At 36.7% G+C, this 72,089-nt stretch overlaps 1 protein-coding gene, 1 long non-coding RNA gene and 3 other non-coding genes across 6 annotated transcripts; 2 read left to right on the forward strand and 3 right to left on the reverse strand.

The window, feature by feature from the left end:
* Nucleotides 1-5,141: 5,141 nt before the first annotated feature.
* Nucleotides 5,142-5,248, forward strand: LOC133031633 (small nucleolar RNA R71). Its single transcript, XR_009684734.1, has one exon. It is a non-coding gene; the product is annotated as a small nucleolar RNA R71 (small nucleolar RNA).
* Nucleotides 5,249-9,546: 4,298 nt separating this feature from the next.
* On the reverse strand, nucleotides 9,547-9,653 carry LOC133031620 (small nucleolar RNA R71). The gene has a single exon (XR_009684723.1). It is a non-coding gene; the product is annotated as a small nucleolar RNA R71 (small nucleolar RNA).
* A 27,536-nt stretch (nucleotides 9,654-37,189) lies between these two features.
* LOC133031580 (small nucleolar RNA R71) lies at nucleotides 37,190-37,296 on the reverse strand. The gene has a single exon (XR_009684684.1). It is a non-coding gene; the product is annotated as a small nucleolar RNA R71 (small nucleolar RNA).
* A 6,124-nt stretch (nucleotides 37,297-43,420) lies between these two features.
* LOC133030774 (uncharacterized) lies at nucleotides 43,421-45,627 on the reverse strand. 2 transcript variants are annotated; one of them, XR_009684326.1, is made up of 4 exons: nucleotides 45,301-45,627; nucleotides 45,072-45,203; nucleotides 44,596-44,689; nucleotides 43,421-43,760 (listed from the first exon to the last, which is right to left on the reverse strand). It is a non-coding gene; the product is annotated as an uncharacterized LOC133030774 (long non-coding RNA). The 2 variants fall into 2 exon arrangements; XR_009684325.1 differs by having other exon boundaries at nucleotides 45,072-45,154; nucleotides 45,301-45,605.
* Nucleotides 45,628-57,010: 11,383 nt separating this feature from the next.
* Nucleotides 57,011-58,886, forward strand: LOC115722895 (probable aspartic proteinase GIP2). Its single transcript, XM_030652254.2, has one exon. It carries the CDS (start codon nucleotides 57,199-57,201, stop codon nucleotides 58,447-58,449), a length of 1,251 nt encoding a protein of 416 aa, XP_030508114.2. The 5' UTR covers nucleotides 57,011-57,198; the 3' UTR covers nucleotides 58,450-58,886.
* Nucleotides 58,887-72,089: the final 13,203 nt, after the last annotated feature.

Consider the following 72,089-nt stretch of genomic DNA (forward strand, 5'->3'; position numbering starts at 1 on the left):
CATCGAGCAGAACACTAGGCCACCGAAAAACCGAAAAAACTCTCAATGCCAAATAAACAAACGCATAAACAACATAGAATAGAAGTTCCAAACACAAAAGACAACATACAACGAGCACAATACAATCTAAACACAAACAACACAAAACAGAAAAATATAAAATAGCTTAGGTATGAGAAAAACTCCCTCTACTCGGAGTCCTCGTGGGGCTCCTCGGTGTTCGAAGCTGATGGACCTCCCCACGGGTCTAGAACATGCTGAGGGAAGTCCGGGAACTTGGGATCAAAACGGGGCGTAGTCCTCTTGAATGCACGCTCCATGACGACGTCACGCTTCTGCTCATAATCCCACATCGCGTGCAATCGATCACACATTTGTTGTTGCACTTGCTCAAAGCGATCAAAGCGATCGACGGGAGGCTCCGTGGTTGAAGACGCCGCTGGGGTAGGCGTTGTTTTCGGGGCTCGAGGTGGACCAAAATTTATAGGCCCCCGAGGATTCAGAGCGCCTTCTTCCTTCCACATGGGTACACCCGCCTTGCGGCAAAGAGCAGTGATGGTAGCAGGGAGAAATAACTTCCCCTTCCCCCTGTGTGCACAATCAGCAATCTCTTGGGCAAGGACAGCCCCGACGTCAACATCCCAGCCCATTCTAATGCAATAGAGCATCCAAGCGCGGTCTCTGCTGACGGTCGAATCATGTGAAGTAGGGCAGAGAGCAGTTTGCACGAATGTATACCAACATTTCAACTCGTGCTCCAAATCAGTGCGCCGAAATCGAAGATTGCCATAACTATCCAAACTCCATTCAGATCCTGGCTTAGCGAGCGTCGGCATCATGTCACCCACAGTTTCGTCGCTCACCTGCCCTTTTTGCGCAGAGTATTGGCACTCGACAGAGCTTAACCCAAACAGGTCATTGATTGCTGCAGCTGAAAATGAGACTGGGACTTCACGCACCACCACAACAGTGGGCCATTCTTGGGATAGGAAGTTAGCATAAAATTCCTTGACAACTTCCATGACCGCTTGCTCTCTTTGTTGGACAAAAAGTCCCCAATCTCGCTGATGAATCGTTGCACTGACCCATTCGGGCAACTCATCAATGTCCTCAATATCGGCTACTAATCCACGCTCCATATAAAATTCCCGATTGTCCACCTTCTCATGATACTTTGTCTCAGCTGCCGGGCAATGAAACTTAGGAATTTCATGCAGTGACTTCTTTTTATTCTTGTTGGCGGTCTTCTTAACCTTGGGCATTTTCTTTTCTTTGCACTTGCACACTACCCCAACACAATGACTTTCTTCTTTGTTGCCTTACTCACTGCTGCCCTTTTTTTAGCCAACACCACTACGCTGTTCAATTTGCAATATTTCCAACAATCAAACCTTAGCACCCAATCTGTCCAACACTACAACAAAGTTCACACTTGCACTATGTCTAACACGGTAGGGAACAGTAACGAATTTAAAACCACACTGAAAAACAACAATTCCAAATGACAACCCCAAGTTCACAATCAATATTGTTCTCAGATTTACCAATCTTTCTCAGCCCAATGTGCAAAAATCCCACCAAATTCCAATTCAAATCGTCCAAACCAACATTATCACACTACTGCTACCACATTTAAATCATAGTGACAAACTCAAACACCATTGACTATAACACTAGCAGTTCAACCACAGCCACTAATTAAGCACTTTAATCCAAAATAAATTTCAATTGAAATCACCAAATCAGAACTTAGCTTGGATTGGCTGAAAAATTTGGCTTGACAGAGTTGAGTCTGCTGGGTTGTTGCACTTGGTGGTTCTGATATGAGGTGACTGCGCCTGGTTGTGAGTGGTGTGGTTCGAAGGTTGGTTCACGGTGAAGTAGCTGAAGGGACGGCTGGGTCGTGGTTCTGAGAGGAGTGAATGGAGGCGGAGTCGCAGTTTCTGGGTGCTTTGACTTCAGGTGGATCCGTTGAGTGCTTGAACAAAGATGAACTTGAAAGTAGCAGTTGGAGCTGGTTCGTGCAAGTTGCTGAATCCGTGGATGTGTAGGGACCGTGATGCTCGGAGGTGTGTTCTGGTGAAGTCGTGGGTGGCTACTGGGTGATTATCGATGATGGTGCTGGTTCAGGTGGTCACGGTGAAGGTTACGGGCTTGGAGCTGGGATGCGATTTGGTGGTGTGATGGTGTGGTTCGAAGGAGATGGCGTGGTTGGTGATTTGGTGGATGGTGCTGGTTCAGGTGGTTCGAAGGTGATGGTGTGGAAACTCAGGTTCAATGGAGCGGGTTGAGTGGCTGCGTGGTTCGAAGGTGGAGTGAAGTGTGAAGTTTTGTCGAGCTGCTGGTCAAATGGAGGAAACGGCTGAGTTGAATTGGAAATGAAATTGATGATGATGAAGAGTGTGGTAGGGCTAGGAAAGTATTGGGCTGGTCAAACGAGCTGGGGCCCAGTTGACCAAGGAAATAGGCCCAAACTGAGTTAAATAAGGTGAAATGGGGTCCTTGAATCAACTAAAAATGACTTGGGCTCACTCAATTCAACACTAAAGTACAATTCCAAATAATTGGTCTAAACAAAAATAGACCTATCCAATGATTGAATCATGAACAACAAGACAATCCTATGTTTTTTTTTTCTGACAGCCCATTCACTTTATTTTTGCAAACCCCAGTTCTTTTGATCTGCCTAAAACCCAAAACACTTCTTGCTAAGCTGTTGCTATAGCAACCGAGCAGCCACCTGCCACCCCAAACTTAGTGCTTTTGCCCAAATCAAAATTTCTTCACTTCCACAACCTTTTTCACTTGATTCTCTGCACAACGAAAAGAACACAATCTCAATTTCACCATGACATTTATTTAAACTAATTATAATATATCTATATATCTATATATATTTTTTTTTTATCTTTTTTTTTTCTTTTGCTTTTTTTTTTTCTTTCTTGGGGTGCCTTTATTGAATTTTTTTCTTCTCTTTTTTTTTTAATTCTTTTTTTTTTTTTCAATTCAATCTCTTTTTTTTTTTTCTTTTGGCACCCCCAAACTACAAACATCAAGCATCCTTCAAGGTAATAGAGGCCTTTTCTCGGTTGACCTCTCCACTCCCAAACTTCACTCCTTGGCCTTTCACTAAGAATTTTCTTCTTGAAAGTGCTTCACGAAGTTCCACCACCCCATCGGGGTATACTCTCACCACCAAGAAAGATCCATCACACCTTGAATCTAGTCGTCCATGAGTAGCCTTCGTTAAAGAGTTGGAAAAAATTACTTGTTGCCCAACTTCAAACATTTGAGACCGAAATTTTCTACTAAGCTTCTTTTTCTTTCTCTTCTTTTTGGGTGGTTTTTTAGAGTCAAATGATGCTTTGTCTTTGCTTTCTTGTGCCTCGTGATCCTTAGCAATTTCTTTAAGGAGAATCTTCTTTCTCACCTTCTTACTAACTTTGAATTTGGACTCCTCAACCATGTTAGGATCCATATCTCCAATTGCTAAGCATTCTCCTATTGCATCCGGGGCACGTATGGGATGGAAAACCTTGAATGTGGCTTGCTCATCTTGAGCTCTCATGGTGAGCTCTCCTTTTTCAACATCTATCAAAGTCCTTCCCGTGGCAAGAAATGGCCTCCCTAAAATGATTGGAACTTCCCTATCTTCCTCATAGTCAAGAATAATGAAGTCCGCCGGAAAGATGAACTTATCTACTTGTACCAAAACATCTTCAATTTTTCCATCCGGATGAGTCATGGAACGATCCGCTAGTTGCAAAGTGACGGTGGTTGGCCTTGCTTCTCCAATTCCCAACTTCTTGAAAATAGACATGGGCATGAGATTAATACTAGCTCCCAAATCACAAAGAGCTCTTCCAACATCCCGTCCCCCAATAGAAATTGGAATTGTAAAGCTGCCCGGATCTTTCAATTTAGGTGGAATTTTATTCTTCAACATAGCGCTACAGCCCTCAGTCAAAGCGACCGTTTCAAACTCGCCAAGCCTCCTTTTCTTTGTCAAAATATCTTTTAAGAACTTGACATAATTTGGCATTTGCTCTAGTGCTTCTACCAAGGGAATATTGATATGGAGCTGTTTCAACACATCCAAAAACTTCCTGAATTGCCCATCTTGCTGCTGTTTCCGAAATCTTTGAGGAAATGGAAGGGGTGGTTTAGGACTAGAACATACTGGTGCGGATTGCTGACTGTCAGGTTGCTGACCCGATGCTGTATCAACTGGTCTGGTATCAGCAATTTCCTGGGCAGTTTTTTTACTCAATTTTTCATCGATTTGGATTGAAGTGGGCTCCCCACTACCCTTTATTTCCTCCTCGGAATTTTTCAGATGCTTGCCACTCCTTAGCTGAATGGCGTTGCATTGTTCCTTCCCATCCCTCCTTGGATTTTCCGTGTCGCTAGGCAAAGAACCTTGCGGCCTAGCTTTTAATTCATTGGCCAAATGTCCAAGTTGCAACTCTAAGTTTCGAAGAGAGGCAGCTTGACTTTGTATCACCGCATCATTTTTGGCCATATAATCCCGCATTAGACTCTCCAAAGAGCTTGGTTGGGCATTTTGAGCATGTTGTGAATGTCGGGGTTGTTGTGAAAAACCCGGTGGATATGCTTGTCTTCCTTGGGCTGGTGCGGTACTTGAGCTTGCTCCTTGACCCCCCCAAGAAAAATTAGGATGATTCTTCCAAGATTGATTGTAAGAGTTTGAGAATGCCCCATTGTTTCTGTTAAAATTCTGATTTCCCATGTAACAAACGGACTCCGGATTAGATGGACACTTCTCAAACACATGCCCTTCTCCACAAAACACACATGAGACATCATCACTTTGAATGGCAGCAGCTGGTTGAATATTTTTAGCGTTCCCAATACTCAAATTCTTCAAAACATTCGTCATGGAAGCCATTTGAGCTGTCAAAGCTGTTATTGCATCTACCTCAAGGACCCCCGCCACTTTTCTACTTGTTGGAGCTCTAATGTTGGACCATTGGTAGTTGTTACTTGCAATGGTCTCCAAAATCTCAAATGCTTCATTGTAAGACTTCGACAAAATAGCACCATTGGCCGATGCATCTAACACCATTCGAGAAGCTGCATTCAACCCATTATAAAAAGTCTCCATCTGAATACAATGTGGAATGCCATGATGTGGACACTTTCTCAAAAGTTCCTTAAACCTCTCCCACGCATCACTTGTGGACTCATCTTCAAGTTGCTGAAAAGACATGATCTCACTTCTGAATTTTGCATTTCTAGTAGGAGGAAAGTATTTCCTCAAAAACTTCTCAGCAAGGTCATTCCAATTGGTCACAGAATCCGGAGGCAAAGTGTTGAGCCATGATCTAGCTCGGTCTCGTAGTGAGAATGGGAATAGCTTCAACCTTAACACCTCTTCACTCACTCCTTGGATCTTGAAAGAATCACTCACCTCCAAGAATGAACGGAGATGGAGGTGAGGATCCTCAGTTGGCATCCCGCTGAATTGCCCCACGGTTTGGAGCATTTGAAACATCACTGGCTTGAGCTCAAAGTGCGGTGCCTGTATTTCAGGCCTCACAATGCCTGGATTGAGCTCATTAAACATGGGGGCTGCATACTCCCTTATAGCCCTTGCTCGATCATCTGCCAATATGATGGGATTAACAACTTGTTGAGCAACCCCATCATCATCAAAATTCTCAGCCATGATGTCTCGGCCCTTAACCTTTTGAACCCTTCTTCTTCTTCGGAATGTACGTTCAATCTCGGGGTCAATAGGAGCAAGTTCAAAGTCCTCTTGTTGGTTCATACACTATAGATACCTGAGATTTCAAAGACAAACCAGCAAGATTAAAAGCACAAAAATTCTTAGAATGTCAATTAGTTGATAAAACAAAATTTAGAACTTAAAGTCCCCGGCAACGGCGCCAAAAACTTGTTGTGAAAATTATATTGCTTTATAATTGCGCAAGTGTACACAATCACAAACAAGTAATACAATGATAAGTAAATCAAAGTTCGTCTCCACAGGGACTTTTTACTAAATAATGCTAAATCAACTAAGAGCAATTCCAAGAATTTCAAAGAAAAATAAAATAAAATCACACATCAATTCACAAGAAAAATTTATAGCCTTGAATCTAAACTTGAGAACTAATTTTTTAAACTAAATAAACTACAAATAAGAAACTAAAAGTGATTAAAGTGGTAGTAATTTCAGAGTTGGAAAATAGACTTGGGTGATTAATTTCCACTTGTATGTCCCAGTTGATACAGCAATGACCCAGCAATGATTCAGCAATCCTGGCAGAGTTAACAAATTTCAACAAAAACCAGCAAGCTTTTTCCAAAACTTGCAACTAACCATTCATAATCTCACAATGCATTCCTACATCAGTTTAGATCACAAATAGCCCAATAAAGCATCAAATCCTTAGTTATACATGGTAGCAAAATATTCCTATTTCACTACTAATTAATACCTAAAAGTAAAGGTAAAAATCATGCATCAATTAGAAGGGTTCAACTAGGTCTTACTTTTCCAAGTAAGATCTAGCTTGCTAAATGTTAAAAATGGCCAAAAATTAACATTCATTCAACTTTTCATCACATCTAATTGAACAAAGACAAGATTACTTCATCATTGCAAAGTCAAAACACTAGTCCATACAAGGGTTTATAACCACCCAAATCTCAAAAAGTTTAGTTCATAACTGAAATTAAAAACTCAAAACCAGAAAATGTATTGTTCATGAAGTTAAAGAGAAGCTTAAGGAGAAGAAAATGATACAAAACGAAGTGGAGAGCAAGAGAGATGAGTATTGAGCTCAAATCCTTCTTTGAATGTTGCCTTCTTCTCCTTCTTCTCAATCTTCTTCTTCTTTGTACTCTTCTTCCTTCTTAGTACTCTGAAACTTTCTTTTCTCTGCTGTATATTTCGTACCCTATTCAAGTGCAGCCACCTTTTTTTAATTCATCCTCTCCTTCTCTTTTTGTTCCCCAATTAGGGTACCAAAGTTTACCCTAATTGGAAATCCCAATCATCACCCACTTGTCCTTCATTTTCCACATGTTTGTTGAGTCACTAGCCAAATTCCGCCACCTCAGCTCGTTTTTCTTTTCATTAAAGCCAGCTGGACATTCTGCCAAAATGAACTTACTGGGCTGACAGATTGCTACGCGATGAATGCTACAGCAATGCCAGTCAGCAATAATCATTTTCCTGCTCCTTTTTCCCCTTGTCCCAAAAATTTTCAAATACCTATTCTTGTATTTTTTTTGCTTAAAACACATAAAAACAATAACATGAGTCTATTTAACACTTACTAACACACACACTTCCATTTATTACAAAGACACAACAAACTAGACACAATTACACAATATAAACATTAATTGATCCACAATTCACATTAAATTCAAGCTTAAAGATATGATAATAACTCTAAATCTTAGAGTTATCAAATTCAGATACATTGAGATTGTTCTTGGGGTATTATTGTATTATCACAAAAGAGTTATATCGATAAAGTACTCAAAAAGTTTGACATGCAAGATTGTAGACTAGGTGATACTGTTAGGTTATATTTAGCCTATGTTTCGGGTCTTTAAAGTTAGCATTTTCTCGTCTATTGGTGCCTTTTGGAGCAGTTTTACGCTTGATTTTCATTGTTTCAGGTTCCCGGGGTGTTAAATTTCAAATTCAGTCAAATGGTGAAAAGATGGGACAAACTGGTAAAAAATTAGAAAATTCGGCTCCAGACGCGTCAGTAGTCGCGACCTCCAGAGAGCTAGGTCGTGACCTTTTTTCCTGGTCGCGACTCTGGTCGCGACCCTTTTTCCTGGTCGCGACTCTAGTCGCAACTTCGAGGATTGGCAGAAACTCGGTTTTTTGAGTTTTGCCTATAGTCGCGACCAACTTAAATGCTAGTCGCGACTAGGTACGGAAATCCCAGATTTGACCTAATTTTGATTTTTTTCTCTAATTGGAGGCACACCTCTCATCCTTATATAAGGAATACGACACTAAAGGTCAACCTAAGCAGAAAAAGACCTAAAAAGTGGATGAAGGTGGAGAGGAAGCTATCCTGAAGACCCGGAGGGATATCACCTTCTAGTTTCTTTCTTTTACCCTTAATTTCTTCTTTTATGTTTAGTTTTGTTTCTGAATTAATCATGGATGTTTTTAAAGTTTTTATGAGCTAAATTTCCCATTAAGGGAGGATGATGAATGTTGTTTAAGTTTATGCCTAGTTAATAAATAATTGTCATTCCTTCATCTTGTATGTGAATACTATCTATATTTGTGTTTAATTCCATGTGCAAGCTTGATCACCTTTTACATGTTTAATGATCTCAATTCGAAATCTGAAAAGTGAGAATTGAGAATGCTAAAATTGGATAGTCTAGGTTTTGATGTGAAACGAAAGTATTTACATAGCCTCAGTGACAAATAGATTATTGCTTAATGCTGATTTTGTGTTGATTTAATTAAGAAGTTAATTAGAGAACATAATATTTACAACCTAAAAGATCTGAAAAGAGTTAGGTTAATTTATAATCTGTCATTCACATTAAGATAAGGATAGCAATTAGGTATTAACATTGGTAACTTATCAACAGGATTCACCTCCCTAATCTCTCATCTTGATTAATCGTCCTTTATTTTCTATTTAATTTTCTGAGTTATTTACTTTTAAATTGCAAAATTATTATTTTACCAAATAGAATCATAAGTATAGTTTAGTAGTACTTAATCCAATTCCCTGTGGTTCGACCTCACTTGCGTGAGATACTATTTGATTGCGTATACTTGCGTAGTAAACATAAAATTCGTAACAAGTTTCTGGCGCCGTTGCCGGGGAATTGTGTAAAGATTAATATTACACAAAATTATACTAACTTCTACTTTGGTATATTTTTCTTGCTGAATTTTCTAACCGTTTTCTTGCAAAACTGTTCTTATTTATTTCAGGTATTTTTAAAGTGCATGCGCCGCCAAGGGCAAGCAGTTGTAGTACCCGTTGACCCTGAAATCGAGAGAACTTGTAGGAGGAACCGAAAGAACAAAAGGCAAGAAAGAGTTTCAGCAACTTCTGAAACATCAGAAATTATGGCTGCCAATGTGAATAATAACGCTGGAAACAATGGAGGTAATAACGGTAATAATGGAGGTGTCGTTGAAGATCAAGCTAATGGCCGTAGCTTGAGAGACTATATCCTCCCTACTCTTACAGGAACTCAGTCATGTATCAGGCCACTGGCAGTGGAGGCTAACAACTTTGAAATCAAGCCTGCCATACTCCAAATGGTTCAGTCGTCAGTGCAGTTTGGTGGACTACCTTCTGAAGACCCCAATCTGCATCTATCAAACTTCATAGAGTTGTGCCAGACTTTCAAAGTAAATGGGGTTAGTGATGACGCCATTCGATTGAGACTGTTTCCTTTCTCACTCAGAGAAAGAGGCAAAAAATGGTTAATTTCCTTGCCACCCAACTCCATTGCCACCTGGAATGACTTGGCTACAAAATTTCTGTCAAGTTCTTTCCACCAGCAAAGTCTGCCAAGCTGCGAGGAGAAATCAACAACTTTTGCCAACAAGATAATGAATCTCTCCATGAGTCTTGGGAGAGGTTTAAAGATCTGATCAGAAAGTGCCCTCACCATGGTATAGAGAAGTGGATGCTGGTTCACAATTTCTACAACGGGTTGGGTGGTAACACTAGAACTCTGATAGATGCAGCAGCTGGTGGAGCTTTTATGAGAAAGAGTGCTAATGAGGCTTACGATCTATTGGAGGAGATGGCTCTAAACAATCAGCAGTGGCCAACTGAAAGGAGTCAAACTAAGAAAGTAGCTGGGGTGTTAGAGGTTGATGCCCTCACAAAGTTGACAGCTCAGGTTGAGGCATTGACAAAGCTAATTGTAGGGCAAGCTAAACAAGCCCAAGTTGTTTGTGAGATATGTGGAGGAAGTCATCACTTTTCAGAGTGTCAAGCAGATGCGGATGATTGGCCAATGGATGAAGCAAAAGCCATTGGAAAATTTTCCCAGAATAACAACAACAATTATAGGTTCAACCAGGGTGGTAACCGAAGAAACAGTGGGTTCTATCAGCAACGAAATCAGAACCAGACACAGAACCAACAGTTTGATCAGCAACAAGCCTCTGGTGGAAATTCTAGTTTGCAAACAGATTTACTGCTACAATTCATGACTGAAACTAGATCTTCAATTAAAGACCTGCAGACTCAGATGAGCCAACTAGCAACTCAGGTAGCAACCCGTCCTCAAGGGAATTTGCCTAGCACAACTGAAGTCAATCCCAAAGAAAACTACAAAGCAATTACCCTGAGAAGCGGTAAGAAATATGATGGTCCTGAATCGTCATAACCAGCTGATGGAGATAAGGAGATTAAAGCTCAACCAATGCCAACCCCAACACCAACAGCAGAGAAGGCTACTGATAGCCCAGCACAACCACAACAGTCTCCTCCAATTAGTATTGATCACCATGTGAAAATACCTTATCCCCAGAGACTCAGAAAGTCAAGCCTAGACAAGCAGTTCACCAAATTCCTAGAGGTTTTCAAAAGACTACACATTAACATTCCCTTTGCTGAAGCTTTAGAGCAGATGCCAAGTTATGTGAAGTTCATGAAGGAGATTCTGTCAAAGAAGAGAAAGATGGAGGATTATGAGACAGTGGCCCTAACTGAAGAGTGCAGCGCCATTCTACAGAAGAAACTCCCTCCCAAACTCAGAGATCCAGGGAGTTTCACTATTCCTTGTACTATTGGGAGAATTGAAGGAATAAATGCACTATGTGACTTGGGAGCCAGCATTAACTTGATGCCTCTGTCAGTGTTTAAAAGATTGCAGTTGGGTGAAGCAAAGCCAACCACAATAACTCTCCAATTGGCGGATCGATCACTAGCTCATCCTAGAGGAGTCATTGAGGATGTGTTAGTTAAAGTTGACAAGTTCATCTTTCCAGCTGACTTCATTGTTCTGGATATGGAAGAAGATAGCAATGTCCCAATCATTCTTGGGAGACCATTCTTGGCAACTGGCCAAGCCTTGATCGATGTTCAGAAGGGTGAATTAAAGCTGAGAGTCCAAGGAGAAGAAGTGGTCTTTAATGTGCTAAAGGCTATGACATACCCAAAGGCAAGTGATAACTGTTTCTTCATTGATTTGATTGATGAAATTGTGAGTGAGAAAAAAGCTGCTAGATGATCCTCTCGAACTGAGTTTAACTGAAGATGAATTGACGGAGCAAGAGGGACACGATGTCATGGGTTATGTGAAGTGGCTTGACTCCTATGGGCCCTTGAACAGAAGGTATTATGAGGAATTGGGAGCAGTATCAAAAGAGCTGATGCCATCTACTGAAAAGCCTCCAGAACTTGAATTGAAGGTGCTTCCTAGTCACTTCAGGTATGAGTTTTTGGGTGAAAATAAAAAGCTGCCAATTATTGTGTCAGCTTCTCTTTCTGATGTGGAAACTGATAGACTACTGAGGGTACTCCGAGCTCACAACAAGGCCATCGCTTGGACACTAGGTGATGTCAAAGGAATCAGTCCATCAACGGTGATGCACCGAATTCTAATGGAAGACAATGCCAAACCGACAATCGACGCTCAACGTAGACTCAATCCTCCCATGAAGGAAGTTGTCAGAAAAGAAGTAGTCAAGTGGTTGGATGCTGGAGTGGCTTATCCCATCTCAGATAGTAAGTGGGTTAGCCCGGTGCAAGTGGTTCCAAAGAAAGGTGGAATGACTGTGATCAAGAATGAAAAGAATGAGTTGATTCCTACGAGAACAGTCACTGGTTGGAGGATTTGCATCGATTATAGGAAACTCAACAAAGCAACACGAAAAGATCACTTTCCTTTGCCCTTCATTGATCAAATGCTAGACAGATTGGCGGGGCAAGAATATTACTGCTTTCTTGATGGCTACTCTGGATACCACCAAATAGCTATAGCACCTAAAGATCAGGAAAAGACTACTTTCACATGTCCCTACGGTACCTTTGCTTTCAGAAGAATGCCATTCGGTTTGTGTAACGCCCCTGCTACTTTTCAAAGGTGTATGATGGCTATCTTTTCAGACTTGATTGAATCTTGTATTGAAATCTTTATGGATGATTTCTCGGTCTTTGGTTCCTCCTTCGATCATTGTTTAGAAAGTTTGGAAAAGGTGCTAACTAGGTGTGAGAAGTCTAACTTGGTGCTAAACTGGGAGAAGTGTCACTTTATGGTAACAGAAGGAATTGTTCTTGGGCACAAAATTTCAAAAGCAGGAATTGAGGTGGATAAGGCTAAAGTTTCAACAATAGAGAATTTGCCACCTCCAGTTTCTGTAAAAGGAGTGAGGAGTTTCCTAGGACATGCTGGCTTCTACCGAAGATTTATCAAGGACTTCTCAAAGATCTCAAAACCTTTGTCTAGTTTACTTGTCAATGGTGTTCCATTTGAATTTGGAGAAGATTGCTTAAAGGCGTTCAAAGTTCTAAAAGAAAAATTGATTTCAGCACCAATAGTCACTTCACCAAATTGGGAGTTGCCTTTTGAGTTAATGTGCGATGCAAGTGATTATGAAATTGGAGCGGTCTTGGGTCAAAGAGTTGACAGGGTGTTTCACACAATCTACTATGCTAGTAGAACCCTGAATGATGCTCAATTAAATTATGCCACTACAGAAAAAGAAATGCTAGCAATTGTGTTTGCTTGTGACAAGTTCCGACCTTACCTGATTGGGAATAAGGTTATTGTCTACACAGATCATTCAGCGATCAAATACCTTATGACCAAGAAGGATGCAAAGCCGAGACTGATTCGGTGGGTACTTCTACTTCAAGAGTTTGACTTAGAGATAAAAGATAAGAAGGGCACTGAAAATCTGGTAGCAGATCACTTGTCAAGACTAGAGCTGGAAGAAAGTCAGAATACGAAAGAGGTACAGATAAATGAGCAATTTCCTGATGAACAACTCTTTAGTGTGAGGGAAAACCTGATGGTACCATGGTATGCTGACTATGTCAATTTCTTGGCTGCAAAAATAACCCCTCCTGAGCTTTCGCGTCAACAATTGAAGAAGTTCTTTTCTGAGGTGAAACATTATTATTGGGAAGAGCCAATCCTCTACAAGCACTGCGCCGATCAGATAATTAGAAGATGTGTGCCTGAAGAGGAGATGTATTCTATCCTAAAACCTGATGGTACCATGGTATGCTGACTATGTCAATTTCTTGGCTGCAAAAATAACCCCTCCTGAGCTTTCGCGTCAACAATTGAAGAAGTTCTTTTCTGAGGTGAAACATTATTATTGGAAAGAGCCAATCCTGTACAAGCACTGCGCTGATCAGATAATTAGAAGATGTATGCCTGAAGAGGAGATGTATTCTATCCTAAATCATTGCCATGCTTTACCATGTGGAGGACATTTCAGTAAGGTGTTGCAAAGTGGATTCTTTTGGCCAACGCTATTCAAGGATGCTACTACCTTTGTGAAGGCATGTGATCGTTGTCAACGGACAGGTAATATCTCAAGAAGAAACGAGATGCCTTTAACAGGGATTTTAGAAGTGGAATTGTTCGATGTGTGGGGGATAGACTTCATGGGTCATTTTCCTTCATCTTTCAGCAATCAATACATTCTATTGGCTGTCGACTATGTGTCTAAATGGGTTGAAGCTGCAGCTACACCACAGAATGATGGTAAGACAGTTCTCCGCTTCTTACAAAAGAACATCTTTACTCGGTTTGGTACTCCTCGAGCAATCGTAAGCGATGAAGGGAGTCACTTCTGCAATAAACAGTTTGAAGCACTCCTTTCGAGATATGGTGTCCGACATCGAATTGCTTTACCATATCATCCCCAAAGTAATGGCCAAGCTGAAATTTCTAATCGGGAGATCAAGATGATTCTAGAGAAAACAGTGCAAAGATCAAGGAAAGATTGGTCAAGAAAATTAGATGATGCATTGTGGGCATACAGAACTACTTTCAAAACACTGATTGACATGTCTCCATATCGGTTGGTGTTTGGAAAGGCTTGTCATCTGCCGATGGAGTTAGAGCATAAAGCTTTCTGGGCCATGAAGACTCTTAACATGGAATTAAAAGCTGCAGGGGAGAAAAGGCTTCTACAGTTGAATGAGCTAGAGGAGTTTTGAAATGAAGCCTATGAGAACGCAAAAATCTACAAGGAGAGAACTAAGAAGTGGCATGACCAAGGTCTAGTAAGGAAGGAGTTTCAACCTGGGCAGCAAGTGTTATTATTCAATTCAAGGTTGAAGCTGTTTCCTGGAAAGTTGAAGTCAAGGTGGTTAGGATCATTCACAGTAGTCAAGGTGTTTCCTTATGGAGCGGTGGAGTTAAAAGGTGAAGGTCCAGCAACTTTCAAAGTTAATGGACAGCGTTTAAAGCTCTACTTGGGAGGTCAATTTGATCAAGCCAAGTCCACCATGATTCTGGCGCCTCTATGAAGAACACAGCTCAGCGTCCGGCTATATGACGATAAAGACAACGCTATTGGGAGGCAACCCAAGTGTTTTCTTTAATTTTTCAGACTTTTTGATTATGTTTTTAGTCTATGCTTTAGTATTTTTAGTATTTTCAATTTTTAGCTTAGTACCAGACATTATTTTTTTTTCAGTTGAATCGTGAAAAACGTGAAAAAAAAGTTTTAGTTTTCGGACTGGAGCCCAGTGGTCGCGACCACCAGGTTCCTGGGTCGCGACCTGGGTTTTAACAGAACCTCGTGAAATTTTTTGGTTCCAGAAGTCGCGACTAGGGCCAACCTAAGTCGCAACCCCAGTCACAACTTCCCTATTTTCCAGAGAAGCCAAAAATTCAATCGTAAATATCCTATTTTCCCCATCATTCAACCCTAAACCCAATTCAAATCTTTTCAAACTCTTCTCAGCCGAACCCTCACCCTTTTTCTCTCAAAAATTCAAATTTTCATCATCAATCTTCAATCTTTTCATCTTTTCTTTAATTTCTTAAACCCAATCCATTCAAAAACCCAATTTCACTCATCAATCTACACATACCATCAAAAACCATACCAAAAATCATCCATAATACCGCAAATCCAAAAATTACCATTGTCTTCATCTTCAACCTCAAGTTTTCAAGAACATTCAACAATGAAGGTGGAGTAAAGCTTCTTTGGGTTTGTAAGTATCACTTCCTTCAATCTTTAAGGATTTTGATGCACTTGTTATAGATTTTGGGTGGTGATAATTGTGTGTTTTGGAAAAAATATTGTTGATATTGGGATTGTTAATATTGTATTGTGGTTTGGAAATAGTAGGGATTGATTTTGAAATTTTGGGAAGTAGAAAAATTAAGGGGAGGTGCTGGCCAATTTTTTTTTTAGAAAAAAAAATAGAAAAAGAATCAGAAAAAAAAATAAAAAAGAAAATCCGAAAAAAAGAAAAAAAAGAAAAGAAAAAGAAATATTCTATTTTTTCTAAAAAAAAACAATGGCACCTAAGAGAACTAGGAATGTGGAGGAGGGTTCGTCTTCAAACCCACCAACTACAGGTTTTGATAGAACCCAGTTTGGTAACATAGAGGCCCAAAATCGCTTCATGAGAATTAAAAATAGGGCTTATATTGAAGATCGGGGTATTGAATTCCCCGAGAATCCTTTGAGACGACAACCACGGTTTGAGACAATTCGAGCTCAAATAGAGAGGATGAAGTGGGGGAGCTTTGTGGATGCTCGGGGTCGGGCTAATGTTACTATGGCCTGTGAATTTCTTGCGAATTGGCCCGATCGCCGGAATGGGGAAGTAAAGGTGCGTGGAAAGAAGGTTCCCGCTAGTGCTGATGCTTTTAATGTGATGTTCTCTGTCCAAGATTACACTAGGGAAGAGCAACGCCTCCGAATTATTGAGGAGGAAGAGCAGTTTGATATGGTGAATGTGGCAGAGACGGTGGGATTTCCTGGGTTGCGGTTCCACGACAACGATGGCACAGAAGGGTCGCCAAACATCCTATACCGGTGTGAATTGAACCCGGTGGCGAAAACATGGCTGTACTTTGTAAGTGCTCGGTTAGTGCCAAATAAGCACTTCTCCGATGTCCAAATGGATCGCCTAAAATATGTGTACGCCATTATGAAGGGGTACAACATAAACATTGGACAAGTCATCAGGCATAGTATTGATCAGATCGTACAAGGAGCCACGGGAGGTGGTTTTGGTTTGGCGGGAGTTATAACAGAACTCTGCGGGGCATATGAAGTTCCCCAATTGGAGTATGACAACACGGTGTTGCCACTTCGCAAGATGGACATCGCCTTTGTCAACAGGCTGAAAGAGCCACATCCCTATGGCCAGCCTCCACCTGATGCACCGCATGGACGTAGGCAGCAACGAGAGCCTAGTGTTGAAGAAGAAGAGGAGCAGCCCCTACAATTGCCTGGGCCTATCGATCCCACGACGCAATACACTCATGCACAACTGAATTATATAATTCAGCAGAATAACCACAGGCAACAATACATGGTGCAGAGGAGTATCCATGAGGAGGAATAAGTTCAGCAACTTAACTCTCTCATCAACAGAATGAACATCGGGATTGATGACCCGAATTATTTGGCGTAACCTCCTCGGTTCTACCTATATGACCAGCTGCCACCACCCAACCCTTTCTAAGAGGGTCTCAGGTAAGTCTCTTCTCTCTGCATGTTATTGTATACATTGGGGACAATGTCATATTTAGTTTGGGGGGAGAGACTTCAAATTTTTAAATTCTGCACTTTAATTTCTGCATTTTAATTTTTTTGTTTTAGTTTTTTATTTTAGTTAAGGAATGGCAATAAGCTTGACGATAGTTGTATACTGCTGATTAGTGTGATGTGATCTAAAATTGTAAAATAACTGTGTGCTTGATTCTGTTAACTCTTTGGATTAGTTTGGATGCTTAGAAACTTGTGTTTATCTGCAAATACTCAATATGTGAAAATTGTTATAATTATTTTACTATGGTTTGTGGTAAGATTGAAAGGATAGCTTAGAACTTGCATGTTTATTCTTTTGAGACGAAATCCTTGATAGTGTTCAATTGGAATATGACTTAGGCATTTGTTGGATAGTTTGAGCCTTTCAAGCCTACCGTAATAATGTGTATCCCTAGTTAACCTTTTGAGCCTAAACCTGTTATGTTTTTCACCCATTGATTTGAAAAATTGCAACCACACTATTAATTTTTCTTCACCATGTTATCTATGATATCATAAGCTACATAGTTAGTTTGGGGGAGGAGAAACATTTAGTGTGAGGAAATAGTGAGAGGGAGAAAAACTTGTAAGATTGAGAAGAGGAAAAAATTGTGTAATTCAATGTCACTGAAAAAAAAAATGAAATATGATGAAAAAAAAACAATAAAAAGTAAAAATATGTTTGAAAAAAAAAAGATTCAGTGATGTTGGAAAAATAATAGAGATGTCTTCTATCAATCTTGGTAAATTCGGGAACATTATGGTGTTTTAGAAAAAGAAAAGTAAGAAGCTTGTGGGTTCTGTTTGTGTGCTTATGATATCTTGAGCCAAAATTATCTTTTGCCTATCCGTGAATATCTGAGCCATATTACCTAAGCCTTGAAAAGACCTAATGATTCCAAAGAATACTGTCAACATTAGTGGAGAAAGGTAAGCATGCAAGCTTATGAGTTATCGGGCTGTAGAACTGTTGGAAAGAGTAAAACTTTTTAACAATGTTTCACATTTGGAATAAATTTTTGCAGTTGTACATAGTGTTATGAATTAAGCATCTGAGTTAATTGTTAGAGTTAGTAGGATCGAAATTCTAGTTTATGAAAGGAAGAAAGCAGAGCATGAGTCAGCAGCGTAGTGATTATCTGATAGCGTAGTTAGTTTTTTTTTTACCTTACTCGTGGGCGAGTAAGAATCTAGTTTAGGGGAATTTTGTTAGGTTATATTTAGCCTATGTTTCGAGTCTTTAAAGTTAGCATTTTCTCGTCTATTGGTGTCTTTTGGAGCAGTTTTACGCTTGATTTTCATTGTTTCAGGTTCCCGGGGTGTTAAAGTTCAAATTCAGTCAAATGGTGAAAAGATGGGACAAACTGGTAAAAAATTGGAAAATTCGACTCTAGACGCGTCAGTAGTCGCGACCTCCAGAGAGACAGGTCGCGACCCTTTTTCCTGGTCGCGACTCTGGTCGCGACTTCGAGGATTGGCAGAAACTCGGTTTTTCGAGTTTTGCCTATAGTCGCGACCAACTTAAATGCTGGTCGCGACTAGGTACGGAAATCACAGATTTGACCTAATTTTGATTTTTTTCTCTAATTGGAGGCACACCTCTCATCCCTATATAAGGAATACGATAAGGAAGGTCAACCTAAGCAGAAAAAAACCTAAAAAGTGGATGAAGGTGGAGAGGATGCTATCTTGAAGACCCGGAGCGATATCACCTTCTAGTTTCTTTCTTTTACCCTTAATTTCTTCTTTTATGTTTAGTTTTGTTTCTGAATTAATCATGGATGTTTTTAAATTTTTTATGAGCTAAATTTCCCATTAAGGGAGGATGATGAATGTTGTTTAAGTTTATGCCTAGTTAATAAATAATTGTCATTCCTTCATCTTGTATGTGAATACTATCTATATTTGTGTTTAATTCCATGTGCAAGCTTGATCACCTTTTACATGTTTAATGATCTCAATTCGAAATCTGAAAAGTGAGAATTGAGAATGCTAAAATTGGATAGTCTAGGTTTTGATGTGAAATGAAAGTATTTACATAGCCTCAGTGACAAATATATTATTGCTTAATGCTGATTTTGTGTTAATTTAATTAAGAAGTTAATTAGAGAACATAATATTTAGAGCCTAAAAGATCTGAAAAGAGTTAGGTTAATTTATAATCTGTCATTCACATTAAGATAAGGATAGCAATTAGGTATTAACATTGGTAACTTATCAACAGGATTCACCTCCCTAATCTCTCATCTTGATTAATCGTCGTTTATTTTCTATTTAATTTTCTGAGTTATTTACTTTTAAATTGCAAAATTATTATTTTACCAAATAGAATCATAAGTATAGTTTAGTAGTACTTAATCCAATTCCCTGTGGTTCGACCTCACTTGCGTGAGATACTATTTGATTGCGTATACTTGCGTAGCAAACATAAAATTCGTAACAGATACCTATATTTCTAAAGGAGACAAATTTAGTCTTAGTCAATGCCCTAAAAGTAATCTTAAAATTTAAGAAATGCAAAAGATTCCTTATGCATCATTTGTTGGGATTCTAATGTATTATCAGGTATGTATGCATCTAAATATTGTGCACATTATTGGGATGTTAGGTAGATATTTAAGCAACCCTAATCTGGACCATTAGATAGCAGCCAAGAGCATTATGAGGTATCTTCAGAGAACAAAAGATTACATGCTCACATATAGGAAGCCAGATCATTTGAAGGTCGTAGGGTAATCTGATTCTAATTTTTTTGGATGCCAAGATAGTAGAATGTAACATTGAATAGTGTCAAAAAGAAACTTATAGCTTCTTCCACTACAACATAAAAATTTGCAGCATGTTATGAGGCATCAAATTAGGGAATATGACTGAGAAACTTTGTCACTAGGTTGCATATTTTGGAGAATGTAGAAAGACCACTCAAGTTATTTTGTGACAATAATTCAACAATACTATATTCCAATAACAACAGGAGCATATCCAAGTCAAAGCATCTTGACATAAAGTTCCTAGTTGTGAAAGATAAAATGTAGGTGGATAGATATCCATAGAGCCCATTGGGACAAATTCCATGATAGCGGATCCTCTCACAAAAGGATTACCACCCAAGTTCTTTCATGGGAACACTGCCCATATGGGTGTTTTATTGTTTGAGGATATCATGATTTTGTGGGAGTTTGTATTTTATTTGCTTTATGTTTGTTTAAGACATTTATGTATTTAGTTTTTTTCTTATTAGAAATAAAATTTTTAGTTTATTCACTCCATTTTGTTATGTTTAAGTCTAACCTCACTTTGGTTTAGGACTAGATGGAAATAGGCATGCTCAGTTCACATTGCATGTAATTTCTATGCTACACATTCATGATTGATCTCTGTCATTTAGTTATATTGTATATGTGACCATTGATGGGTTTTGTCATGATTAATATGATGAAAATTACTTTGATCCTATATGAGTATAGTTGATGGATGAGATTGTTATGAATACCTTTACACAATAACAATTTTGAGCTCATAAGGTTATACATTTATAAGGTAACATGTGTTGTCCAAGTGGGATATTGTTGGATTAAAATCCTATTTGTGGTCACATATGTATAATGTATATACTATTATAAAGTGTGATATAAAATTAAGTGACTAATTATGTTAAGGGTATCAAAAGGTTATTAAAGTATCATAGAAATATTGTGTAAATATCATTAGTTAATTTACAATTTATTGAGGAGTTGAATTATAAATACTCAAAACTCATTCTATAATGAGCCTATAAATAGGTAGTGGTCCCCAAAAAACACTATGGTTCTTGTCTTCTCCCTTTCCCCATTAGAGAAAATACTTTAAAGAAATAATATATTCTTGGAAGATCATAATAACCTTCTATGCAGTCTCTAACAATGACTTCAGGTTAGTGTTTCTGCTCATTTTTATTCATCTTTCTTCTTCTTCAATTTAGCAAAGGTATTTTATGCGCCCGCTGCCATATGGAAATGGCAGTGCTCTCTAATTTTTGGAGAGCACTGCCACAAGAGAATGGCAATGGCCGCTACATACAAAGCACTATGGGGAAATTTTTCAAATGTTTTCCCTCAACACCAAGGAGTGCAACACAAGTGAAAGAAACCATTTCCCACCAAGGAACAAGCTTGGCCGACCACTGCCATCTTTGTGGCACAATAAGTGGCATTGGTCGGCCATGAAGAAGGGGAGTGATATTTCTTGCCAAAATTGCATTTTCACCAATAATATTTCAAAACCAAGTGAAAGAAGCCACTAAGTGGTGTGGAAACCACTTGGTTGACCACTGCCGCACTTTTGGGACAATTGGTAAAAATTGGTGGCAATGGTCGGCCATCACCTAGGATGAGGAGTTTCATTGGCCAAATTTTATTTCCAACATCTATGTATCAAATACAAGTGAGAAAAGTCACTCAAGGCTTCATAAACCCCTTATGCAACCACTATCACTTTTTTGACAAAAATGGTGGTCATTCTCTCCTAAGAAATTGGCAAAAAACTAATGTGACCAAAGTGGTTTTTTAGCATCCATATGACTGAAATAAACAAGAAACACCATCCATGGCTTCCCATAATCCATGGTCGATTACTGCCACTTTTTGACCCGAACTAGTGGCAGTGGTCTCCCGTTAGGGTTTCAGGCATCAAAATGAGGTTTTGGAATCCCAAGACCCCCAAAATATGACTCATCATCAGAAAATAAGTCAGAACACACCCTTAGGGGTCCGAGAACATGCATGGTTGAGCACTGACCATTTGGCCATGTTAGTGCTCGCAACTGGGACAAAACAACATAAACTGCCCTTAATAAAACGAACATAATCTCTCAATTTTTTTTATCCAAATGACTTGGTTCAACTTGCATTGGAAAGATAATTTTAAGAGGGATCTAAATATGGCTCAAGGTCATAGCCCAATTCTAAAGTTATCGGGTCCAAAATTTGCTCACAAGGTAGACTGGTATTCTTTACTCGGGAATTGTGTAGTGTAATTAAGTGAGGAGTGTTGGAGGACACTGCCACAACCCATGTGGCATTATATGAAAACAGGGGCAACCCAAAATACATGTTTTCACCACTTATCACTAATGTCATGAATTTTAAGCCGAGAGGTGACATCTTTTGTCACTCCATTTCAAATTAGTGCATCCTTAGCCGAAAATAACCATTTCCCCAATGTTTGTGGGATTTTGGCCTAGAAACAAGGGGATTTTTGTCGATATTATTTATTAAAGATGATATACGAGATTTGTTAGTGAGACACCCCAACATGTAAGGGATAACTAACTAACCCTACAACCTAAATAAGTAGAATAAGAGGCTGAAATGAAGGGACCTTCTCTTTTGGACTTACTTGACGATTGTGAAGAACACCATATCCCTTGCTTCATATTTTCCTTGAGTCCACCATACTCTTTCGACACTTAAATCTCAAACACCATTGATATACATCTTTTTTTTTTCCTACTTTATTGGATTATTGTTCCCAAGAACCTTACAACCTTCAACTTTGATTAGATTTATGATAATTGAGTCTCCCACGAGTCTTCTATTCATAGGTCTCGATTAAGATTTCACCTAGAAATCCTTCGTTGTATTTTTATCCATACTCTCTTGAGAACATAACTTTGATATGTTAGATTTAATCAATAAAAACAAAAGCAAACATAGCCGCATTACCATTGCGACATGGGGGGAACTATAAATCATTTGTGTTCATTTTATTTATTACAGTTTTATTCAGTCAAATTAATTCATCGCAATTTTCTTTATTTTACGATCTTCTTAGATCAGTTGACAAAAAATGGCATCAATAATTTGGTGCTTTCATTGATAGGATTAGAGAGGACTCTCAATACAGTTTGGTGCTTTCATTGAGAGTGTTGCAGTGAAAATTTGATTGTTTCCCCTTTGGGAAACTCATTAGTTTACTTTTCTCACAACAATAGTGTTGAGTACCAGGAGGACCAATTTTGAGGAGGATGCTGAAGTCCCAAGGGGGAAAGTTAATCAACCCCAAAGTGAAGGAACTTTTGTCACTCCATAACCACATGGAGAGGGAACCTTTAGGTGTCGAGAAAAGCGCACCATGCCACCTATGCCAGAAGATGAAGGACAAGTCCAAGATTGTGAGAGTTCTTCATCACAATCTAGAGAGCCCCCACCAATCAAATTCATGACTGTACATGATGCGCTCCAAGAAAATGAGACCCTACGTGTCCAGTTGGCAGAAAGCCTACGCCGCAACAAAGAGCTCGAAGAGCTAGCCCAAAGGCTTAGGGATCAACCTCCTCCACCAAGAGATCCTTCTCCTCCTAGGAGAAGAGGGGGGCACCCAACAAGAGAACATGCCCCTTTGAGTAATCCAACAAGGAGAGGGGACCACCAAGCTTTGTCAAACATTGGAGTACATGCCAGACATACATATACAATCCATGCAGCATTGCATGGAGATGACCATGGCGCTCTGGCCCACCATGGAGGTACCCATAACCAAGCCAATGATGCTCTTCGCAATACTAATTTGTCAATACCCAACATTGGAGTACGTACTCGACACACTCATGCCACTCATGCACCATTGTATGGAGATGTCCCACATGGTAAACAAAATTTGTCTCCAAGGCCACTCCTTAGAGACATGTGTGTGGATAGAAAAGAAAAAAGATAACCCTCGAATTTAAAGAGAAAGAGAGGATGTCCCATGGGTAGTTGTACCACATATGACCCCATGAGGAATCAAGGAGGATCCAATCCACATAATTTTCCTCCTATGCATGTATCCTAAGGAAATATGGAATATAACAACCTCCTTAGAGGTGAAATGGGAGTTCATGCCAAAAATGATGTAAATCATACATTGGGTAATCAAAACTGTGCCACTGATGGCAGTGATGACCTATCTCCGCGACCACCTCATGTTTCAAGGAATATAGGGGTCGACGACGAGGAAAAAGGGGAGAACCCTCTTGGAGAAAGGCGACAACCTACTCAAGAGGTGAATTACCCTTCAAGGTCACAAGCTACCACCACATATTCCTAACTGGGGGCACAAAGAAATCATCAACAAACTTTCCTCAAAGATAGCGACAGTACCGACTCGCTAAATTGCTCGATAAGTATTTTTGACGACATTCAACCTTGGTCCTATCAAGCACATTCTATTAATCCTCAATACCATAGGAAAAGACCAAGTGGAAATATATACAGGGGACATCCCCAAAGAGAAGATCCCCATCTAACACATCCTTATGTTGGTAGCCGCACCAACATTCCTCCTCATTAAGGAGCCAATCCTCATGTTGGTAACTGCGCCAACATCCATCCTTTTCAAGGAGCCAATCCTCATGTTGGTAACCACACTAACATTTCTCCTTTTCAAGGAGCCAATCTACATGTTGGTAACCATTTAAAAATCCTCTCCCTATAGGATTTGATTATGGTAAACCAAACAAAAATCGCTGCATAACAATGCTTGAGGAACGACTCCATCAATTCCTGAATTATAATAAAATGAAAGAGTATGAATCTCATGAAGAGACAGAGTCCTTTGTGCCTTATATCTTTAAATTACCTTACCCTTAAGAGTTTGAGATGCCAACTAGAACCAAGTATGATGGGACAACTGATCCTCGGGTCCACATTAGTGATTTCAATACTCTCATGCAAGCACATCAAGTGATTAGAAATTTGAAATGTGTGTTATTTCTTGCTACCTTATCTGGAGCTACATTCTCGTGGTTCAAAAAGTTTAAAAGACACTCCATAGTTTCATGGCAACAACTCTCAAATGCTTTCAAAAAGGAGTTCCAAGCCGCGAGAACTCATAAGCTTAAATGTTCCTCCTTGGCCAACATGAGACAATTTTTAGGAGAAAGTTTGAAGGCCTACATCAATTGTTTCAACATCAAAGCTACTAAAACTCATGGCATCGATGATAGTGCAAGACTGATGGCATTGGTGGTAGGAATCGCCCATGGGTCTGTATTTTGGAACAACCTTCAAGGAAACAGTTGCGCACCATTGAAGAATTCATGAAGTGGGCACAAAAATGCATCAACATTGAAGAGGCAAGGATAGCGAACAACCTCCGTCTCCAATCCTTGCATCCAACTGAAGCCACATTAGTACTGCCAAAACTTGCTAATGCCACTATGGCTGCTAACTCTTTAAACAATAACAAGAGATAAGGCATAGATGGTGATGACCAAAGTCCCAAGAAGAGTAGGAGTGATGGACCTTATCACCCTATGTATTTAATTTACACCGAGTTGATAGAAACCCAAGAGGCCATCGATATGGTGAATGAGCATCGAGTGCCATTCCAAGTAGGGGTGGGCATCCGATCCAATCCAACCTTTTTTTTCTCATCTGATCCAATCCAATTAGACCTCAAAATCCAATCCAATCCAATCCAATTACTAATTGGATTGGATCGGTTTTTTAATTAGATATCCAATTACACACCTAAATTTCAATATTAGCTTAAAAATATAAAGAAAAATACGTAAAAAACTAACTATCACTTTTTATTTAAGTTTAATACTTCATAAATATACTATTCTTACAAGTGTATATTGTAACTAAAAGTTTTAAATAATTAAAACAATAACATTTCTAAGTAATAAAATAGAACAAAACATCATGAAAATAAATATACTAAACAATCAAGTGTTACAAATTCTCTATACAAAAAAATCTAATAAAAATATAAAATAGTTATTATATTTTTCAATATTTTTTATTATATAAATAATTTTTTAATATATATAAATATAATTGGATTGGATCGGTTTTTAATTGGATTTTGAGATTGACATCCAATAACCGATCCAATCCAATTAGAATCTAACTTTTAACATCCAATCCAATCCAATTGTAATTGGATATCCAACTTTTTGTAATTGGATTGGATTGGATCGGTTCAGTTCAATTGGATTGGATTGGATGATGCCCACCCCTAATTCCAAGTTCCAAAACCCATGAAGTACGATCGAGCCAAGAGAGATGCCTTAAGATATTATCAATACCATAAGGACATTGAACACACAACCAATGAGTGCCGAAACCTCAAAGATGAAAATGAGACTCTAGTCCTTAATGGGACACTTACCCATTGCACAACACAATTTTCAAGGAAGACATGTCAACTAACTAAAACTCCACCAATGGAGTGAGAAGGCATTTAACATTTCTTAAGTTTTTATACCTTGTTTTTTTTGCAAAGACACCTTTTGTGTAATTTTTAGTTATTAGACTACCACCTTTATTTTCTAGAATGTAAGTAGCTAAACTCACATTTATAAGAGTGCTACAATAACTAGATCTTTTACTCTATGCCAAACCCACCAAAGAGTAAAATAGGAAAAATACTTAACCTATGAACACTTGGGGCAAAAAAGTGTAGATATAATAGCGCTCGCAACAAAAAATATATATCTCAAAGTCATTATTGATACATCACTTTAAGTGCGTGGAATTTCAAAGTTTTTTGCTATGAATATTTTTTTTTAATATTTCACCTCGGACAAGGGGAAAAGTTGGTAACAAGTGAGGGCGCTCCAAGGAGCCATAACTCATAAAATTTTGCTTAATAAAGACATCTTGAATGACCTACAGTTTAGACTTTGACAAGTGGGTCGTGTGCTAAAATCGAGTACCCAAAGAGTTAAGGCCCATACCGACAACTTGCTCGAACTAGAAAAAATGCAAGCCACCATTGGCAATAATTAATGTTATCTTTAAAATCCCATGTTACAAAGATAATAAGCATCAGAATGAAATAAGCGCAATAAAATATTAAACTTAAGTTCCAAAGTTGCCAAGATATGAAATAAACTAAGTTATATATGCTTAAAAAGTTTTAAAGATGTGAAAAAAAGCTTGTTAGTTTTAACTAGCGAGCACTCCACACCAAGTGGACGCATACAAATCCACACATGTGGGTCCCAATGTCAATGCACAATTAAAAGTGCATAAGAAGAATAAGAGAATTTAACTCTGTTCGTGGTAGACCTTACTTACCAACCAACTTGAGCAAGAGATTTAACTCCACTCAAGGATGAGTTTGAGAAAAGGATATAACTCTACTCAACGCTCAAAACTTAAGCAAGAGATTTCAAAACTCCATAAAAGTTTCAAATTTAAAAAAGAGATATAACTTTACTCTAAGTTAAAAAACTTAAGCAAAAAGTTTTAAACCTTGCAGAAGTCTAAAAATCGAGCAAGAAATATAACTCTACTTGACTACCACATGAGATATGAGATATAACTTGGCTCACATTCTAAAAAGAAGCCACGTGCTTTAAGAACTCCACACATACAAGTACAAGGACATTGGTCGTGCCATGCACACCTATTCACAATAATTACTGACATTAGTCGCGCCCATGCACACATCTCTAGAAGAGAAGTAACATTCATGCACTCTACAAAGAAGTATTTTTTTTTTTTGGCGCAAGCCTTCAGAAAAGTGCAAAAGCATTACTTGAAGGCTTACAAGCAAATAATTTTGGAGGAAAATATAATACCCAATTTTTACAAAAAAATAAAATAGCTTCTCTTGCACAAGAGCCCACATGCCAAGAGTACCTTGAAGACACTAAAGTCAACCTTGCAATTCTGACCAAGACTTATAAATGTAAAATGAGTTAAGACATCCTTCTTGAGGGCCTCATGGCACTTCTAGCGGACTCAAGAACATTAACCAACTATTTGGTGTTGGGACTCTCACACCCAAGTGTGCCCAAACTAGGGTTCATAGGCCCGCGCGAGTGTTTTCACCCTAGGGACCTCAATCCGCTAAGGAAACCAATAAGGACTTGACTAATTTGGGCATGAAATGGCTTAGATTTTGTTGGGTTTTATGCCCTAAATAAAACTCATTTCAATATAATCAGATTTACTTATTAATATAGATCATAAATAACATTTAATGTTGCATGGTTCACATGATTTATTTCATGATTATATGTACATAATGTATAAATTCATTTGAAACCCTTTTCACATACTTGATCCTGTTTATTGTGCCGTCAACACATTGGAAAGTAAACATGACTATGTGAATAAAGTTTCCTAGATTTATCAGACATAGGGTTTTACTGATATGATAATCTACAACAGAGTTTACTTGCATTTGGAGAAGTGCTATGTTCTTTCCAGAGCATTGGTTAAAGTAAAGCTCAGGTTGGATGCATGGAGTATGCATCGGAAGGGACCGATATTGAACTTTGACTTAGATTTATTAAACTTACCGTAATATCTATTCAAGTCAATATCGCCTAGTTGATCCTAGATCAAATGTTCTTAATCCTGTTATGATTAGGCTCAATCTTGAAAGGCTATTCGTGTTCTTTGATTTGTTAGTTAAGCCTACTTTTAGGTCAGGGTGATACGTACATTTTGGGAACACGGTAGTGCAATTGAGTGGGAGCGCTATCATAAACATGGAATCTATAGCTTCTATCTGGCGAATAGTAAGCAAAGGATGATCTCCTTCGAGCTTGACCAAACGAATATAAATGGTGGAGTACTCATTTCACATAAGCTGAAATATCATTTATACGGGGTCAAGTGTTTTAAGGATAAAATACATTGTAGGGTGTAACGGTAATTTAATCCCTTTACAGTGTAGATCATTCATATAGAGGATCATTGATCAAATTAGGATTATAACAATGGATAACTAATGATGTGTCTATATGGTGGAACATATAGAGCATTCTATATACTGAGAGTGCAATTCTAAGTTCTATGCGTGGATTCAACGAAGAATTAATAAGTTAGTGAATTCTAGTGCTAAATTCTTAATCTACTTATTGGAAGCTCGGTTATATAGACCCATGGTCCCCGCACTAGTTGAGATAACATTGCTTGTAAGACTCATGTAATTGGTTTTGATTAATCAATTATAATTCTCAATTTAGACTATGTCTATTTGTGAAATTTTCACTAAGTAAGGGCGAAATTGTAAAGAAAGAGTGTTAGGGGCATATTTGTTAATTATGATATTTTGTATGGTTCAATTAATAAATATGATAAATGACAATATTATTTAATAATTATTTATAGTTATTAAATAGTTAGAATTGGCATTTAAATGGTTGAATTAGATTATTGGCGTTTTTGAGAAAATCAGATGCAGAAAAGATAAAACTGCAAAATTGCAAAAAGTGAGGCCCAAATCCACTAGTATAGGGTCGGCCACTTTTATAGGAATTTACCTCTGATATTTTCATTATTTTAATGCCAAATAATTCAAACCTAACCCTAGTGGAATGCTATAAATAGATAGTGAAGGCTTCAGGAAAATTACACTTTCTTCTGACACTTCTGATTCAGAAAAAACTGAGCCCCTCTCTCTCCCTATCTTTGGCCGAACCCACTTTCTCTTTCTTATTCCTTCAATTTCGAAAATCCTTAGTGTATGAGTAGTGCCCACACACAGCAAGTGATACCTCAATCATAGTGAGGATGATCGTGAAGAAAGACTTTCAGCAAGAAGGAGGTTTCAGCATCAAAGATTCAGAGAAAGAGATCCAGGTTCAGATATTGATAATGCTCTGCTACAGAAAGGAATCAAGGGCTAGATATCTGAACGGAAGGAGTCATTTAATTCCGCTGCACCCAATGTAAGGTTTCCTAAACTTTATATGTGTTTATTTCATCGTTTTAGAAAAGTTCATATTTAGGGTGTTAATCAACATACTTGTGAGTAGATCTAAGATCCTGGTAAAATAAATTCTAACAACTGGCCTCAGAGCCATGGTAATTGATTTACTTGCAAGAAATTTGGACTTTAAAACGATTGTTTGTTTGTTTTCGGATGGTATCATGTTGTATTGAGTGTTATTTGATGATTGATTGATGTTTGTGAATTTTCGTGAAAAATAACTGCGATTCTGTTTGTGGAATTATTTTTATTGGATAGTATGGAAAAAATTAAGCAAGTTACTTTTTTACAGAACTCAATTGCGATTTAATTTGAATTGGTTATGATTTTTTGAACATTCGGAAAAATCGGAGCTGTGCTGAAATTTTCCTGCGATCGCGAAAACCGTCCGTACAGCTCACAATTTTTTCGTTTTTCTTCGTTTTTTCATGCTTTTTCATGGAATTAACTTCCGATTTTTTGTGTAGTTCTGTATTTATACTATTACTATTCCTAATTCAATTCTAATTATCATTTTGAATTAATTTAATATTTTTTAAATTTAATTCAAGATATTAGTGTAATTTGAATTTGAAAATAGTTGGTATCTATCTTTTTGCTTAATAATCTATCTTATTTTAAAATTTGATTATATCTTATCTTATTTTTAAATTTAAGGTCAGATTTAAAATATTTTAAATTAATTTTTTTTAATAAATTGACCTTATTTAAATTTAAAATAAGATAACTATAATCATGTAATTTTTAAAGGATGTAAGATATTTTGCTAACTTTTAAATTTTGTTATTTTATTTATTTAAATTACATTTAAAATCTGAAAAAGATATTCATTTATCTTTTCTAATTTTTTATTTAATTTTTATTTATAAAATAACATTTAAATTTTAAAAGTAGTTAGCAAATTTTGAAATGATATTTAGGTTGGTTGAAACCTAATTTTTCAAAATTGTAGGTTTAATTTTAAATTTAAATTTTAATTTAATTTCGTTTTTTTTTATTTCAATTTTTTTTTTAAAATTTTCGAATTTTTTTAAAATTAATTATTTAATTTCGAAATTAATTATTTAATTTAAAATTAAATAAATCCTACATCCAACTATCCAGCTAACCTTGTTGCAGGAGTATGTGTTTTAGCTTGTTTGTAAGTTTTCAAAACCTATTATTACTTGATTGCAAATAGCCATGGTTACTTTTTGCCAGATCTAGTGATCTGATGACTCCCTTGGTCAAGTTAATAATTTGTAACAGGTATATTTACAATCTTCTTTCATCTGTGTATGACCTAGAAACATGCTAGGACCCATCCAAAGTGTGCCTGTGTGACCCTATGTGTTTAATTTCATTATAGATGCATATATGTTAATGTTGCTAAATAAAATGTCATAGTTCTTGATAGATTTTATTTAGGCCCATTTAGATTTTTGGGCTTATTCAATTAATAACAGTTGTTCATTTTAAGGTTAAATTCCTCTCTTTTGGGCCTTGTGTGAGAGTTGGGAGCCATAGTAGTTGGTACGACATACTGAACCCAACACCCCCTCACATGAACCACCCAAATTGTGAAGGCCCATTTGCCTGATTTGAATAACTGTACTAGGTTAATTAAACTAGTTTAACCTAATAAAATTGATTAGCAACATAATTAATTTCATTTATTTTGAAATTAATTTAAGAAAATTATAGTTTAAAGAATTTTTTATTCTAAGCTAAACTATATGTATTTTCTTGTATTTAATTAAATATAGAATTATAACCATCTAGATTCTTTCTGGAGCTTAATTTAAATTTTTCATTAAGTATTCCTATTTAAGTTGATATTTAGTTATCTACAACTAACTAACTTAAATCTGAATATCTTTTGGATTTAAAATTTTAAAATTAAGTTAAGGAATTTTAGGCATTGGTTATTAAGATTCTTTAGATATTTTTTAAGTTAATATCTTTTCGAATATTAACTTAAAATGGAATATTTTAGATATTTTTTTTTTAAGTTAATATCTTTTCGAATATTAACTTAAAATGGAATATTTTTAAATTAAGTGGTTGCAACTTAATTTTTGATATTTAATTAAATTTAAATTTGAAAATATTTAAGTTCTAGATTTTTCTAATACAACTTAAATTAGATATTTTTTCAAATTTTATGAAAAAGATACTTAGTCAAATAAGATATTTTCTAGATAGTTATTTCTAGACTACTTATTATTTCTAATATTAAATAGGAAAATATTATACATTGTAAAATTAATTATTTAAGTAATTAATTTTGGTACAATTTATGTTTTCCTAGTATTAAACTAGAGATTAATAATTAAGCCTTCTCTACACTTAATTATTTATTTCTTGAATTTAATACATTTAATTAATTTGAAAATTAAATATCTAAGTTGATTTTTATCATGATACTTAAATATTTCTTTTTCATGACACTTAATTAAATAGAAAATTATTTTTAGTTGAAATTTATTTTTCCAACTAAATTTAAATAATTTTCAAAATATATTTTTCCTTTATTTTATTAATCAAATTTTGAAATTTCATTTCTTAAATGCTGGAATTTCGAATTTTATCTTGAAAAATAGATTAAGTTGTAAATTAATTATTTATTTTAATTAATTCTTGGATCAACTTAAATCAATGATTTTTTCATTTATTGATTAATTTAAAATAAATTGAATTAAAGTATATTATTAGAAATTGAATTAATTAGTCAAAGGAAAATCTAGATAGATGATATTTTTGCTTGAAGTATTTTTCTAGTGTATTTAATTAAATAGAAAAATAATATTTAAGTTGATTTTCATCATCATACTTAAATATTTGAAATTTTTCTTATATATATTTAATTAAATATGAAAATTATATTTTTTGTTGTAAATTAATTTTATTAATTAATTTTGGGCCAACATTAAATTAGAATAATTTTTTCAGGATTTATTTTTTATTTTAATATGCATTTTTCGAAAATTGTATTCTTAAATACTTTAATTTTTCGAAATGCAATATATATTTATAGAAAATTAAATTTGAGTTGTAAATTAATTTAAATTAATTTTGTAACAACTTAAATTGAATATTTTTCTAAATATTTATTGGAAATTATTACTAAGATGGAAATAATTCATGTTATTTTCATATCCATCTAAGTAAAATTTATAAATATTAAATTAAAATTTACATTTAGAATTTTTTCATTCTAAATTGGAAATTTTAATAAATATATATTTAAAATAAATAGATTAAATAAAGATAATCAACGAAAATACAACTCTCTTTAAATAATGAGCTTTATTATTAAGATATTCGATCTCCATTGTGGGTTTTACACCGCGTTTGTTTTAGTGAGTAATTCCCCTAATGGAGGAATGTTCATTAGCAATTTCGCACCGTTTAACCTCGCATGATAAGTAGTTTGTAAGTGTTTTGTATGGTATGGATCACCCTAATGGTGGCGACCATACTTGACTTGCAAATTGTGAAACAATGGTGGAAGCTCATAAGATAGAATTGCCTTGACTCTCGCCTAAACGGGACAACGCTGAATTCTAATCTTGATCGAATAAAAGGTTGCTAGAATGTTTAACATTTTAGACGAGTTGACAACTGTATTCAATGAATGGTAGCTTTGACTCTCGCCTAAACGGGACACTGATATCAGTTTGTTGAAAACCTTAGAAATTATTTAGGATTGTATGTTTTAGTATTTTCACTTGTCCTACTTGCTATATGTTTATAATTTCTGAATTGTGTATGAATTTATATTGAACCATGTTATTTTCTGTTATTAAGTTGTAGTTCAATTTCGAATCTTCATTGTTGGTCTAACTTGGCTTGTTTATCTAATGAGATAAATCCCTAGTGGATTTTCACCATTAGACATACATAATAGTGTTAGATCTCGAAAGATAAATATTGTATATGCGATATCTAGCTGTTCATCAATTGATGACACCTTAGACTAGTATTTTTACGATATGAAACAAGAAGATTGTATAAATAAGATTACTTTGACATTCGCTAGTCAAAGCATCGTTGGATTCTTATTTATAAACGAAATTATCCTAATTCCTCTTAGCTTATTCATTTCGAATTAGCTTCAAAACATATCATTGGATGAATGGTCTATAAATCATTTCATGTCATTCTATATTTTCTCTTAAGAAATTAAATGACGCATATGATTATAATCCCGAAATTCTATTCCCAATTGATATAAATCCTCAATCTTAGAAATCTCCTACTTGTATGGGCAAATCTGACTTAGAGTTTGTATTAGTAGTGCTGGTCCAAGATAGAATTACTCATAATATTTGGTATAAATTTAAGTCTTTGACTTTAATTTTAGATTCCAAACAGAAATTTTCTTATATTTCTAATTCCAGAATACAATACAGTTACACTTTCTCAAGTATTTAATATCCATCTTCTATTAATGGATTAAAACTGTATGGAATATGAGTTAGGTATTCTGTGACCAGGGTCCACTTGCAGTATTCTAAGAACTCTTTGATGTAACTAAACCTATGTCATCAAAAGACACTACCATTTTTTTTAATCTATGGCATTTATATCTTGTTCATAGTGGATTTGACAAGAGCAATCTCTGCAAAGAGTTAATATGCCTATATCCACTGAAAGTAGTTCATCTCATTCGCAGATGGATGTACATTCAGGGGTGGATATAAGTTTTTCGTTGTATTCTTAAAACGATCACTCTAGATTATACCTTATGCAAAGAAATTTGAAATGTTTGAAAAATTTCATTAATTTCTAGCAATGGTTAAAACCATTAAGGTAAGTGGTTAAAGATCTTGCGAACTGATAGGGGTGGAGAAATAGTTAGTAGATATGCAGTTCAAAGATCATTAATTTGATTTTTGAATTATATCCAAACTTACCTCCCCAGAAATTTCGAGTTGCATGTTGATGATTAGTTACTAGTCGTTGCCTAATTCCTTCTATGGTAATACAATTTCAGAATGATGTAATGGTTGTATACTTCATGTAAATCATTACTAGATTCATGGATGACCTAATCAAAATCTTAAGAAAGGCTAGAACTGTTAACCATGGTTTGTTAGCTATTCTAAATGATTAGGGGTGGACCATCCCATTGTCAATAGATAAGAAAGTGTTTGTTCAAACAAATACTACTTTTCTAAGAAAATGACTAAGTCTGAAAAACAAGTAGCAAATAAAGGAGATATTTAATTCTTGATTCCAAAAGTGTTCTATCATCTTATATGACATATGATGATCCCACTGCCTCTGTTGTCTTGTCACAACCAAAGAGGTTAATACTATTTAGTTTTCTTAGAAATAATTCACGGTGCCTTGTCGTAGTGGGAGAGTTTCTAGGAACTCACCTTCTTATGACTTGGGAGACACTAGTGATTAAAATCCATTGTGAGTTTAAACAAGTAATGGATTGTCAAGATAAGAAACTAAGAAGAAAAGCCAATAGAACTATGGTTTAATCCATTCACATAGAATAACCTAAAGTTTTGTATTACAAGGACATAAAAGGAAATTTTCGTTTATAAGTCTATTCAATGGACTTAACAAACTTCCTGTTCCTAGTATTATAGGTTTGAGTTTATCTAAACCTATGGCTTATGGTATACCTGGTAATTACTAACTCTAATGCAAGCAACTTACTTTAGTAAGATGCTGAAGCATTTTCTTTGTAATGGCAATCTATAGAAGCTTCACAACTTCTTAGGTATAGATTTTATTTATCTAAGGAAAAGTCTTAACTATTCCAGAAAAGATAAAGCCATGAAAGAATTTCTTAAATCAACAGTGAGAGGTCTTAGATATGCTTTTGTATGCCTTAGTGTTAGGTTATAATTAACCTATATTTCGGGTTTTTAAAGTTAGCATTATCTCGTCTATTGGTGTCTTTTGGAGCAGTTTTACGCTTGATTTTCATTATTTCAGGTTCCTGGGGTGTTAAAGTTCGAATTCAGTCAAATGGCGAAAAACTGGGACAAACTTGGAAAAAATTGGAAAATTCGGTTCCAGAAGCATCAGTAGTCGCGACCTCCAGAGAGCCAGGTCGCGACCCTTTTTCCTGGTCGCGACCCTGGTCGCGACTTCGAGAGTTTGGCAGAAACTCAGTTTTTCGAGTTTTGCCTGTAGTCGCGACCAGCTTAAATGTTAGTCGCGACTAGGTACGGAAATCGCAGATTTGACCTAATTTTGATTTTTCACTCAATTGGAGGCTCACCACTCATCCCTATATAAGGAATACGACATTGAAGGTCAGAAGCAAGCAAAAACAGACCTAATAGTGGAGGCAAGTGGAGAGGAAGCTATCTTGAAGACCCGGAGCGATACCACCTTCTAGTTTCTTTCTTTTACCCTTTTTATTCTTCTATATGTTTGTTTTTATTTCTGAATTAATCATGGATGTTTTTAGAGTTATTATGAACTAAATTTCCCAATAAGGGAGGATGATGATTGTTGTTTAAGTTTATGCCTAGTTAATAAATAATTGTCATTCCTTCATCTTATGTGTGAATACTATCTTTATTTGTGTTTAATTTCATGTGCAAGCTTGATCACCTTTTACATGTTCTATGATCCTAATTCGAAATCTGAAAAGTGAGAATTGGGAATGCTAAAATTTGGATAGTCTAGGTTTTGATGTAAAACGAAAGTATTTACATAGCCTTAGTGACTAATAGATTATTGCTTAATGCTGATTTTGTGTTGATCTAATTAAGAAGTTAATTAGAGAACATATTATTTAGAACCTAAAAGATCTGAAAAGAGTTAGGTTAATTTATAATCTGTCTTTCACATTGAGATAAGGATAGAAATTAGGTATTGACATAGGTAGCTTATCAATAGGATTCACCTCCCTAATCTCTCATCTTGATTAATCTTCGTTTATTTTCTCTTTAATTTCTGAGTTATTTACTTTTAAAATTGCAACTTATTATTTTACCAAATAGAATCATAAGTATAGTTTAGTAGTACTTAATCCAATTCCCTGTGGTTCGACCTCACTTGCGTGAGATACTACTTGATACGTACACTTGCGTAATAAACAGAATTTTCGTAACAAGTTTTTTTGCGCCGTTGCCGGGGAATTGTTTAAAGATTAATATTACACAAAATTATACTAACTTCTACTTTGGTATATTTTCTCTTGCTGATTTTTCTAACCTTTTTCTTGCAATATTTTCGTGATCTATTTCAGGAATCATAAGTGTATGCGCCGTCAAGGACAAGCAGTGATATTACCAGTTGATCCCGAAATCGAGAAAACTTGTAGGAGAAACCGAAGGAACAAGAGGCAAGAGGGAGTTTCAGCAACTGCTGAAACTTCAGAAATCATGGCTGCTAATGCTGCAAACAATGGAGGCAATAACGGTAACAATGGTGGCGCAGTAGAAGATCAAGCTAATGGCCGCAGCTTGAGAGATTACATTCTCCCTACTCTGACGGGAGTGCAGTCGTGTATCAGGCCACCGGCAGTGGATGCAAATAACTTTGAGATCAAACCTGCCATACTTCAGATGGTGCAGTCTTCGCCCGGTTTGGTGGCCTCCCTTCTGAAGATCCTAATCTGCATCTCTCTAACTTCATGGAACTTTGTGAAACCTTTAAAGTTAATGGAGTTAGTGATGATGCTATTCGACTGAGACTGTTCCCATTCTCTCTTAGAGAACGAGCCAAGAGTTGGCTAAACTCCTTGCCACCTGGAATGATCTGGCAACGAAATTCTTGTCAAAGTTCTTTCCTCCAGCCAAGTCTGCAAAGCTGAGAGGAGAAATTAATAACTTCTGCCAACAAGATAATGAATCTCTCCATGAGGCTTGGGAGAGGTTTAAAGATCTGATCAGAAAGTGCCCTCACCATGGTATAGAGAAGTGGATGCTGGTCCACAACTTCTACAATGGGTTGGTAGGAAACACAAGAACTTTAATAGATGCAGCAGCTGGAGGAGCCTTTATGAGGAAGAGTGCTAATGAGGCTTATGATCTATTGGAGGAGATGGCTCTCAACAATCAACAGTGGCCAACTGAGAGGAGTCAATCAAAGAAGGTAGCTGGTGTGTTAGAGGTCGATGCCATCACAAAGTTGACAGCACAGGTTGAGGCATTGACAAAGATAATTGCAGGGCAAGCTAAACAAGCCCAAGTTGTGTGTGAGTTATGTGGGGGAAGCCATCACTTTTCAGAATGCCAAGCTGATGTGGATGATTTGCCAATGGATGAAGCTAAAGCCATTGGAAACTATTCACAGAACAACAACAACAACTATGGGTTCAACCAGGGTAATAACCGAAGAAACAGTGGGTTCTATCAGCAACGAAATCAGAACCAGAATCAGAATCAACAGTTTAATCAGCAACAAACCTCTGGTGGAAATTCTAGTTTGCAGACAGATTTACTGCTTCAATTCATGACTGAAACTAGATCTTCAATCAAAGACCTGCAGACACAGATGGGCCAACTAGCAACTCAAGTAGCAACCCGTCCTCAAGGGAATTTGCCTAGCACAACTGAAGTAAACCCTAAGGAAAACTGCAAGGCAATTACCCTGAGAAGCGGTAAAAATTATGATGGTCCTGAATTGCCACAACTAGTGAATGGAGAAAAGGAGAATGAAGAACAACCGATGTCAACCCCAGCACCCACTCCAACGAAGGCTACTGATAGCCAAACACAACCACAGCAGTCTCCACCAACTAATAGTGATCACCATGTAAAAATACCATACCCTCAAAGGCTTAGAAAGTCAAGCTTAGACAAGCAGTTCGCCAAATTCCTGGAAGTGTTCAAAAGACTTCACATTAACATTCCCTTTGCTGAAGCTTTAGAGCAGATGCCAAGTTATGTGAAGTTTATGAAGGAAATCCTGTCAAAGAAGAGAAAGATGGAGGATTATGAGACAGTTGCTCTAACTGAAGAGTGCAGCGCCATCCTACAGAAGAAACTCCCTCCTAAACTCAGAGATCCAGGGAGTTTCACTATTCCTTGTACTATAGGAAAAATTGAGGGAATAAATGCACTTTGTGACTTGGGAGCTAGCATTAACTTGATGCCTCTATCGGTGTTTAAAAGACTGCAGTTGGGTGAAGCAAAGCCAATAACAGTAACTCTCCAATTGGCGGACCGGTCACTAGCCCATCCTAGAGGAGTCATTGAGGATGTGTTAGTTAAGGTTGACAAGTTCATCTTTCCAGCTGACTTCATCGTTTTGGATATGGAAGAAGATAGCAATGTCCCAATTATTCTTGGGAGACCATTCTTGGCAACTGGCCAAGCCTTAATCGATGTTCAGAAGGGTGAATTAAAGCTGAGATTCCAAGGAGAAGAAGTGGTCTTTAATGTACTAAAGGCTATGACGTACCCAAAGGCAAGTGATAACTGTTTCTTCATTGACTTGATTGATGAAATGGTGAGTGAGAAAAAGCTGCTAGATGATCCTCTTGAACTAAGTCTAACTGAAGATGAATTGACGGAGCAAGAAGGACAAGAGGTCATGGGGTATGTGAAGTGGCTTGATTCCTATGGGCCTTTGAACAGAAGATATTTTGAGGAATTGGGAGCGGTTCCAAAAGAGCTAAAGCCATCTACTGAAAAGCCCCCAGAACTTGAATTGAAGGTGCTTCCTAGTCACTTGAGGTATGAGTTTTTGGGTCAAGATAAAAAGCTGCCAGTTATTGTTTCAGCTTCTCTCTCTGATGTGGAAACTGATAGACTTTTGAGGGTACTTCGAGCTCATAACAAGGCCATCGCTTGGACACTAGGTGATGTTAAAGGAATCAGTCCTTCAACAGTGACACATCGAATTCTCATGGAAGACAATGCCAAACCAACTATTGATGCTCAACGAAGACTCAATCCACCCATGAAAGAAGTAGTCAGAAAAGAAGTAGTTAAGTGGTTGGATGCTGGAGTTGCTTATCCTATTTCAGATAGTAAGTGGGTTAGCCCGGTGCAAGTGGTCCCGAAGAAAGGTGGAATGACGGTGATCAAGAATGAAAAGAATGAGTTGATTCCTACAAGAACAGTCACTGGTTGGAGGATCTGCATCGATTATAGGAAACTCAACAAAGCAACAAGAAAAGATCACTTCCCTTTGCCCTTCATTGATCAAATGCTAGACAGATTAGCGGGGCAAGAATATTACTGTTTTCTTGATGGATATTCTGGATACCACCAGATAGCTATAGCACCTGAAGATCAGGAGAAGACTACTTTCACATGTCCCTATGGTACCTTTGCTTTCAGAAGAATGCCCTTCGGCTTGTGCAACGCCCCTGCCACTTTTCAAAGGTGTATGATGGCTATCTTTTCAGATTTGATTGAATCTTGTATTGAAATTTTTATGGATGATTTCTCAGTGTTTGGTTCTTCCTTTGATCATTGTTTGGAAAACCTGGAAAAAGTACTAACAAGGTGCGAGAAGTCTAACTTGGTGTTAAACTGGGAGAAGTGCCACTTTATGGTAACAGAAGGAATTGTTCTTGGGCACAAAATTTCAAAGGCAGGAATTGAGGTGGATAAGGCAAAGGTCTCAACAATAGAAAATTTGCCACCTCCAGTTTCTGTAAAAGGAGTGAGGAGTTTCCTGGGACATGCTGGCTTCTACCGCAGATTTATCAAGGACTTCTCTAAAATCTCAAAACCTTTATCGAGCTTACTTGTAAATGGAGTTCCATTTGAGTTCGGAGAAGATTGTTTAAAAGCTTTCAAGATTTTAAAGGAGAAATTGATTACAGCATCGATAGTAACTTCACCAAATTGGGAACTGCTGTTTGAGTTGATGTGTGATGCTAGTGACTATGCCATTGGAGCGGTTCTGGGTCAAAGAGTTGACAGAGTATTCCACACAATCTACTATGCTAGTAGAACTCTGAATGATGCTCAATTAAACTACGCCACTACAGAGAAAGAAATGCTGGCAATAGTGTTTGCTTGTGACAAATTTCGACCCTACCTGATTGGAAATAAGGTAATTGTCTACACAGATCATTCAGCAATCAAATACCTTATGACCAAGAAGGATGCAAAACCAAGACTGATTCGGTGGGTACTTTTACTTCAAGAGTTCGACTTAGAGATAAAAGATAAAAAGGGCACCGAGAACCTGGTAGCAGACCACTTGTCAAGATTAGAGCTGCAAGAGAGTCAGAATACAAAGGAGGTACAAATAAATGAGCAATTTCCTGATGAACAACTCTTTAGTGTGAGAGAAAACCTGATGGTACCATGGTACGCTGACTATGTTAATTTCTTGGCTGCAAAAATAACTCCACCCGAGCTTTCGCGTCAACAATTGAAGAAATTCTTTTCTGAGGTGAAACATTACTATTGGGAAGAACCAATCCTCTACAAGCACTGCGCTGATCAGATCATAAGGAGATGTGTGCCTGAAGAGGAGATGTATTCTATCCTAAATCACTGTCATGCTTTACCATGTGGGGGACATTTTAGTGGAAATAGAACAGCTGCAAAGGTGTTGCAAAGTGGATTCTTTTGGCCAACGCTATTCAAGGATGCTACTACTTTTGTAAAGGCATGTGATCGTTGTCAACGAACAGGTAATATCTCAAGAAGAAACGAGATGTCTTTAACAGGAATTTTAGAAGTTGAATTGTTTGATGTATGGGGGATAGACTTTATGGGTCCTTTTCCTTCATCCTTTAGCAATCAGTACATTCTCTTGGCTGTTGATTATGTGTCTAAATGGGTTGAAGCTTCAGCTACACCTCAAAATGATGGAAAGAAAGTTCTCTGCTTCTTACAAAAGAACATTTTTACTCGGTTTGGTACTCCTCGAGCAATAGTAAGCGATGAAGGGAGCCACTTCTGTAACAAACAGTTTGAAGCACTTCTTTCAAGATATGGTGTCCGACATCGAACTGCTTTACCATACCATCCCAAAAGTAATGGCCAAGCTGAAATCTCTAACCGAGAGATTAAGATGATTCTGGAGAAAACAGTGCAAAGATGAAGGAAAGATTGGTCAAGGAAGTTAGATGACGCACTGTGGGCATACAGAACAGCTTTCAAAACACCGATTGGCATGTCCCCATATCGGTTGGTGTTTGGAAAGGCTTGTCATTTACCGGTGGAGTTAGAGCATAGAGCTTTTTGGGCCATGAAGACTCTTAACATGGAACTAAAAGCTGCATGGGAGAAAAGACTGTTACAGCTGAATGAGCTAGATGAGTTTCGGAACGAAGCCTATGAAAATGCAAAGATATACAAGGAGAGAACTAAAAAGTGGCATGATCAAGGTCTAATACGGAAAGAGTTTCAACCAGGGCAGCAAGTGTTACTTTTTAATTCAAGGCTGAAACTGTTTCCTGGAAAGTTGAAATCAAGATGGTCGGGACCATTCACGGTGGTCAAGGTGTTTCCTTATGGAGCGGTGGAGTTAAAAGGTGAAAGTCCAACAACTTTCAAAGTCAATGGACAGCGTTTAAAGCTCTACTTGGGAGGTCAGTTTGACCAAGCCAAGTCCGCCATGATCTTGGCGCCACTTTGAAGTGCAAGGCTCAGCGTCCAGCTGTATGACGATAAACACAGCGCTTCTGGGAGGCAACCCAAGTATTATTTTATTATTTTTTTGTTAAACTTTTGATTATGTTTTAGTCTGCTTTAGTATTGTTAGTATTTTAAATTTTTAGATTAGTACCAGACATTATTTCTTTTTAATTGAATCGTGAAAAGCGTGAAAAAAAAAATTTATTTTCGACCTGAAGCCCAGTAGTCGCGACTAGCATTAAGCCTAGTCGCGACCTATTTCCCAAGTCGCGACCTCAGTCGCGACTTGCTGATTTTCCAGAAAGGCATGAATTTTCGTCGTTAGTTAGTCGCGACTAGCCTTAGGTCAAGTCGCGACTTGCTGACCAGAATTTCTATAAATTCACACTTTCCCCCTCATTCAACCCTACACAAACCAAATTCAAATTTCAAATCCTCTCAGCCGACCCTACCTTATTTTCATCTCAAAAATTCAATTTTTCATCTCCAATCCTCAATCTTTTCATCTTTTCTCAAATTCCTTAAACCCAATCTAATCAAAAACCCAATTTCACTCAACAATCTACACATATCATCAAAACCCACACCAAAAAAAAAATTACCCAAATCCAAAAATCACCATTGTTTTCACCCTCAACCTCAAGCTTTCAAGAACATTCAACAATGGAGGTGGAGTAAAGCTTTTTCGGGTTTGTAAGTATCACTTTCTTCATTCTTTCAAGAATTTGATTAATTACTTTTAGATTTTGAGTGATATAAATGTGTGTGGTGCAAAAATATTGATGATATTGGGTTTGTTATTATTGTATTGTGGTATTGAGTGTTTGGGAATATTGTTTGAGTGAATTTTTATTTTTGGGATAGAGAAAATTTAAGGGGAGGTGCTGCCCAATTTTTCTTAGAAAAAAAAAAGTTTTAGGAAAAAAGTTTCAAAAAAAAAGCAAAAAAAGAAAAAAAAAATTCGAAAAAAAAAAATTGAAAAAAAAAAGAAAACACTACTACAAAAAGTATAATTCCCGTCGGTTTTTAAGTGTCATTTAAAGAATTTACGTCGGTTCAAAAAACCGACGTATATACCGTAGTCGCAAATAGTTTTTTATTAGCGTCGTTTTTAAAACGACGCAAAAAATAATTATCTACATTTATAAACCGACGCAAAATATCCACTTTTCTATTTTATCTTATGCGTCAGTTTAAAAATGACGCAAAATTGAATATGGCATTTTAAAACTGTCATAGAAAACTTATTACGTCGGTTCAAAAATGCCATATCCATTACGAAAATACTTTTTTTTTTACCAAATATTTGGGTGGTTCTCCTGACAAGCTTCGATCAATTTTACTACTACTCTTGTTGTTTTCACTATTGAATTCTCTTCTTCTGTCATTTTTACTACTTTTACTGTTGTTTCCACTTGAATCACTTGCATCACTATCACTCTACATGAGTAAAAATCAATAAGTTTTCCCAATCTCAAAGAAACAATGGCCAATGGAACACAGTAAGTAATTAACTCCAATTCCACCACACAACAAAGTCAGAATTTCAATTATACATTAGTTTCAAATAGAAAAGAGAAAATAGAAGGAAAGAAAAAAAGACAGCTTTAACATTATAATGCCTGGTGACGCTCTTCTTAACTCTATAGAAGTAAATGTGTCTTCGCAACGCTGAACTATCGAACCCCGCAGTTTCAACGCTGTCTGGCAGCACAAGTTCAGAAGTACACAAGCTAAACATTGAGCTGGGAAAGTATAATAGCCCGGATTTTATGCTTTTACTACTCATGATTAGCTCACAATAGAGGTCTCAATTAACCCTTGCCCTGAAAGTAATGATAAAAATATATAAATACATTCAGCAAATTCAACATTTTGATAGCACAAACACTCACAGAGGACAAATAATGGTTAAAGTTATTGAGGAATATATAACCCACAAACAGTTTGAAACAAATACTTATTGAGGAATTTCATCACACAGTTCCTGTGCACACAAATTTTGTAAATCTTCATGCTTTTATAGGAACACATTATAGAATCAAAAGAACCAGAAATAACTCAATAATTATATATAAAAAAAAAAAAATGGGCCAACACCAGAACTTCATTGTTTCCATTTCTTTTCAAAACAAAAAATAAACCAAAGTATGTAAATTGTGTGAGATCTGAGCAATGGTGAAGCTTGAAAACTTAATTTATTAGCCTTAGAGAGATATATACTTGACAATTGATAGAAGGGAAAAAAAAAGTCATTACTATATTCAACTGCACTAAAGCTACTAATGCACTTTCCCTAAGATTGTTGTTTAACTCCAAATCCAAAATACTTAGCAGCATCTACAGTAAATCTTCACTAAGATATATACTAAAAACTAGTTATAAATCTATGATAATATGAACAAAATATGCAGGCAGAGATTTACAAAATCAAATCAAACTTGGACTACCATAAATTTAGATATTGATGATGACATTCATTTTGTTGTGATCCAATAAGAGGACAGTGATGAGTTGATTGGTTCATATTATTTAAGACAAAACAAAGAAATCAATAAAAAAAAGGTTGATACAATACAACTGTTTTCAAGATTAAGTGTTTACCCTTGAAAATCTTGTAACAATTTTCCAGAACAAAGACTACTTTGACTAAAAACATACCATCTATTGCTTGACTGATCGAATCATAATCCATAAAAGTCCTTGTTGCTCTGTTCTAAGAAGTTTGCATCAAAATGATAGTATGTGTGTTAGCCTACATAATAAAATTGATAACTTTAGTGAAACATGTAAATATATATATAAGTGGATGACTACATAACAAAACAAATCTATGGAAAACACTGTAAATGTACTAATGTTCATTCATTTTATAATAATTCAAAGAAAAAGTGAAACCCTAATTTCTGAAGAAAAGAAAAAGGAGTCAGAGAAAGTGAGCAAAGGGGATCAAAATTAATTGGGACCGATAAAAAGATATCTTAGTTAATTAATACCATATCCTAAAAATGACCCAAAAATAGATTACCATGAGAAAGGGTTTAGAGAAGAGAAAGCAAAAATGGCTGCTGGTGGTGTGTTTCAGGTACGCGTGTAATAAACACCACTCTAATATACCACATGCATATAACAAATACCTGTTCATTGAGTTGATTGTACTTCTTTTCAAAATCATTCTTCAATTCCAGAGCTGCTGGTCATGGTTTTGGGTCCGAACAGTCTCGAAGTTGAACCCAAGAAAAAGGAAATCACAAGAAAGAACGAGGAAGCTAAAAATCCGTACAAATCAAACTCGAGATAATATATTGAAATTCAATCAAAACACATTATTTATTCATTTATGAAAAGGCAAACAGAAATAAATACCAAATGAGCTCAGATTCAAACCAGGAAGAAAAGAACAATGGCCTCCAATTTCTTCCAGTGAAGTGCAGACCAACCCCAAATTTGATCCTCGGGGAAGAAAATCACACGGCCAACAGACGATTTTCCACAAAGACGGCGAATGCGGCTTAGAACGGCACAGGTTTTGGGATTTTAAGGTGAGTTCTCACTGTCGTCTGAAGCGTCTTAAGAGAATCGAACGAGAGAGAGAGGGCTTACGTGAGTATTTTGCGTTTTATAGTTTTAGGGATTTCACTTTTTGTTGAGTCTATTTTGCGTCATTTTTAAAAGCTTGCAAATGAAACGTAAAGTTTTAAATTTTCTGCTTATTCTCGTCAGTTTAGTTTTTAGCGTCATATTTTAAAAGACGCAAATAACATATTATTAGTGTCATTTTTAAAGAGACGCCCCAATTATTTGAGTACTATTCACGTCGGTCAGCGCTATGAACAGTAGCGTTGACCGACGTGAATAGTGTAATTTGTAGTAGTGAAAAAATGGCACCAAAGAGGACTAGGAATGTTGAGGAAGGTTCGTCTTCAAACCCACCACCAACGGGTTTTGATAGAACCCGCTTTGGCAGTATCGAGGCTCACAATCGCTTCGTAAGGTTGAAGAATAGAGCTTATATTGAAGATCGGGGTATTGAATTCCCGAAAAATCCATTGAGGCGCCAACCTCGATTTGAAACGATCAGAGCGCAAATTGAGAGAATGAAGTGGGGAAGCTTTGTGGATACTCGGGGTCGGGCTAATGTTACTATGGCCTGTGAATTCCTTGCGAATTGGCCTGACCGCCGGAATGGGGAAGTGAAGGTTCGTGGAAAGAAAGTTCCCGCCACTGCTAACGCATTCAATGTGATGTTCTCTGTCCCAGATTACACTAGGGAGGAACAACGCCTCCGAATTATTGAGGAGGAAGAGCAGTTTGATATGGTGGATGTCGCGGAGACAGTGGGATTTCCTGGGTTGAGGTTCCATGACAATGATGGTACCGAGGGGTCGCCCAATATTCTATACCGGTGTGAGCTGAACCCGGTGGCAAAAACATGGTTGTACTTTGTGAGTGCTCGGTTAGTGCCCAACAAGCATTTTTCCGATGTCCAAATGGATCGCCTAAAATATGTGTACGCCATAATGAAGGGGTACAACATTAACATTGGACAAGTCATAAGGCAAAGCATTGACCAAACGTGCAAGGAGCCACGGGAGGTGGTTTCGGTTTGGCGGGAGTTATCACAGAACTCCGCGGGGCATATGAAGTTCCCCAGTTAGAGTTTGAAACACGGTGTTGCCACTTCGCAAGATGGACATCGCCTTTGTCAACAGGCTGAAAGAGCCACACCCCTATGGTCAGCCACCACCTGATGCACCGCAAGGGCGTAGGCGGCAACGTGAGCCTAGTGTTGAAGAAGAAGAAGAGGAGCAACCACTACAATTGCCAGGGCCCATCGATCCTACAACACATTACACTCATGCACAGCTGAGTTACATAATTCAGCAGAACAACCACATGCAACAATACATGGTGCAGAGGAGTATCTATGATGAGGGACAAGTTCAGCAACTCAACTCTCTCATCAACAGAATGAACATTGGGATTGATGACCCGAACTACTTGGCACAACCTCCTCGGTTCTATCCCTATGACCAGCCGCCACCACCCAACCCTTTCTGAAAGGGTCTCAGGTAAGTTTCTTCTCTCTGCATATTACTGTATACATTGGGGACAATGTAATATTTAGTTTGGGGGGAGAGGCTTAAAAATTTTAAATTCTGCACTTTAATTTCTGCATTTTAATTTTATGTTTTAGTTTTTTTGTTTTAGTTAAGGAATGGCAATAAGCTTGATGATAGTTGTATACTGCTGATTAGTGTGATGTGATCTGAAACTGTAAAATAACTGTGTGCTTGATTTTGTTAACTCTTTGGATTAGTTTGGATGCTTAGAAACCTGTGTTTTTCTGCAAATACTCAATTTGTGAAAATTGTTATAACTGTTTTACTATGGTTTGTGGTAAGATTGACAGGATAGCTTAGAACTTGCATGTTTATTCTTTTGAGGCGAAATCCTTGATAGTGTTCAATTGGAATATGACTTAGGCATTTGTTGGATAGTTTGAGCCTTTCAAGCCTACCTTAATGTGTATCCCTAGTTACCCTTTTGAGCCTTAACCTGTTGTGTTTTCACCCACTGATTTGAAATTTTGCAACCACACTATTAATTTTTATTCTCACCATGATTATCCATGATATCATAAGCTATATGATTAGTTTGGGGGAAAAGAAACATTTAGTGTGACGAAATAGTGAGAGGGAGAAAAATTTGTGTAAGATTGAGATGAAAGAAGAGAAAAAAAATTGTGTAATTCAATGTCACTGAAAAAAAAAAGAAAAAAACAAAGCATTGAGAAAAAAAGAAGTAAAGAATATGATTTCAGTAATGTTGGAAAATAAAGAAATATATCTTCTCTCAATCTTGGTAAACTTGGGAACAGTATGGGGTTTTAGAAAAAGAAAAGTAAAAGTGGGGGTTCTGATTGTGTGCTTATGATATCTTGAGCCAAAATTGTCTCTTCCCAATCCCTGAATATCTGAGCCATATTACCTAAGCCTTGAAAAGACCTAATGATTCCAAAGAATACTGTCAACATTAGTGGAGAAAGGTAAACATGCAAGCTTATGAGTTATTGGGTTATGGAACTAATGGAAAGAGTAAAACTTTTATAACGATGTTTCATATTTGAGTAGATTGTTGCAGTTGTACATAGTGTTATTAATTGAGCATCCGAGTTAATTGTTAGAGTTAGTAGGATCAAAATTCTAGTTTATGCAAGGAAGAAAACAGAGCATGAGTCAGCAGCGTAGTGATTATCTGATAGCGTAGTTAGTTTTTTTTATCTTACTCGGGGGCGAGTAAGAATCTAGTTTGGGGGATTTGGTTAGGTTATAATTAACCTATATTTCAGGTCTTTAAAGTTAGCATTATCTCGTCTATTAGTGTCTTTTGGAGCAGTTTTACGCTTGATTTTCATTATTTCAGGTTCCCGGGGTGTTAAAGTTCGAATTCAGTCAAATGGCGAAAAACTGGGACAAACTTGGAAAAAATTGGAAAATTCGGTTCCAGAAGCATCAGTAGTCGCGACCTCCAGAGAGCCAGGTCGCGACCCTTTTTCCTGGTCGCGACCCTGGTCGCGACTTCGAGAGTTTGGCAGAAACTCGGTTTTTCGAGTTTTGCCTGTAGTCGCGACCAGCTTAAATGCTAGTCGCGACTAGGTACGGAAATCGCAGATTTGACCTAATTTTGATTTTTCACTCAATTGGAGGCTCACCACTCATCCCTATATAAGGAATACGACATTGAAGGTCAGAAGCAAGCAAAAACAGACCTAATAGTGGAGGCAAGTGGAGAGGAAGCTATCTTGAAGACCCGGAGCGATACCACCTTCTAGTTTCTTTCTTTTACCCTTTTTATTCTTCTTTATGTTTGTTTTTATTTCTGAATTAATCATGGATGTTTTTAGAGTTATTATGAACTAAATTTCCCAATAAGGGAGGATGATGATTGTTGTTTAAGTTTATGCCTAGTTAATAAATAATTGTCATTCCTTCATCTTATGTGTGAATACTATCTTTATTTGTGTTTAATTTCATGTGCAAGCTTGATCACCTTTTACATGTTCTATGATCCTAATTCGAAATCTGAAAAGTGAGAATTGGGAATGCTAAAATTTGGATAGTCTAGGTTTTGATGTAAAACGAAAGTATTTACATAGCCTTAGTGACTAATAGATTATTGCTTAATGCTGATTTTGTGTTGATCTAATTAAGAAGTTAATTAGAGAACATATTATTTAGAACCTAAAAGATCTGAAAAGAGTTAGGTTAATTTATAATCTGTCTTTCACATTGAGATAAGGATAGCAATTAGGTATTGACATAGGTAGCTTATCAATAGGATTCACCTCCCTAATCTCTCATCTTGATTAATCTTCGTTTATTTTCTCTTTAATTTCTGAGTTATTTACTTTTAAAATTGCAACTTATTATTTTACCAAATAGAATCATAAGTATAGTTTAGTAGTACTTAATCCAATTCCCTGTGGTTCGACCTCACTTGCGTGAGATACTACTTGATACGTACACTTGCGTAATAAACAGAATTTTCGTAACACTTAGACCAGACACCTGCTGTTGAGTGGGAGTAATGAGTAGGTATCAGATTAATCCAGGAGAAGAACATTGGAAGACAATCAAGTAAATCTTAAGATTAAGAAGATGAACTATATGTTAGTCTATAAGGGTGTGTTTAAAACTCTCAGACTACACCATATCAGATTTCGAAATTTGCCTTTGTGCTAGTAAATCTTTCTGATAAGATGGTGGTTACTCTGGGGTGGAATAGTGATTTTGGAGAAGTGTAAAAACCTATCTGAAGTCTCTAGGTCTACCAGAGAAAGACTGAATGTTAAAGCTGCAGGAAAGGTACTTATTCAGTCTAAGGAAAGTTCTATACATCTTTGGCACCATTCCAAATTGCCTTAAACTACTAGTGTTATTTCCTGATTAACCATAAGTAGTTGCCAAAGATATAGAATCCAGTATCCCAAGAGAGTAGACATATAGAGAGGAATTTCACATTATCAATGATTTTGTGATTAAGGAAGAGTAATGGTGGAGAAAAGGTTGTGGTTAATTCAACCTTTCAGATCCTATTACGAGGAGTTTACTACTACTACACTTGATTTGCATATCGAGGTATTGAGATTATTTGAAACGCACTTTTTGTTTTATATTAGTGCAAGTGGGAGTTTGTTGGGTTTTATGCCCTAAATAAAACTCATTTCAATATAATCAGATTTACTTATTAATATAGATCAGAAATAACATTTAATGTTGCATGGTTCACATGATTTATTTCATGATTATATGTACATAATGTATAAATTCATCTGAAACCCTTTTCACATACTTGATCCTGTTTATTGTGCCGTCAACACATTGGAAAGTAAACATGACTATGTGAATAAAGTTTCCTAGATTTATCAGACATAGGGTTTTACTGATATGATAATCTACAACAGAGTTTACTTGCATTTGGAGAAGTGCTATGTTCTTTCCAGAGCATTGGTTAAAGTAAAGCTCAGGTTGGATGCATGGAGTATGCATCGGAAGGGACCGATATTGAACTTTGACTTAGATTTATTAAACTTACCGTAATATCTATTCAAGTCAATATCGCCTAGTTGATCCTAGATCAAATGTTCTTAATCCTGTTATGATTAGGCTCAATCTTGAAAGGCTATTCGTGTTCTTTGATTTGTTAGTTAAGCCTACTTTTAGGTCAGGGTGATACGTACATTTTGGGAACACGGTAGTGCAATTGAGTGGGAGTGCTATCATAAACATGGAATCTATAGCTTCTATCTGGCGAATAGTAAGCAAAGGATGATCTCCTTCGAGCTTGACCAAACGAACATAAATGGTGGAGTACTCATTTCACATAAGCTGAAATATCATTTATACGGGGTCAAGTGTTTTAAGGATAAAATACATTGTAGGGTGTAACGGTAATTTAATCCCTTTACAGTGTAGATCATTCATATAGAGGATCATTGATCAAATTAGGATTATAACAATGGATAACTAATGATGTGTCTATATGGTGGAACATATAGAGCATTCTATATACTGAGAGTGCAATTCTAAGTTCTATGCGTGGATTCAACGAAGAATTAATAAGTTAGTGAATTCTAGTGCTAAATTCTTGATCTACTTATTGGAAGCTCGGTTATATAGACCCATGGTCCCCGCACTAGTTGAGATAATATTGCTTGTAAGACTCATGTAATTGGTTTTGATTAATCAATTATAATTCTCAATTTAGACTATGTCTATTTGTGAAATTTTCACTAAGTAAGGGCGAAATTGTAAAGAAAGAGTGTTAGGGGCATATTTGTTAATTATGATATTTTGTATGGTTCAATTAATAAATATGATAAATGACAATATTATTTAATAATTATTTATAGTTATTAAATAGTTAGAATTGACATTTAAATGGTTGAATTAGATTATTGGCGTTTTTGAGAAAATCAGATGCAGAAAAGATAAAACTGCAAAATTGCAAAAAGTGAGGCCCAAATCCACTAGTATAGGGCCGGCCACTTTTATAGGAATTTACCTCTGATACTTTCATTATTTTAATGCCAAATAATTCAAACCTAACCCTAGTGGAATGCTATAAATAGATAGTGAAGGCTTCATGAAAATTATACTTTCTTCTGACACTTCTGATTCAGAAAAAACTGAGCTTCTCTCTCTCCCTATCTTTGGTCGAACCCACTTTCTCTTTCTTCTTCCTTCAATTTCGAAAATCCTTAGTGTATGAGTAGTGCCCACACACAGCAAGTGATACCTCAATCATAGTGAGGAAGATCGTGAAGAAAGACTTTCAGCAAGAAGGAGGTTTCAACATCAAAGATTCAAAAAAGAGATCCAGGTTCAGATATTGATAATGCTCTGCTACAGAAAGGAATCAAGGGCTAGATATCTGAACGGAAGGAGTCATTTAATTCCGCTGCACCCAATGTAAGGTTTCCTAAACTTTATATGTGTTTATTTCATCGTTTTAGAAAAGTTCATATTTAGGGTGTTAATCAACATACTTGTGAGTAGATCTAAGATCCTGGTAAAATAAATTCCAACAGATTTGTGCATAAAGTCAAAATGGTATAAAAACCCCATGGAATAAATCCTATTCGCCCACTGCCATATGAAAATGGTAGTGCTCTCTGATTTTTAGAGAGCACTGCCACAAGGTAATAGCAGTGCTCTCTGATTTTTGGAGAGCATTGCCACAAGAAAATGGCAGTGGTCGTCACATACAAAGCACCAAGGGGAAATTGTTCAAATGTTTTCCCTCAACACCCAGGATTGCAACACAAGTCAAAGAAGCCATTTCCCACCAAGGCACAAGCCTAGCCGACCACTGCCATCCTTGTGGCACAATGAGTGGCAGTGGTTGGCCATGAAGATAGGGAATGAGATTTCTTGCGAAAAAAGCATTTTCACCAATAATATGTCAAAACCAAGTGAAAGAAGCCACTAAGTGGTGTGGAAACCACTTGGCTGACCACTGCCACACTTTTGGGACAATTGGTGGCAGTGGTCGGCCACTCCCTCGAAGGAGGATTTTCATTGGCTAAATTGTATTTCCAATATCCATGTATCAAATACAAGTGAGACAAGTCACCCAAGGCTTCATAAACCCCTTATGCGACCACTGCCACTTTTTTATTGGCAAAATGGTGGCAGTGTTCTCCTAAGTAATTGGCCAAGAACTAATGTGACCAAAGTGGTTTTCTAACATCCATATGACTAAAATAAGCAAGAAACGCCATCCATGGATTCCCATAAGCCATGGCTGGCCACTGCCACTTTTCGGCCCCAACTGTTGGCAGTGGTCTCTTGTTAGGGTTTTAGACATCGAAATGAGGTTTTGGGGTCTCAAAACCCCCAAAATATGACTCACCATCAAAATAATAAGTAAAAATATATCCGAGGGGTCCGAGAACATGCATGACCAAGCACTGACCATTTGGCCATGTCAGTGCTCGCAACTGGGACAAAACAACATAAACTACCCTTAGTAAAACGGACAGAATTCTCTCAATTTTTATCCAATTACTTGGTTCAACTTGCATTGGAAAAATAATTTCAAGATAGATCTAAGTGTGTCTCATAGTCATACCCCAATTCTAAATTTATTGGAACAATAATTGGCTCACAAGACAGACCAGTACACTTTACTCGAGAATTGAGTAGTGTAACTAAGTGAAAGGTGTTGGAAGATACTACCACAACCCATGTGGTATTATATGAAAACAGTGGCAATCCAAAACACATATTTTTAGCACTCATCACCAATGTTATAATTCCAAGCTGAGAGGTGGCATCCTTTGTCACTCAATTTTAAATTGGTGCATCCTTAGCGGAAAATAATCATTTTCTCAATGTTTGTGGGATTTTGGCCTAAAAACAAAGGAATTTTTGTAGATATTTATTCTCTTGTAATTTTTTATTCATTATTAAAGATGATATACAAGATTTTTTAGTGAGACACTCCGACATGTGGGGGATCACTAACAAACCCTACAACCTATATATGGAGAGTAAGAGGCTGAAGTGAAGGGTCCTTCTCTTTTGGACTTACTTGACGACGGCCAATAACACCATATCCCTTGCTTCATCTTTTTCCTTGAGTCGACCATACTTTTTCGACACTCAGACCTTAAACATCATTAATATACATGCCTTTTCCTACCTTATTGGATTATTATTCCCAAGAACCTTACAACCACCAACTTTGATGAGATTTATGAATATTGGTCTCCCATGAGTCTTGTGTTCATAGGTCTCAATTAAGATTTTACCTAGAAATCCTTCGTTGTATTTTTATTCACACTCTTGAGAACATAACTCTCGTGTGTCAGATCTAATCAATAAAAACAAAAGTAGACATAGCCCCATTACCATTACAACATGGGGGGTGAATTATATTAGTATAAATCTATAGTGTTCATTTTGTTTATTGCCGTTTGATTTGGTCAAATTAATTCATTGCAATCCTCTTTAATTTATTTTTACAATCTCCTTAGATCAGTTGACGAAAAACCGCGTCAACACATGGGTTTGCTAGTAAGTTGCAAAGACCGTGCTGTATTTTATGTGTGTTGTTTTTCAGTTGATTTTTGAGTTAGTCATATCAAGAATTGAGTATTAATTTATTTATTTTAGAAACTAATTTTTGATTTAATTAATTCAAGGAACCTATTTTCGATTTATTTATTTCATGTAACTAGTTTTGGGGTGCTAATTTTTATTTTGGTTGTTTTACGGAACCAACTTCTTTGTCTTAATTTTTTTTTTGTAAAGTTTGTCTTATAATTTTAACTTGTTGATAAATGTAACCAATTTCTTTATCATATATTCTAGTGTTCAACTCAGACATCTAACTCCGGTGACGACAAATTTTTTCATGACTTTTTTAATGACAATGACAACTTCGATGACTTTTTCGACAACGATGACAATTTCGGTAACCTTCTGGCGACGATTGCTACTCCGGTGACCTTTTGCTGGCAAAGATGTCTACTCCAGAAACTTTGCCTGCTCCAATGACTTTTTCGACAACAATGTTTGCTCCAACAAGTTATCCTGCGATATTTGTTCTTAAAAATTTTATCAACTTTATTTATATGTTTTTTTTTTATTTCTCAAATTTTAAATTTTATTTAGTTTTTAGTCTTATATCCTTTTACATTTTTTTATACCATGTAAAAGTAAATTTTATTTTTCTATAAAAATCCCCTACAGAATTGTATTTGTTAAAGAAAATGATCTATATCGTGAAAATTTATCATGATATTAGATCATGAATGACATGTCATGTTGCAATTTATTATTTTATTAATTTATGTTTCAACTTTTTGGGTGAATATTTTGAATGTAAGCATTGTCACATCATTCAAGATACTAATTTATGATAATTTGTCAAAATGTGTAGCATTGCTCGTTAGTTAAATGTCTTCTTCTGCTCCATAAGTATTTTCTTGCACCCAATTAATATGTCTATAAATTTAGAGAGAATTATGAGTATGTTTTGGTAGTATTCAAATTTTTTTCATGGTGACAGTATTTATTGGATGAGTTGGGAAAGAAAGATTAGAAATAAAACTAAAGATGGAATGGACTTTTGTAATCTTCGTGACTTTAATTTGGCAATGTTGGGAAAGCAAGGGTAGCGTTTACTGACAAAAACAAACTCTTTGGTGAGTAGGTGATATAAAGCTCATTATTTTCCTAGGGTTAATTTTCTTTCAGCACCCCTTAGAAATAATTCAAGTTTTTTTGTGGAAGAGCGTATTCAAATCGCATGAGTTTCTTAAGTCTAGGTTCGTTGGGTAATATATTTTGGTTTGAAGGTTGATATTTTGCATCAACCATTGGATGATGTGTATCCTTTTATTACTTCAGATGCCCAATATTTGGTGGGCCATAAGGTGAGCTCGTTGATGTGTACTAATATTATTAAAGATCTTTTTAACGAACGCGATCAACGAGATATTTTTGGCAGTTCCATTGAGTCTGAATGTAGCTGATGATCATTTTTTTTTGTCTAAGGAGGATCATGGTTTCTACTCTGTGCGTAGTGCATACAAGTTGATACAAGCTTAGAGAGGAAATTGGATTGCTACTAATTCTTCTGGGTTCTGGCGCAAGCTCTGGAATTTGAAGGTACCACTAAAAGCTCTCAATTTGGTATGGCGGACTGCTTCAAATTATTTTTACGCCTTGACTCAATTAAGTGGTAAGAGAGTCCTAGTTCAAATCATGTGTTCGATTTTCCAAAGAGGTGAGAAAACTATTTTCCATGCATTTATTTCCTGTTCATTCCCTGCTCAATGTTGGCAGAGGCTTTTGATTGGGGTTAGGCTGATTGTTGCTGTTGATTTTTGCAGCTGGTTTGATCAAATTTTGCAAAGGTGCAGTAAGGACAAGTATGCGGAGGTTATTATGTTGTGCTGGGAGTTATGGAAGGCTCAAAACGAGTTGGTTTGGAATCAAAAGTATGCTACAGTAGATGGTATTCTTATATCATATGTGATTTGTCTTGTGCAATGGAAGTTGGTCCAAAATAAAGGTTCAGAGGCTTCTTTTTTCAGTTTTTCAAGCTGTTTGATGAAATTGAATCTTGGTTTAAGCCATAGGAGAATACAATCAAGGTAAACTGTTGATGCCCCCATTTTCCATGATCGAGCTGAGTTTTGTTTTGGCATAGTCGCTCGTGACTCTCAAGGAGAATTAGAGATGGCTAAGTCACACATTTTTGCTGGTATAGGCGTTCTGAATTTGGCTGAAGCAATTAGTATAAAGGAAGCGTAAAATTGGATTAAAACTCAACCATAGCGAAAAGTGGAGTTGGAGTCCAATTACTTGGTAGCAGTCCAAGTTTTTCAAACTTCATTACATATACTTTCTTTTTTTGGAGTTATAGAATATTATCGTAGACTTCTTGCATCTTTAAACAATATTTTCTTGTTTTTGTTAAACGATCTACTAACATGAATACTTATAGTTTTATTAAAGCATCTTGTTCACGAGATAAATATTTAACAGGAAAAATACTCTTATTGGTTTAGAGTCCTTTCTTTTTTTAGCCAACTTAGCAAATTAATAAAAGTTTTATATTTGCTTAAAAAAATTGTCTTCTGTTCTATTTTTTTGAAAAAAAAAATACCCCACTAACTACTTTTTGGTTCTATTCAACTTAATCTTGTCCGCCAAGCGCCAACTATTGGAGTTATAATTTAGAAAAAATTAATAATAATAAAAGAAGACTATGGGCGATAAGTGATAAGAAGAGAAATCACATGGTTTTGTTCGGTTCTATAGTCAATTATAAACATTCACCATAAGGTATCATCATCATGAGTCCACTCCATAAATATTATTATTATTATAATTTAAAGATCAACCCTAATCTGATAAGGACGATTTTAGATGACTCTACCTTTATTTTTCTTTTTCCAAAAGAAAAGAATGTACCATATTTATCACATGCCAGCTCAAAAAGATAAGATCGGTGTAAAACCGTAAATTCACACTAAAAATCCAGCACCAAGTCTAGTCATAAGTCATAACAAACAAACACGAACCAAAATAAATAATATTCTAGGAATTATCCTCTTCATTTTTCTTTTAATTTTTTTTTTCTATTTTTTCCATTATTTTAGGTAAACCATCCGCGGCGTCCCTCCGCATAATCCATTGCTACTTATTTTCTCTCTCCTTCATCTGTACTTTTTTTTTTTCATCAATGGCTACTCTTCTTCATTTGCTTCCTTTCCTTCTCCACTTGCTGACTCTATCTCACGCTCAGATTGATTACCGCTTCGGAGATTCTCGTCCTCTTGTTCTTCTTCCGGTGACTAAAGATGCGTTGACTTTCCAGTATTTGACCGAGATTCGCCATGGGAGTTCCCTTCTTGCCACCAAGCTTGTTGTCGATCTCGGTGGTCCGTTAATCTGGATGGGTTGTGATTCTCATCTGGGTTCTTTTTCTCCGCTCCGAATTTCATCTGGGTCAATTCAATGTTTGGCTGCTAAGCCTTTTACGACCCGTAGTCGTGTAGGAGACGCCGATGGTTGTACCCTTTTCGCAGAGAACAAGATTTCCCAAATGGGTCGGCGTGGAGTTTTGGTGGAAGATACCTTGGATGTTCTTTTGGCTGATGAAGTTTCGAAGTCTGAGGACGTTAACTTAGGTGAGTACCCTTTTCTCTTTGCTTGCGCCCCAAAACCCCTTTTGAATGGCTTAGCTGGCGGTGCTAATGGAATGGTTGGCCTCGGAAGGACGAGGATTGCGTTTCCTTCACAAGTTTCCGCAGCTTTTAGCTCTGAATGGCAGTTCACTTTGTGCCTCTCTTCCTCAAATGGTGTCGTTTTGTATGAGAAGAGGCATTACGGTTCTGTTTTTGGCTCTGAGATATCGAAGTCACTAATCTACACTCCTCTCTTGGCTGGCCCAGATGATTCACAAACTGAATACTTCATCAACTTGAAGTCAATAAGAATTGGTGGTAAGAGATTGTCATTTGATGTTGAACACACTAAGCTAAGCACAATTGTTCCTTTCACCACTATGGAAAGCTCAATTTATGCTATATTTATCAAAGCTTATGAAAAGGCTGCCTTTTCTATGAATATGAAAAGGGTTGAACCGGTGGCACCTTTTAGGTTGTGTTTTGACTCAAAATCTATAAAGAAAACGCAGCTCGGTCCACTTGTGCCAGATGTTGAATTGGGGTTGCAGAGTGAGATGGTGAGGTGGAAGTTTCATGGTAGGAATTTGATGATGAAAGTGAGTGAGGAAGTAATGTGCTTAGGGATTGTAGATGGAGGTTTGAACTTGGGAGTTTCGATTGTTTTGGGAGGTTATCAATTAGAGGATATGGTTCTACATTTTGATGTGGGTACTTCTATGCTGGGATTTAGTCCTTCTCTTCTCAAATGGGGAAGAAGTTGTTCTAATTTGAAGTTTGATTCATTACCAGTACAGGCTTTGTGAGAATATAGGACAAGGATTTCTTCATTCTGACGAGGTTAGAAAGATCCATATGCAGAGGGGGAGCTTTCTTATGAGTTCTAATTTTGTAATTGTTGTTTTGTGCTTCTTTGCTTATTTATTGTAGCCATCTGGCCGAGCAAAAAGAAATGTCTGTAAAATAGATGATACTATTGCTAACTGCCTGTAGTCAATACATATACACCTGTTGATTAGGATGTAATTTCCATTGAGAGGGTTTTCTCTGCCTTGTTTTCTCGTGTGATGGTGACCTCGATTAACCTTTTTGATAATAGAAGTCTGGAGAGAGAGAACTTTTGATATTTTGCTGATAACTTTGCTACTTTGTAACTTTTATATTTTGAATACAAGTATGTGAAAGTTCTATGTTGTATGTTTCAATGAGAAGTAAAGAAAAAGAAATGGGTGTTTAAAGCACACACAGCTTTGATTTCTCGTTTAAATGAAATTTTCTCTACATGGATTGTTTCAAGTTGGCCATAGTTATAAGTCAGCCTTTGCTAAAAAGAGTGACTTGTGTAAGTAATGGTTAAATGTTTTTGTTGAAATGGCAATCGAGTTGTTTCTGACTCCGAGTCGAGTTGATAAAGTAAAGTTGGTTTATGTTTAAAGTTAATGTTTTTTAATTTAGTAAGGTAATGAAGGTGTAGAATTATGCAGGGGAGGTCCAGTTTCTGGTAGCTTTACCTCTTTAGCTTCATTTAAATTCTTACCTCTTGGGTGATTGTTCAGCCTCATTCGATCTCTGGTTGTGAAGCTCATTTTAATTCCTGTTTATTTGTTCAACCTCATTAGAGATAATGCCGTTAGAGGGAAAGCATCACTAAGGTAATATGATTTGTAGTAACATTGTCGATAAAAGTAGTGTGTAGGTCACTCCTTGAGAAACAAGTGAAGATGTTAAACTTGAACCGAATCTTCACGGTCGACATATCAGACGTTTGCAAAGAAGCAAAAACAGAAGAAAAAAACGTGAGGACAAGTATCAACATTGTTCTCTATTGTTTAACTAAACTTGGTAAGAGCTTTTAGTTATTCAACAGAGTACTGTGTGAAATTTTTGAATTTCATCATCAGGTTGAAAGAGCCTATGGTTGAACATCTTGTTTCTCTAGACAAAAATGAATAAGTGAAGCCTATCATTGAGCTCTTCAAATCAAACTCCAAAAGATTATCTTCCAACTGAAGCCCTCCTAAGACGATCAAAGTGGCTTTCGACCCTCCTCATCTTTGAATCCCAAGCACATCACATCCTTATTCACACTCCCCATTGAATTGGCACCAATGATCCTCCATGTCACACCACTCTTAGTTGTACCACATCCAGCTTCTACCTCTAAATCTATCACTGGTGCACTTGGTCCTCCCTTGCTCCAAACAACATTCCTCACGCTGAAACATGGACCGAAGTTCGCCACAGTAGCCACTCGGGGGATATTCCTATCCACCGCCCTCTTTACAAGACCATCAATCACAACATTGTAGATAGAAGTATGCAAAATGGCGTAAGGAGTTGAAGTAGTAATCTTAGTCCCACAAAGTTCAATTTTCCCATTATGGGACAACAAAGAAGAGTAAAAATGGACAACCTTTTCGTCATTTTGATGGATTTCACACCAAAGTTTTTGGCAAAAGGGGGTCTTTGTGGCACCAAATCCAACTTTCTCATAGACCATCTTCATGTCCCCTTAGTCTAGGCCAAGGCTAGTCCTGGACTAAGACAGGCTAGGCTTCCGCTTAGGCCCATTCTCAATGTAAAAATTTGTAAAATATGCATTTTTTATTTTGAAAATATTACTTATGTTTTAATAAAGTACCCAATAATTTATTTTTTCTAACTCCCACAAATCTGAGAGACCGACCATGGGCTAGACCATTCAAGCTACTCAAAGTAAAGCACATGAATAAAATTATACGATATAATCTATCACTTAACCGACCTGACAAGAAAATAGTATCTTTGAAAAAAGGGATGAAACGATACATCACAAGTGTCATTTTGCAAGTAGATAGTATTAGTAATTAAGTTTACTTATTTCCAGCAAAAGAAAAAAAATAATACTTGTAATATTGAAGGGTAGAATTGTTTTTTCAATGGGCATGTACATGGAGGTGAAGAGCTAGGGTGGAAGAGGAGTGTTTCAGTTTATTGGTATAAGGAGATGTTAAGAATTAGCTTAATCTCCCTAGTCACGAATCCACACACCAGCAATCCAAGTCAGCTCATGACAGGATTTCCCTACTATCTTTTTTAGAAATTTGCCCCATAAGAAATTGATCTCTTGTACAAAGTTTGTTAGAGGTATTTTATCAATTGTGATCCCAAGAATATGATGTAATCATTGATAATCATTGTTAGGAATATTCTCTTGTATTTTATGCAAGATTTACTAGTTGTCGAATGACCAAACGATCATATTTTATTCTTTGTACTCCTATATCTATAACTAAAATTGCTTCAGCTCTTTTTATACTTGAGCTGAGAATTATTACCAATATTATCTTTTGTATTTTTACTTGGTATCAGAGACAATCTTAGGCCTTCGCCATGGCTACTTAGCAACCAGGAAATGATAATGCTGCTTCCCAAATAGCTAGCTCACCAGCCAATAGCTCTATTGTTATGGGGCATGCATCAAGCACAAATGATGGATCCTCTTCTCAGCTCCCAAGTCCTTACCCACAACACTTTAGCACCCTCAACCACCATTCTCCCTAAAATTAGATCGAAATAATTACACCCTATGAAAGACAATGTTTTCTACCATTATGAGATGTCATAGATTAAATGGAAATAGAGATGGAAACATTTGAAGTTGATTCAGCTGAGGCACATGGGGAGAATGCTCCACAAAAACAAGAGGATAAGAAGGTGCAAAGTAATAAAGAAACTTGGGTTATTCCAAAAAGATCTAGAGTTTCAAAGATTTAAAAGAAACCAGTGACTGTAACAGCAACAAAAATGAAGAATTCTGTAGGAATTTCTTGGTGTGAATTTCCAAGTTTGCCTTACACCAACTCAAGTAGCATGTTAAAACGACAGGGACAAATTTGTCCCAGAAAATTCAATTAAACAAATGTATCAAACGACAAAGAACCTTGTCGTTTCTTTCCTGCACGACAGATCGTTTGAACAAAACGATTTGTCGTTCTCACTTGAACAAAACCATGTTCAATCAGAGCTAACCCTAGCTCATTTGACACTTCGAACCTTCGAGAGTTTCTCAAACTCTCTCTCTTTCTCTCTGCCTTCTCTCTGGTTCTCAAACCCTAGAACCAGAGATTCTACTCGATCTCTTGATCGATCTTACCCAGAAACCTTCCCAGAAAAACCACACAACACACACACACAAATATCAAACATAGATCATTAGGTTAGGGTTAGAAAATGAACACCAGAGATTATAGAGGTTCGCCCTAAATCAGGGGTACGTCCTCTTTCAAGCTCGCCTTGAAGACGATCTACAGATCTGCACTATTTTGAAGAAGATTGATACAAAAGGTGAGAAATCCAAGTCACAAACTTTTGACTGGTATTTCAGATTGTCTCTCTTTTTCTTTCTATGTGTTTATCTCTCTGTATTTTCTTGTTTCTCACTCACTAACTCTTTTTCTTTCTTTGCATGAACTTGGAACACTGAGATTTGGAGCTGAAGCTTCCAGATCTGGAAATCTGGGTTCGAGTTTTCTGGTATCTCTCAACTGAGAGATCTGGTATGGCTCTAGTGCTCTTTTATACTTGTAGATTAGGGTTTGATCACAGATCTGGAAGTTAGTTACAATTTCGGTTGTAACTAACAACCAGATCTTGATCCACTAGAGGCAAAGCCACATAGGATCTGTTTTTGTATTCTGTTGTGTTTTATTTGTATTTTCACTTCATCTTGTAAAACTGTAATAATAAATATTACAGTGAGATCTAATTTAACAATTTCCACCTTAGATCTCATCTGTAATGTTTATTATTATAGTGCTTCGTCTTCAAGGGTCTTAGCTCATAGTGGTAATGGTCATCCACCATTACCAACCCCTAACAAGTCCAAGCAGTGCTTGAACTTGGTTAAGGGTAGCACCTTAGTACCGATATCAGAAGGATTCTCTTCAGTGGGAACTTTCTCTATCTGTACAACCTTCTGAGTCACTTTATCTCGTATAAAGTGATACTTAATTTCCACATGTTTGGTTCTGTCGTGAAAGACAGGATTCTTACACAAGTGGATACAACTCTGGTTGTCTGAGTAGATTATAGGTTCTTCATCTAGTAGTTTAAGTTCATTTAGTAATCCTTTAAGCCAAATGGCTTCTTTAATAGCCTCTGTAACAGCTACATACTCAGATTCTGTTGTAGATAATGCTACAACAGGCTGCAGTTGTACTTTCCAGCTGATACAATTTCCCCATAGTGTAAAGAAATAGGCAGAGGTAGACTTTCTACTATCTCTGTCACCTGCATAGTCTGCATCACTGTACCCAGTGATCATTCTACTATTGTCCCTTCTCTTGTAGTTTAGTCCCACTTCTGTAGATCCCAATAGGTATCTTAGTAACCATTTCATAGCCTCCCAGTGTTGTTTACCTGGGTTTGCCATATATTTACTTAGTACACTAATGGCATAGGCTAAATCAGGTCTAGTACTGACCATTAGGTACATTACTGATCCCACTGCACTTGAATAGGGCACTTCACTCATAGATTCTTTCTCAGCTGTAGTTTTAGGATATTGCTCCTTGCTTAGGTAGTACTGATTAGTCATAGGTTCCTTAGTTTGTTTTGCATTAGCCATAGAGAAATTCTCTATGACTTTCTTTATGTAGTTTTTCTGATGTAGCCTTAGTGTCCCATGCTCCTTGTCCCTAGAGATGTTAATGCCTAGGATCTTAGCAGCCTTGCCTAAGTCCTTCATCTCGAATTCTTCCCTTAGCCAACCTTTCATTAGGTCAATTATGGTCCTTTCCTTGCTCACAATGAGCATGTCATCTACATACAGAAGTAAGTAGATGACTTCATCAATTTTAGTGCCTTTGTAGTATAGACAGGTATCATAGTAGCTTCTAGAGAACCCCTTCTTGATCATAAACTCATCAAACCTTTTGTTCCATTGCCTTGGTGTCTGTTTAAGTCCATACAGGGACTTAATCAGTTTGCAAACCAAGTCTTCCTTGCCTTTTTCCTCATATCCTTTAGGTTGTTGCATGTAGATTTCTTCCTCAAGTTCCCCATGTAGAAATGCAGTAGTTACATCCATTTGATCAACTACTAGGTCAAATTGAGTAGCTATGGTGAGTATGATTCTGATGGTTTTATACTTAGCCACAGGTGAGAATATCTCATTAAAATCAATTCCCTCTTTCTGTGTAAACCCTTTAGCCACTAGTCTTGCCTTAAACTTCTTAGGATCTTTTTCAGTAAGTCCTTCCTTGTGTTTGAAAAGCCACTTGCATGAAACTATGCTCTTTCCCTTAGGTTTCTTCACTAGTATCCAGGTTGTGTTCTTTCTCAGAGATTCCATCTCTGTGTCCATTGCCTTGGACCATTTCTTGGCATCTTTATCAGTCATAGCTTCCTCATAGGTCTTAGGTTCTGTCATTTCCACTCCCATAGCACAAAAGAATGCATAGGCTAGCACTTCTTCCCAAGCTGTGAAGCTGAATCTCTGTGTAGGTCTAGGAACCCTTCTAGTTCTGTCTCTGGTCAGTTGGTAATCTTGTATTGCCTCATTTTCTTGTCCCTCTTCAGTAGTAGGTTCCACCTGAATGTTGTCATCCTGAACTTGGTCATTTCCTTCCAAGTTTTCATCTCCCTGAGTATTTTCCACATGTTCTGGTTCCACCTGAACAGTATTAGGTTGAGTGTTCCTTGTTTGCATGTCCACAGACGTGCCTGCAGGGTTAGTGTCTAAAGTAGGACTAGATATAGCATTATTATTAGTAATACAAGGAAATAAGTCTTCCTTAAAAACAACATCCCTACTGTTTATAGCTTTAAAATCTTGTTTCTCTCTTACCCATAATCTGTAGCCTTTAGTGCCTTCAGGGTAGCCTAGGAACACACATTCAAGAGCTCTAGGCTCTAACTTGAGAGATCAGGAGGCTTACCTGACCAGATCTCCTCTGGTGTCTTGAATTCAATGGCACTGGATGGACTTTTGTTCACCAGGTAGGCTGCTGTTAACACAGCTTCTCCCCAAAATCCTTTAGTAAGTCCAGATTGCAATAATAGGCATCTGACCTTGTTCATCAAGGTCCTATTCATCCTCTCAGCTACCCCATTCTGTTGAGGAGTAATTTTCACAGTTCTGTGCCTTTGAATTCCAACAGAGCCACAATATCTATTAAATTCATCACTGCAAAATTCTAAACCATTGTCAGTTCTTAGGGTTTTAACCCTTTGATTAGTTAGATTTTCCATTAGGGTTTTCCATTGTATGAATTTAGACAAAGCCTCATTTTTATGTTTAAGTAGAAATACCCAAACTTTTCTAGAATGGTCATCAACAATAGACATAAAATACACATTTCCACCATGTGTTGGAGTTTTCTCTGGTCCCCAAAGATCAGAGTGAACATACTCCAATATATGCTTAGTTTTATGAATACCTGTTTTAAATTTTAGTCTATGATGTTTACCTAAAACACAAGATTCACAGAAGTCAACTTTGCTTACTCTGTCCTTACCCAGTAGCCTTTGATCACTCATGATCTGTAGGCCTTTTTCACTGATATGCCCTAGCCTTCTGTGCCATAGAACAGCTTTTAGGTCTTCTGGATTGCTAGTGACTGCATTGTTGCAGTGAGTCACTGGTTCTCCATCTAAGTAGTAAAGTCCTTCATGTTTGTGCCCTTTAATGATTGTCATAGCTCCCTTACTTAGCTTCATTGAACCTGCTTCAATTTTGCTAACAATACCCATATCATCTAGAACACTTATAGAAATTAAATTTCTAGCAAGATTAGGGACATACCTTACACCAGTTAGGGTTCTGACAATTCCATCAAACATTTTAAAACTGACATTACCTGAGCCTTCTATATTGCATGTATTGTTGTTTCCCAGAATTACTTTGCCACCTTTAGAATCCCTGTAGTCAGTTAGGATTTCCCTAGAGTTTGTCATGTGAAAGGTGCACCCAGAGTCCAAAATCCAGTCATCTTTGAAAGATGTAGATGCAACATAGACTTCACCACTGTCATAACCATCAGAGTAGTTAGCTTCTTGTTGTTTGTCACTTTGATGTTTGCTTTGATCTGTTCTTTCTGGAAATCTGCCCCCTTTCTTGTTCTTGTATTTGTTGTTGTAGAAATAGCAGTCTTTCTTGTAGTGTCCAGGTTTTCCACAATAGAAACACCCTGTAGAATCACCAGAATCTCTTGATGGTGATCTACTCTTTCCCCTGTTTGAGTTTCTGTGATGATGTGTGCTATTACTCCTACCCCTATTCTGGTAGGGTTTCTTGTGAGATGGCCTTCCTCTACTTAGGTTCATTTCACCATGTCCAGAATTGGATTTTTCACTCTTCATCTCTAAGTCCTTAGATTTTAGGGCTGAAATGATTTCATCAAGTGTGATTGAAGTCCTTCCATACTTGATTGCTGTCTTTACCTCTCTGTATGAATCAGGCAATGAATTCAAAATGATTATTGCCTGATTTTCATCACTTAGAGCTTCATTCTCTCCTGAATTTGCCAATTCAATGTGCATTCTGAGAAACTCATCAAGATTCTGATCTAGGGTTTTAGTGTGACTCATCTTGAACCCAAAGATCCTCTCCTTTAGGTAAATCTTATTGGTCAAAGACTTCTGTTGAAACTGTTCTTCAAGTTTCTTCCAAATCTTGGCAGGAGTCTCTTCTTTATCAACCAATCTGATAATTGCATCAGAAAGATTGAAAATTATGATTCCAGTAGCAGTTTCTAACAGCTCTTCTTGCTGTATCTTTGATGTGTTGTCTGGCCATTCAATAGGGTCTTCAAGAACCCTAAGTAGTTTTTGTTGAGCCAACAGAGATCTGATCTTTCTCCTCCAGATCCTGTAATCACCAGATCCATCAAAACGATCAATGTCAACCTTGATATTACTCATGTTAGAAAAATCAAAATTAAATTGAGTTGAGTTTAGAAAGATTGATTTATTATCAGTTTGTGGAATTTCCACAGGTTGTCCACTGTCCACAACTTCTTGTTGTGTTTCTTCTTCTTCTTCTCCCGGTCTTTGTCACTTTCTTGATCCTTTCTTGAGTTGATTTAAGCTTGAACCAAAGCTCTGATACCACTGTAGGAATTACTTGGTGTGAATTTCCAAGTTTGCCCTACACCAACTCAAGTAGCATGTTAAAACGACAGGGACAAATTTGTCCCAGAAAATTCAATTAAACAAATGTATCAAACGACAAAGAACCTTGTCGTTTCTTTCCTGCACGACAGATCGTTTGAACAAAACGATTTGTCGTTCTCACTTGAACAAAACCATGTTCAATCACAGCTAACCCTAGCTCATTTGACACTTCGAACCTTCGAGAGTTTCTCAAACTCTCTCTCTCTTTCTCTCTGCCTTCTCTCTGGTTCTCAAACCCTAGAACCAGAGATTCTTCTCGATCTCTTGATCGATCTTACCTAGAAACCTTCCCAGAAACACCACACAACACACACACACACAAATATCAAACATAGATTATTAGGTTAGGGTTAGAAAATGAACACCAGAGATTAGAGGTTCGCCCTAAATCAGGGGTACGTCCTCTTTCGAGCTCGCCTTGAAGACGATCTACAGATCTGCACTATTTTGAAGAAGATTGATACAAAAGGTGAGAAATCCAAGTCACAAACTTTTGACTGGTATTTCAGATTGTCTCTCTTTTTCTTTCTATGTGTTTATCTCTCTGTATTTTTCTTGTTTCTCACTCACTAACTCTTTTTCTTTCTTTGCATGAACTTGGAACACTGAGATTTGGAGCTGAAGCTTCCAGATCTGGAAATCTGGGTTCGAGTTTTCTGGTATCTCTCAACTGAGAGATCTGGTATGGCTCTAGTGCTCTTTTATACTTGTAGATTAGGGTTTGATCACAGATCTGGAAGTTAGTTACAATTTCGGTTGTAACTAACAACCAGATCTTGATCCACTAGAGGCAAAGCCACATAGGATCTGTTTTTGTATTCTGTTGTGTTTTATTTGTATTTTCACTTCATCTTGTAAAACTGTAATAATAAATATTACAGTGAGATATAATTTAACAAATTCCTTCAATGTTCTTCAAGAACAGTCAAGGGGGGAGGAATTGGAGCTCATTCAACAACAAGTTTGTGATGGACACACTAGTTAGTTGGAACATTCATGGATTGAATAAAAGAGACCAGCAAGTTGAAGTGCTTAGTCTCCTGAGATTGAATAAAGTGGGTATGGGTGCTCTTTTGGAGAATAAATTGAAAGAGGACAAAGTTAGTGATATGATGAACTTTGTGTTTCATGGCTAGGAATTTTATTGCAGTAGTGTTACTGAAGGAAGAATTTTAATTATCTGGAAAAAATCTTTTGTCAAGGTTAACATTCTTCAAGAGAACCAACAATTTGTCTATTGTTTGGTCAGGATTGTGGGGTTGCAAATTGAATTTTGCTTGACTTTTGTTTATGGATTCAATACAGTTGAGGAGCGTGTTAATCTTTGGAAGGGTCTTACGAATACTATGTTGTCGGTGAAGCCTTGGCTTGTACTTGAAGATTTCAATGCATTGTTTCATTATGATGACAAAATGGGAGGTAAAGCTATATTTGCTTTAGCTTTAAATCAGGTTGATCATCTGAAAAGTTTGGGTTCCAAATATACTTGGACAAATAAACAAGATGGGAGTGATAGGGTCTATTCAAAAATTGACCATGTTTTTGAAAATGAAGATTGGCTTGATACTATGCCAAACACTATAATTGTTTATGAATGGAGAATTGTATCTGACCATTGCCTTTGTCTCATTAAAACTCAAAAATAAGGTAACATGCGAAGAAAACCTTTTAGGTTCTACAATTTATAGACAACTCATAGTAATTTTAAAGCGGTGGTCAAGAGTAACTAGGAAGAACCTATGAATAGAAGAGGTCTGAATTGTATTATTAGGAAGTTGCTAAGACTCGGGTTCTTATTAAGGTGTTCAACAGAGAAGAAATTGGAGATGTGGAATAAGTCTATCATGAAGCAAAAGGAAAGTACCAACAAGCCATTTCAAAGGCTCATGCCTCTATGGGTGATACCTCTCTTCAGGATGTTGCAATTAATTTTCAATATCATGATAAGTTGTACAGGAGCTTCTTTGTCCAACGGAGCAAGATCACCTGGTTACAAAAGAGTGATGATAATAATGCTTACTAGGAGTGTTCAAAAAAATTTACAAACCACCCAACTTAAATAAATTGCCCAAACCAAATCAAAAAAATCGACAAAAAATACAACTCAAAATAATACAATGAAAATCCAAACTATCCAATAAATATATTGGATAGTTTATAAATTATTCTAAACCGCCCAATTAATCCGAATAAATCCAATTAAATCGATTTATATAGTTTTTAATAAAAGTGTATATATTATATTACATAAATTACATTTATTAGTTAAACTATTTTGTATTTAAAATTTGGACATTAGTGTTTAACTTAAAACTTAGATTTTATGGTTAATAATTTTTATTCTATTTGGATATTGAAGTTGAAATTTACAATCTATATCATATTATTACTTTTTTATTATTATTTTATTCAATTATTTTATGTTTACTCAATTATATTTATCTTATATTAAAGTTCTTAAAATTAATTGAAACTATAACATTTTTAACTTAAAATATAAATAATATATATATTTAAAATCTAATTATTTGAATAGTACAAACTAACAATAATAATCATAAAAAAAAAAGTGAACGGTTTTGACGGGTTAATCCGACCAAACCGACAAAATCATTGGGCGAGTTGAAATTTTTCTAACTTTTGATTGGGCGAGTTACGATTAAATATTTGCAACCCAATATTTATAGGGGCTTTTTCATTTGTACACTTCTAAATAATTTTATTTTATTTTTTGCATTTTTACGAAATTCTACATAAAAACCCTATTGCAACTAGCACTGCAACCTAAATTGCAATAAAAAATCGTATAGAAACCTCTATTGCAACTAGCGCTGCAACCACTTTAGAAACCCAAACTGTAAATTTGAAAAAAAAGTTAAAAAAAAATAGTATATGGGTTAATTCCCCATATTTATATTGAGTTAATAAAAATATGCTATAACCCAACCAAACTGATCAACGTACACCGTTAATGCTTACTTTCATGCTTGCATTAATAAAAAAAAAGAATAGAATAGAACTGTGTCTTACATTGATGATCAGGAGCATCTTGTAGAGGAGTATGATAAAGTTGTGAAGCATTTCATTGACCATTTTAGAAGCTTTATGGGAAGTGCTAGTTTCACCACGAAGCCAATTAACATCCAATGCATTAAATTGGGGCCTTGCCTTGACCTTGATAAACAGCTGAAACTTATTAGAAAATTCAAAGCAAAGGATGTCAAGAATGCTCTTTTTAGCATTTCGAGTACCAAAAGTCTTGGTCTAGATAGTTATAGTTCGAAGTTCTTCAAAACTATGTGGAAGGACATTGGCAAAGAAGTCTCAGAAGCAGTTTTGGACTTCTTTGAAACAAGTTTGATACCTAATAATCTAAATGAAAGTACTCTAGCATTGGTGCCTAAGATTGATTCTCCTTCTCAGACTGTTGATTTTAGACCCATAACATGTTGTAACACCCTGTACAAATACATTTCAAAGATGATTTATGGTAGGCTTGCTGAGGTTTTGCCCTTCTAATTAATCAAAATTAGGGAGCCTTTGTGCATAATAGGTCCCTTGCTCACAATATTTTGATTTTTCAAGACATGATTAAGAACTAAAATAGAAAGGATACCTCTTAGAGATGTGCTTTAAAGATTGACTTGAGTAAAGCTTATGACACAGTTGATTAAGAGGTTCTTGAAAGGCTTATTGCAAGTCTTCAGTTCCCCTCTCGGTTTATCAAGTGGATTATGATCTGTCTTAAGGGAACCTCATACTCTCTGAAAAACCGAGTTTTTGCAAATGTCAGTTGTATATACGAAAATATAAAAACTGTAAGCGTTTGCAGCAGCAGAAAGTAATTCTGCTACAGCAAAACTGAACAGGCAGAATATAAAATATTTGCAGAAAAATAAATAACTTGACACAAGAGATTTATACGTGGTATCAGTGTTCTCCCGAACACTCCTAGTCCACGGGGCCACGCCCAGAGAATGAAATCAATTAATAAAGTATCAAAATTACAAAGACAATTGACTTAAACAAGTTTAGACTCCCTCTAAAGTATTGCCGCAATCCTTTGTAATCCACTTTATGAATCTGACTTCTTGAAACACCTTCAAGCCCGAACTCCCTTCGTCTTTGAAGTGTGAGTGCTTACTTCCTCCCGAAGTAAGGCTTCAACAAGTCTTCTCCCGAAGACCAAGTGCTTACTTCCTCCCGAAGTAAGGCTTCAACAAGTCTTCTCCCGAAGACCAAGTGCTTACTTCCTCCCGAAGTAAGGCTTTATCAAGTCTTCTCCCGAAGACCAATCTCTTGTTCAGTCAAGTAGTTCTTCACAACCTCTAGGATAGAGTAAGAACAGAAATAGAACAACTAGAACCTAGATGAACAACTAGGCTCTCACAAAACAAAGAAAGACTCTCTTCTCTCAAAAGATAAATGTAGAAAATGAATAATGGAAGAGGTAATTCGAATGGTTGCTCTCTAGGCTCTATTTATAGATCATAGAAACCAAAGAGGCAACCACAAGTTCGAATTAGCAGCTGTACAAAAACTTTCCAAAAGAAACACGATCTGCTACATCAGATTCGGATGCTGACGCAGCAGATCTGCCCAGAAACGGGAAACTTACTAAAATCGGGTCCGATCTTCTTTCAATGCTTGATTCCTGCCAAAAACAGATTAGATATTCTGATTGTATCAAGATACAATCGAAATCAATAAGGAAAAGGCAATAAACAAAGTTTCCCTAAAAAAGACAACTTTCCAAAAGAGAATTCCTTCTCTTTTGAGAAGTTTTCAACAAAGGAAAGTTCAGCTGAAAGTGCAACTTTCCAAACAAGGAAAAGGGCAACTACAATCCGAATTTATAAGGTAAGAAATCGAATATGAATGCATAGCAATCTTACCATAAAAAGGAAAAATTATTTTGTCACCTAACTTGCCAAAAAAGGACTTTACAATCTCCCCCTTTGGCACTTTAGATGAACAAAATAATTTTTACCATAAAGTACCTGCAATGCAAAGTTAGCAAGAGCAAAAGATACTACTCCCCCTGAGTAACACAATCGAAAACAAACAATAACTAAAGAAACATGCTAACTTTTAAACCAAATAAGTTCACAAGTACCAAACACAACTCCCCCTGGAAAAAGGGTCTAGAGTTGATAAAAACAAATTGAATGCTCAATAAAATGCACATTAATTAAGAAATATTTTGACAACTAAATTGCCAAAAAAGGACCTAACAATCTCCCCCTTTGGCACTTTAGATAATCAAAATATTATTAATTAACAAACACCT

This window comes from Cannabis sativa, chromosome 9 (assembly GCF_029168945.1).
Source record: "Cannabis sativa cultivar Pink pepper isolate KNU-18-1 chromosome 9, ASM2916894v1, whole genome shotgun sequence".
Classification (NCBI taxonomy): Eukaryota; Viridiplantae; Streptophyta; class Magnoliopsida; order Rosales; family Cannabaceae; genus Cannabis; species Cannabis sativa.

What these genes read in the sequence shown, in the direction of transcription:
- LOC115722895 (XM_030652254.2), top strand. Translation starts at nt 57,199, where the DNA reads ATGGCTACTCTTCTTCATTTGCTTCCTTTCCTTCTCCACTTGCTGACT.